Source organism: Populus alba, chromosome 4 (assembly GCF_005239225.2).
Source record: "Populus alba chromosome 4, ASM523922v2, whole genome shotgun sequence".
NCBI classification, from domain to species: Eukaryota; Viridiplantae; Streptophyta; class Magnoliopsida; order Malpighiales; family Salicaceae; genus Populus; species Populus alba.
Window position 1 is genome coordinate 19,194,000 of NC_133287.1, and position 69,413 is coordinate 19,263,412.

At 33.8% G+C, this 69,413-nt stretch overlaps 10 protein-coding genes and 1 long non-coding RNA gene across 20 annotated transcripts in view; 7 read left to right on the forward strand and 4 right to left on the reverse strand.

Moving 5' to 3' along the window:
- The window catches only part of LOC118060197 (zinc finger protein WIP3), a 3,119-nt gene extending 2,878 nt beyond the window's left edge, over window positions 1-241 (forward strand). The window contains exon 2 of the mRNA XM_035073383.2: window positions 1-241. This exon is cut by the window's left edge and continues 579 nt beyond it. The gene's annotated coding sequence lies outside the window, so the exon portion shown is untranslated.
- Window positions 242-7,698: 7,457 nt separating this feature from the next.
- LOC118060189 (early nodulin-93) lies at window positions 7,699-8,600 on the forward strand. The gene is made up of 4 exons (XM_035073370.2): window positions 7,699-7,920; window positions 8,040-8,101; window positions 8,230-8,305; window positions 8,405-8,600. Exons 1-4 carry the CDS (start codon window positions 7,827-7,829, stop codon window positions 8,500-8,502), a joined length of 330 nt encoding a protein of 109 aa, XP_034929261.1. The 5' UTR covers window positions 7,699-7,826; the 3' UTR covers window positions 8,503-8,600.
- Window positions 8,601-11,539: 2,939 nt separating this feature from the next.
- Window positions 11,540-13,431, reverse strand: LOC118060180 (beta-1,6-galactosyltransferase GALT29A-like). The gene has a single exon (XM_035073360.2). The coding sequence runs from the start codon at window positions 13,014-13,016 to the stop codon at window positions 11,844-11,846; it is 1,173 nt and encodes a 390-aa protein (XP_034929251.1). The 5' UTR covers window positions 13,017-13,431; the 3' UTR covers window positions 11,540-11,843.
- Window positions 13,432-22,599: 9,168 nt separating this feature from the next.
- Window positions 22,600-23,673, reverse strand: LOC118060175 (zinc finger A20 and AN1 domain-containing stress-associated protein 3). Its single transcript, XM_035073347.2, has 2 exons — window positions 23,498-23,673; window positions 22,600-23,334 (listed from the first exon to the last, which is right to left on the reverse strand). The coding sequence occupies exon 2, from the start codon at window positions 23,296-23,298 to the stop codon at window positions 22,795-22,797; it is 504 nt and encodes a 167-aa protein (XP_034929238.1). The 5' UTR covers window positions 23,299-23,334; window positions 23,498-23,673; the 3' UTR covers window positions 22,600-22,794.
- Window positions 23,674-27,160: 3,487 nt separating this feature from the next.
- LOC118060169 (uncharacterized) lies at window positions 27,161-30,882 on the reverse strand. The gene is made up of 5 exons (XM_035073337.2): window positions 30,474-30,882; window positions 30,023-30,129; window positions 28,299-28,806; window positions 27,566-27,684; window positions 27,161-27,459 (listed from the first exon to the last, which is right to left on the reverse strand). The coding sequence occupies exons 1-5, from the start codon at window positions 30,753-30,755 to the stop codon at window positions 27,258-27,260; spliced, it is 1,218 nt and encodes a 405-aa protein (XP_034929228.1). The 5' UTR covers window positions 30,756-30,882; the 3' UTR covers window positions 27,161-27,257.
- Window positions 30,883-33,177: 2,295 nt separating this feature from the next.
- On the forward strand, window positions 33,178-38,918 carry LOC118060148 (protein SUPPRESSOR OF K(+) TRANSPORT GROWTH DEFECT 1). 3 transcript variants are annotated; one of them, XM_035073317.2, is made up of 8 exons: window positions 33,183-33,941; window positions 36,094-36,199; window positions 36,438-36,636; window positions 37,066-37,134; window positions 37,227-37,301; window positions 37,429-37,527; window positions 37,631-37,786; window positions 38,570-38,918. In XM_035073317.2, the coding sequence occupies exons 1-8, from the start codon at window positions 33,476-33,478 to the stop codon at window positions 38,606-38,608; spliced, it is 1,209 nt and encodes a 402-aa protein (XP_034929208.1). In that variant the 5' UTR covers window positions 33,183-33,475; the 3' UTR covers window positions 38,609-38,918. The 3 variants fall into 3 exon arrangements, with proteins under 3 accessions (XP_034929217.1, XP_034929208.1, XP_034929200.1); XM_035073309.2 differs by lacking the exon at window positions 38,570-38,918 and adding an exon at window positions 38,171-38,518 and having other exon boundaries at window positions 33,187-33,941; XM_035073326.2 differs by lacking the exons at window positions 37,066-37,134; window positions 37,227-37,301; window positions 37,429-37,527; window positions 37,631-37,786; window positions 38,570-38,918 and having other exon boundaries at window positions 33,178-33,941; window positions 36,401-36,538.
- An 806-nt stretch (window positions 38,919-39,724) lies between these two features.
- Window positions 39,725-44,623, forward strand: LOC118059652 (subtilisin-like serine-protease S). Of its 2 annotated transcripts, XM_035072571.2 has the most exons (5): window positions 39,725-41,543; window positions 41,657-41,924; window positions 43,838-43,993; window positions 44,070-44,181; window positions 44,385-44,623. In XM_035072571.2, the coding sequence occupies exons 3-5, from the start codon at window positions 43,873-43,875 to the stop codon at window positions 44,542-44,544; spliced, it is 393 nt and encodes a 130-aa protein (XP_034928462.1). In that variant the 5' UTR covers window positions 39,725-41,543; window positions 41,657-41,924; window positions 43,838-43,872; the 3' UTR covers window positions 44,545-44,623. The 2 variants fall into 2 exon arrangements, with proteins under 2 accessions (XP_034928462.1, XP_034928456.1); XM_035072565.2 differs by lacking the exons at window positions 39,725-41,543; window positions 41,657-41,924 and having other exon boundaries at window positions 43,734-43,993.
- A 4,847-nt stretch (window positions 44,624-49,470) lies between these two features.
- LOC118059703 (uncharacterized) lies at window positions 49,471-51,215 on the forward strand. The gene is made up of 4 exons (XR_004689352.2): window positions 49,471-50,042; window positions 50,145-50,237; window positions 50,898-50,948; window positions 51,032-51,215. It is a non-coding gene; the product is annotated as an uncharacterized lncRNA (long non-coding RNA).
- Window positions 51,216-56,813: 5,598 nt separating this feature from the next.
- LOC118059643 (uncharacterized) lies at window positions 56,814-58,064 on the forward strand. The gene has a single exon (XM_035072555.2). It carries the CDS (start codon window positions 57,113-57,115, stop codon window positions 57,980-57,982), a length of 870 nt encoding a protein of 289 aa, XP_034928446.1. The 5' UTR covers window positions 56,814-57,112; the 3' UTR covers window positions 57,983-58,064.
- Window positions 58,065-60,344: 2,280 nt separating this feature from the next.
- LOC118059848 (pentatricopeptide repeat-containing protein At2g27610) lies at window positions 60,345-64,291 on the reverse strand. 4 transcript variants are annotated; one of them, XR_012169768.1, is made up of 2 exons: window positions 61,238-64,291; window positions 60,345-60,547 (listed from the first exon to the last, which is right to left on the reverse strand). XR_012169768.1 is itself a non-coding variant. In XM_035072850.1 (2 exons), the coding sequence occupies exons 1-2, from the start codon at window positions 64,263-64,265 to the stop codon at window positions 61,876-61,878; spliced, it is 2,283 nt and encodes a 760-aa protein (XP_034928741.1). In that variant the 5' UTR covers window positions 64,266-64,291; the 3' UTR covers window positions 61,765-61,875. The 4 variants fall into 4 exon arrangements, 2 of the variants coding, with proteins under 2 accessions (XP_073265032.1, XP_034928741.1); XR_012169769.1 differs by lacking the exon at window positions 60,345-60,547 and adding an exon at window positions 60,566-60,970; XM_035072850.1 differs by lacking the exon at window positions 60,345-60,547 and having other exon boundaries at window positions 61,765-61,883; window positions 61,991-64,291.
- A 598-nt stretch (window positions 64,292-64,889) lies between these two features.
- The window catches only part of LOC118059609 (protein HIRA), a 9,072-nt gene continuing 4,548 nt past the window's right edge, over window positions 64,890-69,413 (forward strand). Inside the window, exons 1-5 of one of the 4 annotated variants that reach the window (XM_035072522.2) lie at window positions 64,890-65,642; window positions 67,295-67,570; window positions 68,203-68,454; window positions 68,530-68,927; window positions 69,063-69,413. The exon at window positions 69,063-69,413 is cut by the window's right edge and continues 664 nt beyond it. In XM_035072522.2, the coding sequence (XP_034928413.1) occupies window positions 65,535-65,642; window positions 67,295-67,570; window positions 68,203-68,454; window positions 68,530-68,927; window positions 69,063-69,413 (1,385 nt within the window). In that variant the 5' untranslated portion in view covers window positions 64,890-65,534. Of the gene's footprint in view, window positions 65,643-66,388; window positions 67,191-67,294; window positions 67,571-68,176; window positions 68,455-68,529; window positions 68,928-69,062 lie in introns of those variants that run through there. The other 3 variants (XM_073408930.1, XM_035072530.2, XM_035072533.2) reach the window with 3 other exon arrangements.

Sequence of the window (69,413 nt, forward strand, 5' to 3'; positions counted from 1 at the left end):
TACGGAGCACTTGCTGGGCGATGGGCAGTACTAATAACTTTAGACAGTTTGCAATGGAATAAACTGATTGCGTCGTCATGAAGTGGGTGAAGTAGATGAATTTTCTTCTCTTAGAGATCACACAAATTAAGTTGCTTTTTTGAAGCTTTTGTTGGCATGATCACTCTAATGGAGAAAATTTGTCTACTTCATTGCCATTTGTAATCTTAATCAATACGAGGATTTTATATATTGTTCTTTATGTTGTTGTTATGTTATATATGGGTAATTCTCATAATCATGAGCGTGTTATTTCATCTTATATATACTTTTAAGTAGTGTTGATTTTTATAAAATTCATTTACCAAAACAATGATATATTAAATTTGTAAGATTAACTCCTGAAAATTTGTCTACTTCATTGCCATTTGTAATCTTAATTAATACGAGGATTTTATATATTGTTCTTTATGTTATTGTTACGTTATTTATGGGTAATTCTTATGATCATGAGCATGTTATTTCATCTTATATCTACTTTTAAGTAGTGTTGATTTTTATAAAATTCATTTACCAAAACAATCATAGATTAAATTTGTAAGATTAACTCTGAAAATTTATCTACTTCATTGCCATTTGTAATCTTAATTAATACGAGGATTTTATATATTGTTCTTTATGTTGTTGTTACGTTATTTATGGGCAATTCTCATGATCATGAGCGTGTTATTTCATCTTATATCTACTTTTAAGTAGTGTTGATTTTTATAAAATTCATTTACCAAAACAATCATAGATTAAATTTGTAAGATTAACTCTGAAAAATTATCTACTTCATTGCCATTTGTAATCTTAATTAATACGAGGATTTTATATATTGTTTTTTATGTTGTTGTTACGTTATTTATGAGCAATTCTCATGATCATAAGCGTGTTATTTCATCTTATATCTACTTTTAAGTAGTGTTGATTTTTATAAAATTCAATTACCAAAACAATTATAGATTAAATTTGTAAGATTAACTCCTGAAAAATATTTATTTAATGCATATCTAATTATTAATATTTTCTCTATTAGTAAACTCTACAAGATTATTGTGTAAGATTACCTTATAATGGATCCAAAATTAAATGGAGCTAAAAAAAACCTCGAGGTGGACCTTGAACATCTACAAAAACCCAAAAAAAACACCCAAGGAGCATAGACTCGAGCAAGGAACCCGAGCCCAGCTCCTAAAGGCATGGGCAAGATCTTGAGGCCATGCACCAAACATAGGTGTGTTGTCATGCCCTGCCTTACTGGGCATGCACCCAACACTTATTAGGTGTGTTGCCTGGCATGTAAGGTGCTAGGCATGCACCTTACCACCCTCTTGGACTCAAAGGCGTCCTCAAGCCCAACACACCCAGGTGCAGGTCTACACACCAAGCCCAACATGCTTAGATTTAGGTAGTGTGCATGAACCCGTTTTTCATCTCTAATGAGCTCGAGCACCTTTCCTGAGCCTAGCGCTACCTTGGAAATTTTTCTAGGACCTCATGCGGGCTCTTTAGTGTTTTTCACTGATCCTATATATATATATTGTTGAGTATAATACAACTTAAAATATCACAAGGGTAAAGTTATACTTTACCCCCTCTCTACAAAAGAACAAGACTCGTGAGTTATAAATACCCCATGAATCCTTTAAACTCAAGGCTTACAATCTCTTCATTCTTAATATTTTCAGCATATATATTTTTAGTGTTTAATTATCTCTCTAAAATATCATTTCATTTTCTCTCTCTACAAAGTTGTTGACTTATAATCGGAGAGTCTCCACATCTATCAAAGGGGTTCTTTTACAGATACCAACTACCAACTATTTGACTTACCAAGCACCAATTGTTACTACTAACCAACTACCTAGGCTCTTCATATCAAGTCATCGGATACCTTAACTAGGGAGAATGGATTAGATTGCTTGAACTAAAAGATCAATCAATTATCCAATACATCAGCTTTTTTCATAAATATCTTGGATTTTAGGATTCATCAATTGATGTCATTTGTAGAAAATTGATAAAAAAAAAAAAAAAATTCATTAGTTTCTAAATTTTGTTTTTGACATTTCCAAGCCATTCTGTATCACAAAACCAAGACATTCTTAGGTCAAGTTGACGACTACCTATTACCATGAACACTTCTACCCAACCAAACCTGGTTTATGAATTCCAAGTTAAAACTAAATCAAAATATTATTATTATTTTAATATTTTTTAAAAAATTAAAAATTAAATTAAGTTTTGACTGAATCGTTTGAATTTTTAAATTTTATAAAGTCAATTCTTATCTTAAGAAAAAAAATAATTCCAATTTAATTATAAATTCATCCATCGAACTAAATCAAATTAAATTAGGTTTAATAATATTATACATATCAATCAATTATATCAAATTCCTTGCATTTTCTTAATTCAATTTTCCTGAGAAATTAAACTAGCAATATACTTTTTTTTTCTTACACGACAACAAAACTTATCTGGATTCTTTGGTCTTCTTGCATTTTATTATGGGATAATTACAAAAATTCTCCTTTGAAATTCATTTTCTCTTCAAACTTTTATAAATTATATTTTTCTTCATGTACTAGTTTACATGTTCAATGCCTTTTGTTTGAATCTTTTGTTTGATTCAAGATGAAAAATGTAATTTATATAAACCCATAAGAGAAAAGTAAAATTCAATCAAACCAAAGAATGGTTTTTATAATTATCCCTTTTACTAAAAAACTCAAGGAACCCCATTTTTCTGTGACGTGATATTTCTTTTGAGGAAAAATCCCCATTTTAATCTCTGACAAACAGTATATAGTGGTGGTCAATATCCACAGCATACATCACAGTTTAGACTGATATACATTGAGCTATATATATATATATATGGTGTTGTGGGACTCTATTTTCAAAGCCAATAAATAAGCAAATTTGCTAGAGTCCAACTCGGAGGCCACACGAAATCAATTCAACAACCGAGTATAACATCAACTAGAGAATGATTAGGCATTAATTAAGCTTGAAAGGTGAATTCTGTAGTCTTTACGAAGAGGACTGACTTTACTACACATACCTGATGATCCCTGAAACGAGAAAATAAAGAAAACCCACAAAAAGGGTTTGCTTAAAATACGTGTGGCTAGAAGACGTGCACCATGACTTTTTACAGAGAAGACACAAGAGCATGATGTACACAGGGAGTTGAAATAGAGTTCCTTTCGAGGCAGCTAGGCTTGACCAACTAAAAAAGTTGAAGGGGAAAGTGTGGGAGAGGGAGAGGGGCCGTGTTTTGATTATTTTTTTTTATTTTTTTAAAAGATAATGACCTCCCACCACGCCTTGTCGAGAAAGAAAAAAAAAGGTTCTCTTAGCTCATTGTTTGATCTTGAGAGCTCCTCATCCTCGTCAACCCAACTGCACAAATAGAGCCATTCTAGACTATGATCACATAGCTGGTCATGGCTACATCAAAGTCGTCGATAGTTGAGTCGCTTTTATTGCTAGACAAGGTTCTGTTTGTTGAGGGAAAGGCTTTAGATATTAGGTAAAATGAAATTCGAATTTGAAATCTCATCCTCTTTACTTGTATGAAATTTTATTAAAAGAACAAGATTTACCTTTTTAATTTGTTGCTTCATGCTTGAGCTTCAAGAGAAAGAAAAAAAATGTCTTTCCAACGCATGCATGTGTTGATCAAGGTATGTATTGCTATTTCTATATACTATAAGTCGGTGTCGATGGCTTTTTGCCTCTCTTTTTTCATACTGAAAATTGTATATATGATGATAATTAATACTTATAAATAAACATGATAATAACTCGTAATTAATATCAAAGATGCATGAGCAATGTTTCTCTTTCTTCTTTTAAAACCTCGACTGAGATAAAGTAGCATGGAAATAAAATACTCACTTGGGCAAAAAAAATTAAATATTTTATTTAAAATATTGATTCTATTGATTTCTAATAATTCTAACCTAATTCTCGTAATAAAATAAAAGGACTAAAAAATATAAAGTAAAGTAATATAAAAGTAATTAAAAGATAAATTATCATAAATACTCTTAATATTAATGCATTTTTTTAGTGTCATTAATTTATTGCTTATATGCAACTTTTTTCAATGTCTGTCTTGTATTTTTTTACAGCAAAGTTTGAACCAATTTAATAAGCTTTTTTTATTGTGAGCGATATCCGTTATTAAATGGTGGTTAATTTCTAATGGTGTTTTTTTTTTTATATATATAAATATGATATCGATTATTTATTTATTTTATTATTATCGGGTGTTTTTTTATGATTTTTTTTATTATTGCTTTCAATTTAAATTAAATTAATCAATATTATTAGATTAATAAAATTAATGACCCGAAGTTTTCATTTCTCCTTTCGTAACAATAATATCAGCTCATGGGATAGCACGGCTACAGACTAGTACCGCTTCTAAAAGGTTAAATTGTCTTGTCAAATCAGAAGCATTTAATTCAACAAATTCACACCTGCTCGCATACAAGCAGAATTTTCCGAATTAGAACGATATTCTAAAGGAAAATAAAAAAATATATCAACAGCCAAAATAAACTATAGATTATTATTTATTAATTAATTATTAGTAAAAAAAAAATTACAATCATAAGGCCCACTTCATAAAGCTGGAAAGGCCCAAATTGGAGCGTAACTAAAAGGTCTTCGAAAGAGTTGATGGACTGCTATTGCTAAGAAAAAAAAATTCATGATGAGGACTGACTCGTATTTTATAGCTTCTGCGAAGCCAGGGAGGCCCAATTTGGAAAAGGCCCACAAAATGGCCTCTCTCTTCAACTTGGCAAAGAGGGATGCAGGTTCCGTTTCATTTCTGTATTTCATTTTCATTTTCATTTTATTTTTTTGGTGAGTTTTCTAGCTTTGGATAATAGTTTGTTTTGGAACTTGATTTGGAAAAAAATTGGAGTCAATCAATGTCAATCAGAATTATTTTTTATTAAAAAAATATTTTATTTTTAAAAAAATATTTGATGTTGATTTGATCGAATTAATTACTCTGAGCTATAAATCAATTAGATTTAACTGAATGAAAATTGTTTTCAACTCAAATTAAAACTCATTCACAAGGCAAAGGCAAGAATTCTTCAAATTCAAGCTTAAAGCCAAGGCAAGAAAGACCGATTGAAAAAGTAGCATATTTGGATATTTGTGGTGACCGTTTAAAAATTAAATTCCATAAAAAAAATAGATATTTGACATCTTATTTTTTTAGAAAAAAATATTTTGCTTAAGGAGTCGTCATCTAGTATTATGGTCACTAGAAACTCTAATTGGTCAATTGAGATTTTATGGTCCGAGACTGGTTACACAAAAAGAAAGATGTTATCACCCTTTAAATGTCCTACCTTAGGCAAGTTGCATTGCAAGTTTTGTCTAAAAATACTAAAGGTTTGTTTGTGTTTTGTTCTTATGATCATCCTATAATTTTCCTAACTCTGGTGTTAGTAAATATTCACTTATGAATATTTACAGTTCTGGTATTGGTAAATATTATGCAATCTACAAAGTATATTTTTTCTGATTATGACGATAGTGAATAAATCCACAAAATCTAGATTAAAAAAAACTTTTTTTTATTATTATGTTTTTTTAGCCTACTAGTGACCCGATTTGGCCATTGTTGCATGCATTTTATATATATATATATATATATAGAGAGAGAGAGAGGGGTGTGGCACGATGCTTCAAAAGCTTCCTTGAAAGGTGACCAACGATCATTGAAAGACACCAAACACACCACCCAAAAGATACAAGCACCTCCTACTTGTTGGTATTTACTTTGCATGCGTCAACCACTTTTTTAATTTATCAAAAGTTCATAACATTCTTGATTTTGATTTTGTGTAATAATTGTGAAATAAACAAGGTTAAAAAACCTAAAATACCAATTAACCTCAGGCCAGAAAGGATGACCCCAAAATCTATGCGATAATTATATTATAAAAGAAATGACAAAATGAAACCCCTCAATAATAAGCTATATTTTTTTTTTGGCATGAACATAAAGTGTGAAAATAATATTTTATCACAGGGTTTGGTTCAATCTTTTATTTCTTGTAGTACAAAATTATCATTTTACCGTAGATTACACTATTCACAGTCCACCCACAGAAACAAACCTAGGGGTTCTAGCTTTATGTAAAGTACATAATTAATTTGTGTTTCAGAAACTTAACTCTCTCTCTCTCTCTAGCCTCTAATTACATTTAAGGTTCACATCAATGTTACTGTTGCCTCACCTTAGATTCATGGCCGCTATCATCGCTCTTGTAGATAACACTTCTATTTTCTCAATCTTCCATAAAAAAAACTGAAATCTTAAATTATTAAGTAAATCACGATGAGATAATTATAAACCGCTAATCAACTTGAAATTATTTTCAGTTCTTGAATATTTCATCCGATTTATGAATCTTATTTTAACTTATTACAACCATGATGAACAAATCACGTGTATTTTCGAGATTTATCTGAACTTTACGGGAATATCTAAACTCAAGACTCCATAAAAATAAAAATCATATGGACATCAGAATTTTTTTTGAAAAAAAAACTGCATAATTACTCAAAACAACATCTCCTCCTTCAATGGTTCTTCTGAAGCTCAAACACTTTCAAGTCAATGGCGTAAAGCCTATAATTTCAGCACGCATCGATATTACAATCTTGGCCCTGAATTATTGGTGGTTTGGCTAACAGTTGAAAGAGCGGTGAAAAGGCAGCAATGAATGGCCACCCACTCAAGCAAAAACCATGAACTAAAAGAGAAACCCATCAAAGACAAGAACAGTACGAAAGTAACATGATGCCCAGTCGCCCAGTGACAGAGCACTTGGGAGTTGGGACACGTACGTGTGCATCCAAGGCCAAACCCATGGTTTTTGGACACTCAAACCAGTGGCTTGCTTTACCTGCTATGTTGAAAAGAAAGAACATCATGTGTTCTCTCTCTCTCTCTCTCTCCCGAGCTAGATAGAGAAGGCCAATCCTGCAACAGAAGACAGAGAAATGCAGATCCCATTACTCGTATATTTTATACAACAACAGTCCTCTGTATTCTTGGAAATGAACATATTTTATCTTATCCGTCACACATTATACAGTTGATCCTTCGTTCAAATTTATGGGCAAAATAGGTCCTCTTTCTATGATTTTAAAAGGAAAAACTTTTAAGGTGGAGATTAATGGGCTAATATCACTGAACAGATAAGGGGTCTAATTGAAAGATGTTTTTGTTTGAAGATTGGAAGACAAGTTTGGAGACAAATTTCTCCTCCACCCTTATCTTTTCATAAATCAATTTATATTAATCTTGGAGGTTTAACTAATCAAGTTTTGAATTTACTCATTAAAAATTATTAATTTTATTCTTGTAAATTTTAAAATTATTAAAAATTTATATAATTATTAATTTTAAAACACATAAGATTAATTAAAATAAACATAAATTCAAACACCACTTTAATTAAAAAGAAATCAATGGAAAAAAAATCAATGCACATTGGGATGAGCAGCAACCGATCATGAACAGAAACCAAAGTAAAAACAAGTGACTATGATGTTAGGATTCAAATGAAACCATCAAATCCCACCCCTGAACACCAGGGGCTCTCTCTCTCTATCCAACCACCCCAAGATCCGTATAAATAGGCAACCAAATCCTGCTAATCTCTCCAAGCAAAACACACCTCCCCATATTTCCTCTAGGAGTAATCAACTTCTTCCATTAATTAGCCAGCGTTAGTCTTGTTCACTTGCCTCTTAAAATGTCTAAGAAAGTTGTTGCTGAGTCTCCTCTTCAGAGAAATAGCTTAGCTTCACTTGACCAAAAGCTGGCCATGGCAAAGCGCTGCTCTCATGGTACCTTTAACCTACCCCATTTTTCCTTTAGTTTACCTGTTACTAGCTTCTAATTGTATATCAGCTCTCATTTTCGTTTCCAAATTTGCAAAACTAATTTGTTTATGATGGATCAACAGAAGGAGTGGTTGCAGGAGCAAAGGCAGCTGTTCTTGCTACCATTGCCACTGCCATTCCAACTGTAAGCCTGTCTTCTTGTAACTTTCAAGCATGCATCCTTTATTCACCTCATTAATCACAAAAGTATTTAAAAAAAAAAACAAGAGAATTCTTTGATTGATTCTGAACTGTCTCATGTTTAACATGTAGATGGCTAGTGCAAGGATGCTGCCATGGGCAAGGGCCAATCTGAATCACACAGCTCAAGCTCTCATAATTTCAACTGGTAATTAATTAATAATTACTGTCCTGATTAAACAAACATTATCCGCATTGTAATTGTTGTTTTCTTCTTTAATTAATGAAATTTTACGTTTCCTTGTAGTTGCTGGAGCAGCATATTTTATAGTTGCAGACAAGACTGTTCTTGCTACAGCAAGAAAGAACTCCTTCAAGAGTCCCAGCTCTAACATTGAGGCGTGATGACCTAATTATCTAGACCTTGTTTGTAGTTCATCAAGTAAATTTGTAAACCATCGTCTATGTGTATGCATGGAATAAATATGGAGTTTACATTTTTAGTCTATGAAAGCATTTATTTTCTTGTAAAATTATAACTACATTGATTGGAGCCTGTGATCAATCTTATTATCTCCAGCAATGGATGCATCAACCTTAAATCTGTTCAATTACACTATAAGAACAACAAATTGTTCATTTTCTACCAGAAATAGCAAAAAAAAAAAAAAAAAGTTTAACAGCTTGGAAGGCCTTATTCGATGGGCCTGGTTTCTTTTGTTGAATGTAACCTTGCCGCTATATGCTCCGGGTGTTGGTACAGGGAGGTAAGAAGCTGCCAAATTGCTAAAGAGAATGAAACCATGCCCCAATGGGCTCGTGCATAAGAAACCAGATGAAACTCCATAACATTAGTGTGACAGTTTTTTACAACCACCTGACAACGGCTCAAGCTGTAGAAGGAACCATATTGGACAAGTGGCAAGTTATTACTCCCCTTGATACACATTCTACAATCTTAGCAGGACAGATCATGAGGATCAACGAGGTTTGTATTAGAGGTATCGTTGTCCGTGTCTAGTTTAGGAGGTCGGGTCATTACAAAAACATGAAGTATAACAATGTATGTAATAAAGGTTTATAAAGTTTGTCTGCCGATGCATGGATATCGTGGTCTGGTGTTGAAACTTGGAAGCGGTTTTGAGTTGTGTATAGAAAGAATCCAAAAGAAAGATGAGGGTTAGTTTTAATTTGTTCTTAGTTTACCTTAAATTAATTGGAATCAATCCCTTGGCTTGCATGCATGTTTTCTTTGGGTAAATTACTTCGCTCACATTTTCAATGTCTCAAGTTTAGTCTATTGTACGTATTGAAATATAAGCCTAAGTCATTTTTGCCGTGTAGCAGCAAAAGAATAACAAAGATGAAAGACCACACCAGTTTTCAGTATGGGAAAAATATTAGATAGAGCCTGTTACATAACTTTTCTATCTGCTTATGTAAAGACAGGCATGAGGAGGAGGAGAGATTGTATGATTCCTCCCGAAAGACACTCTTGTCTGTGGGAGTTCAAGAGAGAGAACGTGGTGGTTCCACTAAGCTTGCTGATACAATGTGAGTTCAGAAATTTGTTTAGGCTTAAAAACTATATCCGCAGGCAGACAAATAGGGGATATTCCTGCTCTCAAACAAATCCAGAACATCTGATTTTCATCGGCTTTGACAAGTTAACATGAGTTGTTGATTTCTCCTGTCATTACACTAACATATCTTGTCTGTTTTCTAGTTTTTGTCATAAGTTTTGCTGATATCTCATTGCACTCGAAACGTGATTTACAAAAAAATATTTGGGATCATCTGCTTCTAAAACTGCCTTCTTTTTTTCCCTAATAGAAGCGGGCAAACCTGTAGTGAGGGAAGAATGGTTGCTTGACAGCATTGAGAAACAAGAACCACAGCCAATGGAAGCAGATGATGTTTCTGATCTTTTTGTGGAGGGAAAAGGAATTCCATGGGACAAACAAGTTCCCGAGGCTCCCAAGTCAGGAGTGAAGGGGTTAGAGAGAAAATCTATTTCTTTTTAACGAGACAGGATACAAAGTCACTGGAAGAGAAGAAGTTCGGAGTGAAGGGGTTAGAGAGAAAGACAACAGATGAATCTGAACATTTTCTATGGAAGGATGACATCAAAGTTCCTTGTGGTCGCTTGATTCCATCAGTGCACAATGAATACGCTATCTATGATCCGAAACAGGTAAATGATGCGCCCAGATTAAAGTTTTTCAACCGCAATTTTTTCATCTAGTATTTTCACTTTTATGGCTCGTTTGAGTTTCAGACGAGCATAAGGTTCTTCATGGACACTGCAGAGCCTTTGAATGAAGGAAGAGGCAAGGGAGCGGCTAAGCGAGAGGGTCCATACAGATCCTTCTGTCCTTGATGCCGCCTTTTGCCATCTTTTTGCACAGGCCCTTTAGGCCAAAACCCAAAACTTACAATATGGGGGTCGATGGTGATGGATTTTGTGTTTGTATATAATCATTATAACTTGTGTTTGAACTTCTGTAGCTTTTCTTGTACTGGCAGAAGGCACAATCACTTTATGGAGGGGAAATATATTTTGCTACAGGGAGCCGTTCTCTTGTATGAAAATAATTGGTTTCATCATGAAAAATCTATAAGAAAAGAGAGTGAGAGAGAGAGAGAGAGAGAGACCTTTTGCTGTGTTCACAAGAATGGGGTGCCTACTGAATCCTAGAAAACTACATAAACTGGCATGTTGCAGGAGTTTCGTTGCGGCAGATTATGCTCCAAAACTGAAGTGAGAATGAGAACGCTAATGAACTTTTTGGTCTAGTTCATTTTTAAGGAGTCAAGCCAGGACCATTCATTTAGGCTTGGTCTATTTATTGCTATTTCAAAAACCTCCCAGGAGAAGTATAAAAGGCTATCTGGTCTAAGTTCATACTTCACTCATGAACAATGAAATACTGTCGTGCAGCGCATCACTCCATCGCTAGTCGGTTGGGTTTTGAAGAGGACGAGAAGTTAAAAACAGCAAAACATTCACAACAAGAAACAGAGCTAAAGAGGTATTGGTTTTGCATTGCCCAAACTGCTAAAATCCAAGTCACGGCAGTGGGTCAAATTACGAGCGTGCCTGCCAGAATCTAATTCTTAGGAGTTAATGAACTTCATCAAGGTGTACAACAACAGAGAACCTGAACCCTGTCCCTATCTTTATGAATAGGAGCACTTAAGCAGTGATACCTAAATTGTCATCACTTCTGAAGGTTCCAATCAACTTTACGAGCTTAGCTTGACTAGGGATGTGCATAAGTGACACAAAACCTTAAGATTCTTAACCTGCAAGTGGCTTTTGAAAGTGACGAAACTATTCATATGGAAAACCTCCCTCCAGATTTCCCTCACGACGCTAGATGTTAGTAAAGCACAAGGGGAGATATATGCATATCAAATCAATGAAAAACAGACAAGGATATTATAACTAAAAAGAGAGCACTTTATGCAACGAAACTTGAAGAACACAACAGGAGCATTTTCAATATTGTAAAAGCAAATGAACAACTTAAGATTCTTGAAACCATTTTCTTGGATTCCAGCTTTAAATTAGTATTGCCCTAGACCATCTTAGATAGTACAGGGTAAGCATATGAAACAGAAATCTTCAACTGCTTTCCATAACCATCTTGTGGAACCAAAAACAATTACAACAATAAAGAACTTTGGGCCTGACAACCAATCAATTAATCCAACAAAACCAAAAGGATTCAACTGCTGAAAAATCATTGATAAATTACAGTAGCAGGAAACTTGAACTTGTCCGTAATGAAAGGTACTGCCTGTGGATTGTTCACCAAATCATGATAAAGATCATACTCCGCCTCATAATCATGTAACTTAAGCTCAGCCTTTTGATTAGTATGATAGTGATGCCTAGCTAAAGCTGATTTTCCAAACCCAAATATACTAACTTTATCACAAATCCCCACTGCAAGCATCACAGCTTGCATACCAGAAGAATAATGAAACATAGACCCATCATGAGCAGAGCCCCATTCATCCAATGACTTCCCTGTCTCCTCCACAAACCGTTTCAAGGAATAATACTTCACAATCCTCGCACACAACAAGTCAAAGCGCGGATCAGTGACAATCAATGGCGCATCGTGAGATGAATTGCAAACAGCATAGTCCAAGAAATGTGCTGGTTGACAGATATACATAACCATAGGGACGTTAACCCCATACGGGTGACAAAAGCAACCTTGCCTCCTTCCACAAAGATGCAAAATATTGCTATTTACAAAAGAAATATTAGTTTTCGCCCCCACATTTCTCTCATATCTCTCCGTCCTCGCATTGTTCAATCGGATTACAACCTCATGACGATCAATCAACTCTCCATGCTCTTTCTGCATCAAAATCCCACTATTCCCAACTACAGCACAAGAACCATACCGCCTTTCCGAACCCACCAATCCATTATGCCTATCAATAGGACCCTTCAGAAGCCCTATCAATTCATCCATTATTTCAGGCTGATACCTCTTCTTTCGCGCCCAATCATGCAAAGCCCTCCTAAAATCTAACCAATACCTATAAAACTGAGGAGACCTGAGCATTAATGGGATGCCCCTAGATGATCTTGCTCTAACATCATGATGATTAAACCTCCTCCAAGTAGCAAAAGACCTATACCTTCCTCGACTATCAAAGTTCCCTTCTAATAACTCTTCTATTTCATGCTTCGCTTGTTCTTCTCCTATGTCAATAGCTGAATATTTCAGCAACGTGGAATTAAAAACTGGAACTTTTTTCTGTAGAATCAATTTGGGTTTCTCAAACCCGATGAAGCCAACCCCGTCACCACGGGGGATTAGGATCCTGCAGCTGAGAGTCAGAGCAAATACAACGAGCAGTAGAATGCTAAAAAGCGGACGCACTGACCTTTTCATTGGCGCAATGAAAACAGCAGACCCGGTTTCCGGCTCCTCCTAAAAAAACCCACCAAGTATTTGCATCAGACCAATCTGGGAATCAACAAAATATAAAGATCAAGTAACATATATTAAATCTTGGATGAGTTCGTCGACAAAGACATTTTTTTTTTATGTTAGCTTAAACAAATATCTAGTATTTAAAAATAGAAGCTTGATGTTACAAGAAAGTGAAATAGGAATTGCAAATGAAGGAATGGTTTGGGAGAGGAGTGGTTTGGTTAAGAAATGGGAATTTCATGACTGGCTTGGTTGTGGAGAGAGTGAGTGAGAGGGAACTAGAAGAAGGGTGGACCTGAGATCCAGGACAAAAATGGATTTGTTGTGTGTTTTGTTGGGATACTGAGATCAAGTGTTTTGTTGCTTTCATGATGTTCGATTATGGAGGGGGTAAAGTTTAGTGACTGATTTTTTTATTATATTACGAGTTAATCCTTCTATGTTTAAAAATAACAAGTTTAAGTTAATATTAATAAAAAAAATAAAAATTAAAGGAAGAGTTTTTAACCATTCTCACATAACACTATTTATTATAATAATATTTTTTTTCATGTTTTTAGTTTTTTTTTTAATTTCACTTTTATTTTTTAACATTATATTTAAGGATTGGGCTTTATAATGTTTTTAAATTTATTTTTTTATAAGATTATCTTATACTCCTTACCTAGATTATGAGTACAATAAGTTAACTCGAGTTTTTTTTTTCATTGTTTTAATTAATTTTTTTTAATTTTATTCTCTGACATTGGATTGCTTGAGAATTACGCTTTATTATTTATTTTAGTTTGCATTTTATAAGATTATCTCTATCTCATGACTCGGATCACGAGTTTAGTGGGTTAACCATGGTTAACCTGAATTGTCTTTTTTATCCTTGTGTTCATCAATTTTTTTTTTTCAACACTAGGTAGATCAAGAATCGAGTTTTATAATTTGTTTTAATTTACTTTTTATTAGGTTAACTAGGTCTCATGACTTAGGTCGCAGATTTGATAGTTAATTCAGGTTAGCACGAGTTATTTTTTTAGGTCCTTTTTTAATTGATTTTTTTAGTTTCGTCCTGCAACGTTGAGTTTATTAAAAATTGAGTTTTGTAATTTGTTTTAATTTATTTATTTTTTTGTTATCAAAATCTCATGACTTAGTATATAGATTAGCATGTTAAGCCGAATTAATCAAATACATTGTCGTCTTAAAATTTATTAAAAACTTCTCATCTTTAATATTTATTTTGACTCAAATTATGTTTTTATTGGTTATTTAGGTTGTCTCTGATCCTGTCAAAACTACCAAGTCATATTTGGTTAATTCTCACACTGTTTTATTTTTTTTTACTAGAAAAAACATTAGCAACGTCTACAAATTTTTTTCATATTAAAAAAATAATCTTACTCTCATCATAGTGCCGGCCAATAATTTAGAGGGTGTTTGGGAGTGTGGTAGCGGTTGCTTTTCAAATAGTTTTTCGTGCCGAAAAGCATGCCAATAATGTTTTTTCATTTTTTAAAAATTATTTTTGATATCAGCACATCAAAACGATCTAAAAAGTACAAACCGCACTCAATTTTAGCAAAAAAAAAAATTAAAATTTTTCGAAAAGCAGGTTTGACCGCAATGCCAAACGGTTGATTAGTCTTGGTCAAAGCTTATTGTTAATTTGTTTATAAGTGTTTAAATTACAATTTAATCCTTAATTTTTTTTTATGAGTTAATCCATCTAGTTTTAATAATATTAAGTCTAAGTTAATATCTTGATTAAACTTGATTCTTAATTCTTTTGAAGGTGTACGAATTGTGATTTGTAGATGGATTTTGGTTTTTTTGTGGTATATGAGATTATGAAATTTGACTAAAAATGGAGAATATTTTGGTAAATTGTTGTGGGAAATTAATAGGAGGACTATTTTAGAAATAAATAAGAGTATAAGGATTCAATATTTGGTTTTAAACTTGAGGGATTAACTAATTATTTTGTAATAGCTTGCTCGTTGATGAAATGATGAGTGTTATGCTGGGGGAGCTTAGATGATGTGGAGGTAGGATCTAAGTCTAGTTGGGATGCTATAGATCTATCTAAATCCAGCTCTTATTTATACCTGCTGTCCATTGATTATCCAACTTGATGTGAACCTTTGCTATTATAATTATTATATTGATAAACACTAAGTTAGTGTTTGATCACTTCTTCTTTTTTTCCTGGATCTATTTCTTCGAGCCCATTTGTTTGATAATGTAGTATAGTTAATTTTTAAATAATTTTTTATATTAAAATATATATTAATAATATTTTTTTTTATTTTTAAAAAATTATTTTTGATATCAGTATATTAAAATAATTTTAAAAACACTAAAAAATATATTAATTTTTTTAATAAATTACTTTCATGACAATAAAGGTTGGATATCATACATGTTCATAAAATTTTCAAAGCTTGAATGGTAAACCAGCTACGAATCCATATAATTATAATTTGGAAGAATTGGAAAGATACATTATTATATATCTTGGATTTTCAACGCCGCGGGCCAATTAATTAACTCTGATTCCCTTCAACATATTTGTATTCTCTATGCGTGTGCATAGAGAACAAGCACAAACATTTGTTTATTGGAGTCATGGAATATCACACGCCAATTAATTAAATTTGTAAGAAAATAGAGAAGTATAACTAATTATATTGGCATGAGTGTTATCAAATTAATTGTACTTTTATTTAATTGATTAAGATGGAAAACAACAAGCAGCCTCCTTTCTCAGGCCCGATAGATGTCAATTACTAGGCAACAATATTATGATTGCGATGCCGAGAAGGTGGTAAAAAAGACTTTCAAATTGTAAGAAACAATCTTATTTTATAAGAAATTTAACGTTTTAGTTATTCTAGTAAATGGTATGATGGAAAGGCTTTTTAGACAAAACAAAAAAAAAAAATGATATTTTTTTAGTTAATCTTGTGTTTTTCTATTCAATATTATTATGCCTCTTTTTTTTTAAAAAAAAAAAAGTTTTTGTGAACGGGAATATATTAATTATTATTTTATTAACCATAAATTATAAATTTTTTGAGTGAACATATCAAACCAAATCAATTTTATTGATTTTTAAATGCATATCAAGGTTTGGAAGGTTATTAACTAAACAAAAATGGAAATGGACTCCATTAAGCTTCCACTTACTTCTAGATTTTGTGTTGCTTGATATATTAAATACCCCATAGATTCCTTTTCCTATTATTTTAAATTAAAAGCTTTGTTTTTTTTTCTTGCTAAGGTACTCGTCTATTTACATTAGCTGAATATATATATATATATATATATATATATATATATATATATATATATATCAGTGGAGTTTATTGGTGGAATATCGATTGAATATTAAATAACTCCATTAAAGTCCAGATTGGAAGATCAAAATGTGAAAATATGTAGATAAGGCAACATTGAATTCTTCCCTTGTGCTGAAACCAATGCTGGTTTCTGGGAATTGCTCAGGCCTCTTGCCTCTTGTTTTCCTCCTTGACGAGGCCATGACACGAGTTTTTGTTTGTTTATAGGCTCTATGATTCTCACAAGATAGAATTTGTAAAGATTAGTGGGCATTTGCATCACATACGGTGGTGGGTTATGGAGGGCCACAGCCTGCCTTCTGCACCTAAAATTCAACGAGTCAACTTTGGAATCTACAGCAACGTTTTCCATTATGCAATTTGGTGGAAGATATATTATATCAGTACAGAGGAGAAGAATCTCTCTGGTGATAGGTTTAATTAGTCATAAGAAACAACATTAAACTGCTGATATTTGACGCTGTAGATAGCTGCAGTTTTCTTTTCTTTTTTTGTTTCTTCCATTCTTTTCCTTCAATATGAACAAAACTATTGTATGAGAACTGCAGAGTAATTGTATGCATGATTGATTGCAGAGCAACAAGATCCATCGCAACTTAGAAAAGGGATTCCTGCTTGCATCATTCATTGCTTTGAGTGTCAGAGATTATCTGGAAATCTACACACGTAGAGAGAGAAAAATATAATAAAAAATAAATTAACTAATATATTAATGAGAAAATCCTGCAGAATATGTTTCTTGATTCTTGAATATGGTCTAATGGCTAATTAATTAAATTTGCTATCAATCTAAGCAACTTCACGTTAACCCAAAAGCCAAGTTGAATTAATTTTGCTTGTTTCCTCCGCCTGTTAATTTGTTCTATGAATTAACCATAATTGACTCCGCACTTACACGCTAGTCATCTCCCTCTCTCTCTCTCTCTCTCTCTATCTCTCTCTTTGGGTTTCACGTTTCATCCATTTTTGTTTATTGGGTTTCACGCATATTCTCCTTTGACGACTGATTTGCATGGTTCACGGCCTAGGAAATGATTTTTTTGAATTTGATTAGTTTTTTGCTAGAAAAAAAAAAGCAAATAAAAAATTGCAGTCACTGAATTGGTTAATTTAGAAATTTTAGATATTGATAAATCAGTATTTTTGGTATTTTATCAAAAATAAATTTTGAGACTAAATCTTTATTTAGAAGGCTTAAAAAAAGGGTTATAGTTCATTTAAAAGTGGGGAGGGGGGTGTTAATCTCCACACCAACATTTTTCATTTTGATAGAATAGGAAGCTGAAATGACATGGGTAGCTTCTTTCCAAACTCAATGATATTAAGTGTGACTATAAGCTAAGTTCAAGTGGGTATAAATCTAACAAGTTGTCAAACACTGTATTCTTAGGTCTTATTACGAGCTAAGCCCAATTAGACACAAGTTTGATAAGCTGTCAAACCCTTTACTTTTAAGCTTGGCTACGTACAGAGCCTAATTGGCCATGGATCTAGCGAATTGTCAAACTCATCACCTTTAGGCTTGATTGCACATCAGCCCAATTGAGCATGGGTCTACCAACCTTCCTAATCCCTTGACATTAGGTTTGGTTATGTGTCAAGCCTAATTGAGAGCATAACGCTAGCATGCTGCAAACCCAATGCTTTTGGGCTTAGCTCTAACTCGCTGCCATACCTATTGATTGTGGGTTTGGTAATGTCCCAAACATTAAAAAAAAAAAATTAAAGGATTGAAAATCATTATATGTCTCATATTAGGCTATAAGACTCCATATAGCTATAACACCCTCTTTTATAGCTCCATAGTCACAAGCTACACCCAGCACTCACAGATAATTGCAACTATTCCTGGCACTCATTTGACCACCATAAAATAAAGGCTAGCCATTGGTCTTGCCATTCCTTACCAGATATCTCAAGATCCTCATAATCTTATAGACAAAGGAGAGGGAAGCAGCATGCAAGGAACATATGCATGAAGATGTTTATACCCCTCATAAAATACGAGATTCTCTCATGTCAAGACATATATTATGTACTCGCATTTTCAATGATTATATTTCCACCAAGATGACTCTGGACAACTATGACGATTTTATTGACCTAAAACACGTACAGAACATATAGGGTAGCCTAGAATTGGTCATCCAGGATAACAATGTCACGTGTAAGATCCTACCCACAACCTTTAAAAGGTCATTATGTGCATGGTATAATAATTTGGAGTTGGATTTCATTATAAGCTTTAGTGATTTTTGCACCTAGTTGGTAGCAAGTTTGGCATAAACAACCCAGTTAAAAGAAACTTTTCAGAATTATTTGGGGTTATTGAGGCAAATGATGAGTCCACACAAACATATTTAAAGAGATTTTGATGAGGAAATGTTCGAAATCAAGGAATTAATCGAGCCAATAGCTTCTGAGGTCTTAATAAGTGGGGTAAAGAGGTGAGCTTTGTGTAAAGAATTATATACTCTAGCAATTAGAAGTTTGTTGAAATTTAAGTAGGTTATGAAGAACCATATATAAGTAACAGAGGTCAGTGTACTATGCCACGAGTCTTCCTATTTCTATGAAAAAAAGTATGTCAAAAAATCTTCCAATCGGGATTGCTTTTTTAAAAAGAATAATAACCAGAAAAATTAGAAGAGATCAGTCAGGAAACACCTTATCTCCTCTAAAATATATACTTCTCTATTGAATTCCAACCTTACAAAAGTATTCACCACCACCGACAATAAAAGATCACCACCCAATACTCTAAAGTCTTTGGATGGTGTAAATTAATCCAACCCTTGCTGTAGCATACGTAGTCCGATCTCTAAAGTCTTTGGACGGTGTACAATGGTTGTGTTTCTTTAATTATCTATGTATTTTGAGATTGTGAACACATTCAATAAGTGTAATTCAATAGACAAGGTAACTTATTAAAATATTTTTTTTATTTTTTAGTTTGATTTAAAATTTAAAATAAAACTTACCTTTTATAAATCAGAACAATTGATTTACTGATTTAATTTTATTCTTACTAGAAATCCATTTAAATTTCATTAGCATTCTTTAACTTATTAGATTAATTAATAATTATGAATAAGATTTTAGAGTAAAATGATGTTAATAAATCAATAGTTTCAATAACTAAAAATCTCAGAGAGAAAAAAAATATAAGATAGAGAACTTATTGAAAAATAGATAAATATAAAGAATAAAAAAGTATGATTTTTTTTTTTATCAAATACATCGTTAGGGGAATAATTTTGTTTATAAAATATAAGGATGAAATTTGGATTCATATTTGTCTATGGAGAATTAATTAAAAAATAAATAAAATATCAAGAATAAAAAATAGATAATTTTTTTTTAATCTGTATATCATTAGTGGAATATTTTTGTTTTTAAAAATTAAATATGATATTTTTATTATCATTACAACTAAAGATTCAAAAATTTGAGTTGCACTCAATATATATTTTTCCAAAATTTGTCCGTCAATTGAGCTGGTTCTCGAAACCTTTTTTTGAATGATATTAAAATAAATAAATAAAAAAAAAACCCTCCCAAATCTTGCAGAAGACTCGCAGTATATATGATCATCATTGCTCGAGGCACGACGCCACCGAAGAGCATGGTTATTAGGCCGTGCTTGTTTTTTTTTTTTTTTTTGTACCGTGTCTTTTTTAAATAAAGAAAATATTTTAAATTAATTATTTTAATATTTTTAAATTGCTTTAGTGTACTTATATTAAACATATTATTTTAATATATTTTAAAATAAAAAAAAACATTTTAAAAAATAAATATTACTACAATATTAAACACAAACTAAATCCAACTTGAAAGTTGATCTGGTTAAAAAGATGAGTCATACGAGATGACCTGGTTTAATCATGAAAAATTAAAAAACCACCTTAATTTTTAAGAATATACCTCTTTATGTTTTAGTTTTTCTTTTTCTTTTTTCCTTTTAAAACCTAGTAGTTTTTCTTTTTCCTTTTTAGAATTAGTAATGTATCATTTTATCCCTATTTATAACTCCACTTATAAATAAGTGGTTACATGAATGGATTTTTAAAAAAAAAAAAATTCAATCATTAAAACCAACTTGCATGTTGCTAAGATAAAAGATTAACTCTTAAGATTTAAAGTGAAAGAATCAGGTACTGTTTATTTATGGGAAAATAGTTTTATTTTGAAAAATAAACTTCTAAAAAATAAATTATTTTTTTATGTTTGGAAATATCATGAAAAATGAGTTAAAAATATTTTTTAATATTTGGCTATGTCATAAAAAAACTTGGAAAAAAAACTTATTAATGCTTTTTTTTTATTAAAAGAATGAAGATTAAATTTGACAAATAAAAAAATTGAAAAATAATGAAATTGAAAAAAAAAATATTTCAAATACAATAAGTAGCAATTAAAAAAACAGAGATCAAATTTAATAGATAATAAATTTTAAAAGGATGAAATAAAAAAATTATTTCATAAATTATTTCAAATAAAATAAATAGCAATCAAAATAATGATAATCAAATCTGATAGATAAAAAAAAATTTAATTAAAAAAAATAAAAGAAAAACAAATAACAATCAAAATAATAAAGACTAAAGTTAATACAAAAATCAAATTCTAAAGGATAAAATTAAAAAATAAATATATAGGAATTAAAATATTAAAGATCAAATTTGATATAATCAACAAATAATAAGATATTTTTATATTTTTCACAACTTCTTAAAAGTGTTTATTATTTAAAATAAAAGGAAAACACTTTCCTGAAAACTAAATTAATTTTTTTTTTACAAAAAGTGTTTTCTATTGATATATTTTTATAATGGTAAATAAATACACAAAAAGCAAGGTTGTTAATTTTGTTATGTCTTGTTCTATCTGGAATGAGCAATATATCTCATTCCAGTTCAAAAACCAGAATAAATTGAACACATATTTCATCTTGCTTAGAATCTCAGCCTGTTCCAAAAATTCAATCCAAATTCTGACCAGAACATTTCGTTTTCATTTTGGTCGACCCATTCTAGTCAAATAGTGTATTTTTTTATTTTAAAAAAGTATGTTTTTTTCTTCTCTAATTTCATCCTTAAATACTTGGTTTATTGAATATTAGATTTTATAATTTATTATGGTTTGTTTTTTTTTTTTTTTTTTTATCTCAGTCACATAAACCATGTCACGGGTTTGAAGAGTTCACCTAGTTGAATCGAGTTTTTTTATATAATTTTTTAATTAATTTTTTTTTTAGTTTCATCATTCAACATATTCAATATTTGGTTGATTATAAATTAAATTTTATCATCTGTTTCAGTTTGTTTCCAGTAAAATTATCCCACATGACTCGGGTTAGGGGCCTTGTGAATTAACCTGAATAGACGTTAATTCAAATTGATCCAATATGTTATCATCTCAAATAATTGTCATTTTTAATTTTATTTTACTTATGTTTGAAATTTAAATCATATAATTTCAAGTTAATTTATCTTTGAATTTGAATTGAAATTATATTTATTGAATAATACAACCTCAAAACAACACTCTAAAACCAAAATATACCATTCCAATTATATATATATATAAAAAAACATCAGCAAAGTAAAAATTTGAAAAATAATTTTCACAAATCACTTTTTCTTGAAGCAGTTCAATTTCATTATCACTTAATTAAAAAAAACCCTGAAGTCTTAAAAAGTAATATAAAATTCCTTTGTATGGGTGATGTTTAATGATAAAATAAAAGGAAATAATATTTTAATGATAAAAGACATATAATAAGATTATATGCTCAATTTACATAAACAAATACAATAAGATGATATGATAAAAAAATAAATAAACAAAGTTAATGAGCATATTATGATAGATTAAGGCAGGCACATGGTGGATCCATCTAAAAGCATATTATGATAGATTAAGTGTAAAAAAGTTGAGAATATTCAAGAAGTCATTATCTCTCTTTTATAAAATAAAAGAATATCACTAATTATTTTACAAATATCATATTAATTGTTTCTCTTTTATTACACTTTTTGGAAGCATCTATCTCTTTCATAATTAATTCTTAATTATTTTAAGATTTCTCACAGGCCACCTATAAATTCACCTATATTGAAAAAACACCCAGAATTATAAAATAAAAATGTTGGCAAATTATTAAATAAAAATGTCGGCAAAATGAGTTATTTCTAAAAAGGAAAATGCTAAAAGTTTATCATTGAATACTTGCAATTTACACAAACCATAAAATAACAACATTACCCCAACCCCCACCAAACCCACGAGAACTACTTCCTTCTAACGCCAACACCAACGCCGGCGGAGGCCGGCAACACTGCGGAATTCATTCATAAATTGCACGATAAGGAGAAAACCCGTTAAATTTTTTGGAGTTTCTCTCCCTTAACAACAGGATTAGCCTTAGCAATCTGTTGTTTCCCTAAACTCTTAAAATCAAATTCGCAATCATGCTGTTCCGGGTACCTATGTGTTCCACAAAACACCATACCACACCTGCACTTGAACCCCGTCAACCCCACGCGCCTCCTACACGTCAAGCACCTATTTGGCTGCTGCTGCTGCTTCACAACCGCAGGCTCTCCTGCCTTTACCTCATCTTTTTTATCATCTCCCACCACCACAACAGGAGCTTTCTGGTTGGTGTTGACTTTAAGAACATCAACGGCTGGGGATGAAAAGGAGGAAACAGAAGCAGCCGACGACGACGACGACGGGTTTAGCAGCTGATGATTCAAGGGCTGTGATTGATGAAGATCACGGTAACACTTAGAACAAAGATTTTCTGTTGCTGGGCTCCCATAAAAACCGCAGTTGTTTACGCAGAGTCGTTGTTCTTGGCATCTGTGTTGTTCTTCTGCCATTATTTTTCAAGATTTCTTGATTACCTCCTTTTTAATCTAACACACAAAAAACCCAAGATTTAAAAACACAACAACAACAACAACGAAACTAGCCAGACTCGGCTACAAGGAATTTATAACCTTTTTTTTTCTTCAAAAGTTTTTTAAAAAAGGCAGGAAAAGATGAGGAAAAATAACAAAATTATAAGGTTTTTATTACCTGTTTTGGTTCTGAATTGGAGAGAACAGAAATGGGCAGAGAACAAAGAGAGAGGGGTTGAAAACTATATAAAGAAATTCTGGCGTGGAAAGGGAAAGGGAAAGGGAATAAGAATCCCGTCTCCGAGAGGTTCTTCGTCTTCCTTTCTTATTTTTCTTTCCCTTTCTGTTTTCTTTGGAGTTAAACAAAAGGTTTATTCTTTTTATCCGCGTTAAATAATGGTTTTTTTTTTTTTCTTCTAATTCTGGCCGTCAAAGTTGAAACTGTTTGAGAAGCCGTTTAAGACACGTTTACTCAGGTGTAAGTAGACAGTGGGTGTATTTCTGACAGCGTAGAAGTTTTTTAAAAATTGTTTTTCTCAAAATATATTAAAATAATGATTTTTTATTTTTAAAAAATTAATTTTTAATACTAATAATTCAAAATAATCTAAAAATAAAAAAATAAAATTTTAAAAAAGCACGCTCCCAGACACCACCAAGAATAGTACATGGAAATTTTTTTTTTATTTTTTTTCTAGGGAGGTGCGGCTGTTCAATTCGGACCGTTTCTATTTGCGCGTTGGAAAAAGATGATGCTACAATAAACATTTCATGTATATTGTTTTTTAATATAAAGTGTTTGTATGATTAAGATTGGAGGGGACCAAACCATTGGGTAGTCTAGACGGCGTGAAATATTTGTTTGGTAGTATAGTTATGGTTATGTTTTAAAATATTTTTTATACTAAAATGTATTAAAATAATATTTTTTTATTTTTTAAAAAATTATTTTTACAATTAGCGTATCAAAATCATTCAAAACATAAAAAAAAATAACTTTCCACAAAAAAATTTGAATTTATTAGAAATACGAGTTAACTTGCATTTTCAAACGCAGCCCACGTGATTTTATTTTTTTATATATGGGTAGCAATTTAGAGTTGATGATGTTTACATGTTTATGCAGCTGATAGAGATTGTTTTTGTTGGAAATATATTATTTGTTTCGTAATTGTAAAATTATTTCCAGTTTTGTTTGTTGAAATTAAACAAAAAAAAAATCTCTTCTTTTTCTTTCTCCTTTCTCTCCCCTTCTTGTTCTCTCTAGATAAAAACAAAAAAAAATAAACAAAAAAAAACCATCTAGTAAGTGGTTTAATGATAAGAGTTTAGAATTAAAAGGTTTGCTTTCTTTATAATTTCAAGTTCGAGCCTTATAATTGCTAATATAATAGCTACTAAAGACTTATATGGTCGTTAATTTCATGGCTCATGAGATTAGTCGAGGTTTATCCAAGCTGGCCCGGATACCTATATTAATAAAAAAATATATAGCTATTCTATGAGATCTATGATGATTTTCCCCATAAATCACCAGAGATATCTCTTTTCATTATTTTTTGGATATAATTTGTTTTATGAATCTAGATTTGATTTCATTTTTTTTTATTATATTTTGTCTCTTAATATTCTGGTTTTATCTACTCGCTAATTGAGTTTTGATGTTGTTTGAACAAGTGTCTGATAATTATATCTTATGATTCGAGGATATTTGACGCTCTCTAACAAGCATGGAGAGATGAGATATTTTTTGCCAGTGAAATCTAATGGCGCCCGCCCCTAGTCTCCGCCAGCGATGTTGGAATCATCACAGTATACTGGGCGACATGTATTTCAAAAATTCTGCTGCTTCGACGCGGATTACTTCTTCTTCTTCTCTTTTTTTTTTTTTTTTTTTTCACGTGTTAATTTATTATAATTTTTTTTATCTTAAATAATTTATAAAATTAAAATATTTTTTTAATTTTATCCCTTTTAATTTTTTAATCATTCCAACTTGTTTTCTGAATTTTTTATTACTATTTTTTTTAGAGTATTTTTAAAATTGATTTTATTTTACATTTTTACTCTCTTTTTTTTTCCTATCAAATTTGATATATTTTTTTTCAATATTTTTTTTTACTTTGATAATTTTTAAAATTAGTTGATAATTAAATTGAATTCAGAATTTCACGAGTTGCAAGTTTTAAATATTTAATTACGTTTAAGAGGTTTGTCTAGGTTTTTTTTTTTTTCTTCTTGTTTTATCCTTCATCATTTATTCAATGTCTAGGCTCTCTTTTTTTAGAAAAATAAAATCTTGCTTTATGTGGATTTTTTTTGTTGATCTTGAAAATGACAAGGTTATTTCGGGTCTTTTTTATTTATTATTCTTTGTTGGGTTTTATGGCTAATTCTTTAAATTTATTTTTTTCCTCTAATTCTACCCTTCAATATTTGAAATAATTTTTTTAAACAATTTATAAGATTATGATTCCTTTTCTATTTCATCATTCTTTATTTTGTTAGCTTTCAAATTTAGTTCTCGCTGGTTCAATTGCTATTTGTTTTGTTTGATATAAATTTTTAAATTTATTTTTATGTATTTTATTTCTCTAGGAATTTTCACTAGTTTTAAAAATGACATGAGTTTTTTTCAACTCGTTTGTTTGTTGGATTTACTTTTGTTAATTAGTTTGAAATTGATTGGGAATTAAGATTCTGAATTCACTTTAACAAGGTTGTGAGTTTGAAAAATTTGCTCAGGTTTAAAAGATTTATCTAGGTTTTCTTAGTTTTTTTTTGCTTTTTTTTTAAGCTGGTATTTTCTTATTTTTAATTTTTTAGAGTCTTGCTTTGTTATTTTTTATGGTTTGTGTACTATGAGGTTAGTTTCAAGTTAATGAACAGTCACTGGTTTCAAAGTTTAACACAAGTTTATTTTTTAAAATTTTTTATTCTTCAGCATTTTATTTATTGGAAGTTGGTTTTTATATTTTTTTCATTGCATTTCTATTGGGTTATCTCAATCATGTATATATGATCCTAGGTTAACAGGTTAATTGGGTTGATTCATATATTTTTTTTTTGTTTTTTTTGTTATCATCCTTCAACATTGAATTGTTAAGAGCTTCATGATTTTATTCAATTTGCTTTCGAACACGATTACCTTGATATCATCATTGGATCAAAGATTTGTATCTTGACCCGAGTAGGCTCGGATTGAGTTTTTTCAACCTTTTTTAAAATATATTTTTTTCTTAATTTTTGTCCTATAACGTGTGATATAGATTGAGCTTCAACTTTTTTCTTTTCATTTTATTTTTTATGTGGTTATTATGTTCCTATTTAATTTATTAGGAATTGATTTTCAATTTTTTTCTTGCTTTTCTTTTTATAAAATTATCCATATTTTATGACCATGGTCACAAAATTTACGAATCATCCTGATTTAAAAGAATTATTTTTTTTTTCCAGTTTATTTATTATTGATATATATTTTTTTATTAATATTATTTAAGTTACCAATTGATTCTCTCTCTTTTTTCTTAGCATTTTTTTATGTAAAAAAAAGGATATTTGTATTTATAAAAGTAAAGAGAAGTCCTATAAGGAAAAAGAGATCCAAATCCTGTGCGGAGAATAAGCCCAAACCCAAATAAAATCTAGAACAGTCCATATGAGTGTGAGGAGAGGGTGCAAGCGTTGGTTGAGCTTTTCACTCCCAAACGGTCCCTATAATGAGACTATTGAGGAGCTGCTCCAAAAGTACTAAAAGAAGTTAATTGCTATCAATAAAAAAACTTCTGCATTTTGTAATGCAAAAGAAAAAAAAAGTATCATGGTTATGGAAGCAGCACTCTAAAACCAAATTGTGAGATCATATTAATTCTTATGATAGTAGGATCAACAGAAACAGCATGCCAAGATCAAGTATAAAAAAAGATGGAGCCACCATTTTAGTTTGCAACAGCTACTATATAAGCATTCCAAGCATCTTCTTGTTCAAAAGTCTTGACCTCCTCGTACTTTATGTCTCGTCCAGCACCAAACCCTTCTGTTCTCCTGTTTGCTTCGGTGTCTGGCATCTGACGAATCCAAAAATGGACAGATTGAAATCCAGCCTCTTCCAAGCAGTCCTTGATCTCTGGCAATGACCATCTGGGAGCATAAAGAATCATTAGCAGGAATTCTATATATCAATGTGAGTGTCAAAACGAAGAAAATCTTTAGCTGCACATTTCAGTGGGAAAACAATGCAACTTACAGCCTCCAACTGTACGAAAATGCATGGCGAAGTTTTCTCTGTTGCTTCTGGAGATGAAAGTGGAGGCTAATCCTTGTTTTGCGCCCAATGATATCAAATTCAGCTTGCTCCCAAATATACTACACATGTCAATTGCAATTAAGTTGTAAATTAAAAAAAATTGTGGTTTGGAGTTCCAAAAGAAATTTGGCGGCAAATGTCTTTAGTCCTGCAATTGAAGGGGTTCAGGGATTCCTATGATATATAATTTCACTTCTGCATTCAGCTATAAAGAAAGAAATTACTACAAAAAATCAGTAGTAAAAAGGAAATAGTTAGGAAAGCATGGCAAGATGTCCTAACCATGGATGTTCATTTGTATGGACAACTAGATTAACGGAACCGGCTTAAAAAAACAAGTCTATGATTAGAAATATAAATTTATAAATTCAGAAAATGAACTTTTTGATCAGATAGATTCCTAATGATGAGCATCAACTAAGGTCATAATGCTTGTATCGTTAAGAATTTAAAATGCCTGCTACGTATTATCACTCCTGTATCAGTTTAAAGTAGTGTATTACAAAATAGCATAAAGGTTTATCACCCAACTTACATGATAATTATTTAAAAGATACATCCTTTAAATCCTGAAATTTTCCCTGACAGGAAATTGATGCATGTGAAATTTGTACCTACAAACCTCCAATTAATGTTGCAAATTCATATAGGTACTGAAAGCATAAATATTTACCGTAAAATTTGGAAATCTTCTCTGAAGCCTTATCTTGCTCTCTGATGACGTACCGCCATATAAATCCATTACAAATATACCACCCTTTTTGGACAAGACACCAAGAACATGCTTGAAATACAAAACAAGTTCTGCTCGTTTATGGAGACAACAGCAACTGTAGTTAAAAGCACACACAATATCTCTTGGAACTAGCTGAACGTTTCTCTTCATGTACATATCATCTGTAGAAGTAGAGGAGCCCACCTGGACAGCAGATTTTAGTTCATTGCTTTCACTGTCATCTTTGCAATCCTTGGATCTAATGTTATTGATGATTTCTTGAGATTCAAAATTGACTAATTTGGCCTCAAGAGGCTGCAGGACATTTCCATGGAAGAGGGATATTCTAGAATATCCATCAGCTCCAACTTTATCCATGTTATTTTCTATGCACCAATCTAGTGCCTCCAGATCCAAATCCACTCCTACAGCAGTCCGTCTTGAGTCATTGCGAAGCCATTCTGTACTGTCAAAAGAATAAAGTTGTGAAGGCATGCTTAGCACTGCCTTTGAAAGCAGCTTGCGGACACATCTTGTGTAAACCAGTCATTTTATTCAAAACAACTCTTTAACCAACGCAGGAAAACAAAACAAAGTAACAGGTCTTTTGCTAGCCTACTATATCTTTTGCTAGCCTACTATATTCATTAAGAAATGCATCACATTAGCAGCAATTTAGAATGCATGTATCAGGGAAAATATTTTTGTATCTTTCAGTTTTTGTTTCACATTGAAAGATTGGTTAACAAAAAGAATTTGCTTTTAAATCTGAAAACAAAGTTCTTTTGACAGAATATAATTTATCTTTAGAAGCAAGAACAATTAGTTTCTGAGGAACTACCAACTCACGGCTCGTTACCTAACCACTTTAACCAATTCTATCACTGCCATCACCACCATCACAGCAAGTCAATAATCACCACCACTTCACCACAGCTAACACCATCACTTCCTCTGTCATGTTACTGATACAACCATCATTACCATCACCAGCACCACCATCATTGTTGTTGCTGCCATCACCACTGCTAGCTTGTAACAAACACAAGCATCCCATAATCACCCTTGCTACCACCACCTTATCACTTTTGCCACCACTGTCCACCATTGCCATCTTCAACCACTTATGTTACCACCACCACCTTATCATGCCACAACAAAGACAATTACCATTTACCATCACCACCACCTTATTGTTGATGTCCTCACCTCCATCACTTTAAGAGTAGCGGCAAAAAAATAACTCATTTTCCAAGAAAACTTTTCTGTGAGACAAATGCATCTCAATATCACAAGCCAGAAGATGACATTTCCCTCATAATTATAAAAAATTAAGATTTCACAACTGTGAAAATATCAAATAATTGATGAGTGGACAGAAGATAATTGCTATTGTGATTATTTCCCCCTTCCAAATATCCAATTACAAAATAGGAAAGCAATGTCTCTTAGTTGTTCTACAAACAACTAACATTGCTTTTGAAATTAGAATAAAATAACCGAACCCTACTTGAAAACTCGAGTTGGCACCTGAAAAATGTGGAACAGTTTATCTTGATTTATTTCTATCGCATTTTCATGTCATTCTGTTCTTTTAATTTATAATGAATCGCATCAAAAAGAAGGGAAGATAAAAGGGGAATGGCTCCACAATGGTAAAGCAGTGAAGCCAAGTATGTTACCTAAGAAGGGCAGTGCCACAAAAATCTTCCTGGAGATGAAGAGGCAACCTCCCACCCACGTACAGCAAAAAGAACTTCCGCAAGTAGCTTATGTCTCCTTTGGGTGACTGCATCCACATATCACAAAAAATCCTTAAAATCCCACCTTTACAATCATAAAAGCAGACACTTAATAGCCAAAAACATAATTATGTCATTCTACGTATCGTTCCTTTCAAGTTAATACAACCATTTCAACTCGTAATTGCTGCAAATTCAGACATAAAAATTCACTCCCGCATCTCTACTTTGTCATCCACATTCCATCAAGAACCAAATGCAGCGCTAAAAAGAAAAATAGGTTGATGGGTTTTGTTCTTTTCCTTTTGTTCCTAGTCTAATACTCGCATAACAATAACAATGAAGCCTTAACTCTCTCAAAAACCCAAACAACTATAATTCATTGATTTACCTGTACAGATTGTTGGTAAAGAAGAAACTTCGAAGGCATGTCTTTCTTTGATGCTGTTTTATCATCAGCATCCTCCTCCTGCTCCTCCACTCCTTCCTTTTCTTCTTCTTCGTTGGAATCATCATGTTCTGGTTCTTGATCAGAAACAGAAGAAGAAGCTAAACTTTGAGAGTAGCTGTTATTGAAGTCATAGTCTTCTTCGTCTTCCTCGTTTCTATAGTACGAAGCTCCTCTTCGAGAAGTCTTTTGCTGTTGTTTTTGTTTCTTTTCTTTCTTTCCCATTTCTTGGTTTTGCTCTCCTCGCTTCTATTGCGCCGCCGCCAGCATTAGCATAACATGACGCCTGTATTCATTGTGCAAAGTTTTTTCTTATGCATGCCCAATTCCGAATTACTTTCCGAAAACATTTCGTGTATTGTCGGGATAAAAAATAGAATCCTTAACCTTCTCGTGAGGTGGATTCGGAATAAAAAAATTTAAAAAGACAATATTTTGTAAAATAAAAATTAATTAAGTGCATGACACCCACCATTTTGGTTTGATTTTAAGGATTAGTGATGTTTGATAGAGATAAAATATGTTGAATTAGAATATATATTTTTTTCTACTTGTTAAAATTATGAAACATGGAGTTTTTAATTTTGTGAACTAATATTTAATTTGTTCTCAATAATATTTTTTTAATATAAAAAAATTGAAGTGTGGTAGGTGGAGGTTGTGGATTGTAGGAAGAAAAATATTTAGCCCAATACGGGTCTGGATAAATAAGAGGTCATCCTGGTTTGTGAAGGTTCAGGAAATGGTAAAGGCTTGTATTTGGATTTGGCTAATTTAATCTAAAGAGACTTGAGTTATATTTTGAAAGACTTAATCTCTTGTTCCTTCTGATGGTTTACATATCTGTCATTAGAAGCTTGAAGGAGTAAATACTCGTGGATGATAGAGATTCTTTGTTAAATTTCATCACACAATTATTCTAAATAAAGAATTCTAAAATCAACAGATATTGTCATCTTTTTTAGGTTAGTCTGAACCAAGTCAACACTAGATTCAATTCTATGAAGAACATAATTTTGGGCTATAGCATTTTGACTTTGCCAATTGAGAACTACTTCGGCTGAGATGACTTGTTTAGGGCGTCCATCAATATCTACATCTCGAGGGTTGTGAACTTGTGGAAGAGTTCGAACCTTGTCTTTGACTTGTTCTTGTAAAGTAAAAAAATCATCAGCACAAGGACTTGTAGGTTGATACATGGAGACTATAGGGACTGGTTTTGAAGTTGCCCAAGAGGGAGGAGTACATTTGACAAGATAGTTAAATTTTCTGAAGGGTTGTCCCAAAGCGTCAACTATTTTGTCTCCTTGATTGTACATATCTTTCAGTTTCTTACTTGAAGATTTCCTTTTTTGCTTGGGGGAGTTATTATCCATTTCTGGATTACGACAACTGTCATAATTACAAGTGTTTAAAAGAACATGGCTGTCCAGAGAGAAAGAATAGACAGGGAGACTGTCCATAAAGAAGGATTCTACAGGTATTGGGAGAGGATCTTGAGCTGGTTGCATCATCTAGATGGAGGAGGAAAAGATTCCTGCTGGAGAAGTGGAAGATTATTCTTTTCTTGAAGATGATTTCAACAGTATCATCAGTTTTTTTGTGAACTCAAGTTTTGTGAATTGTATAGGGACAGAGCTTTGATGTAGCTTTTCATAATTGGTAATTCAAGAATAAAAAAGTAACTTTTGTAAGTCCTCTTTCGGGGTTCTCGTGAGATATGAGTACATGCGACTCTTTGATTAATATCAACAGTAATAAGCAAATCATTATTTGTAATAGGAAGTACTAACTCAAAAGCATGGTTTTGGACCCTATAAGCCATTTGATAATGAAGAGTGGCTTGATAGGTGTCTAAAACTTGATCAGCACTAGTAATCTGCAATTGGACTTTCAAAAAGTAGTTGAGTTGAGGGTCATCCAAAGCTATATTGAAGTTTGGATAGAAAGTAATAACTGCTGCATCATAATTAAGTGTGGTTTCAAGATATTCAACGCATGTATGTTGATGCTCTAGATATTTGATATCTAGAAGAGTTAATTTTGCTGTAACAAGTAAACCTTTACGGCCATGATAAGACACGGCTAGTCTTATAGCACAAAAATAAATGTGTATAGCCTTAAAAAATCCATTGACCTGGAATTTCATATGAAATTTCGAGAGTAACAAACTGTTCGTGAGAAGTAGAAGAATTTTTATGGTGGTTATCTAAAAGGCTAACATCGTAGAGATGGTTAAAGTTTAAAAAGAAAAGAAGAATATTTGATGTTTTTTTACATAAGTATACCGATAACATAATATAAGCTCTATCTTTACCAACCAAACTTCAACAAAATCTTCATATAATGAATTATTTGAACATAATAATTTTATAATAAAAACCTCAACGAACTCATCCTCTCTAATTATTGTAAAATTCATGATAGGAACGTTATTTCTTTTTTTGTTAAAAAAAATATTATTTACTTTTATAAATTATAAATTATATATTTTTTAGTTATATTTTATTCGAAAAACAAATGCTATAATATCAGAATTTCCTCAAAACATCAATTGATGAATCTTTTTAATTATTGTAATAAATCATGCCAGCAATTTTTCAAAGGGGTTATCTACACAAGAAATATCATTTTAATTGTTTTTAATTTTTTGACATTTCAATATCAGTAACAATTTCTTAAGAGCTTTCCTCGATCCTTCCTGTTTCTTTTTTCTTCCACACGCGCTTCCTTCCTCTCACAGGCTTCTTCTCCCCTCTCCCCTTTCTTCCATTTCCAATCCCCTCTTCTCTCAAAATCCCATTCCCACTCTCTCTGATTAACAAAATCCAACCCAATAAATCCACAATTTCTTGGGTTTCAAAAATCTGTCCAAAAAATCAATTTTTTTCTCATGCAATCATCATCAAATCTCTCATAAATCAAATCGAAATCATACCCTAGCTATGTACAGCAATTTCAAAGAACAAGCAATAGAGTACGTGAAACAAGCGGTACAGGAAGACAATGCGGGGAATTACTCAAAGGCGTTTCCTTTATACATGAACGCGCTTGAATACTTCAGGACCCACTTGAAATACGAGAAGAACCTTAAAATTCGTGAAGCCATCACTCAGAAATTCAACGAGTATCTTCGCCGGGCCGAGGAGATCAAGACTGTTCTTGATGAAGGAGGTCCCGGGCCTAATTCTAACGGGGATGCTGCCGTTGCGACGAGGCCGAAGACTAAGCCGAAAGATGGTGAGGATGGGGATGATCCGGAGAAGGATAAGTTGAGAGCTGGATTGAATTCGGCGATTGTGAGAGAAAAGCCTAATGTGAAGTGGAATGATGTGGCTGGTCTTGAGAGTGCTAAGCAGGCTTTGCAAGAAGCTGTTATTTTGCCCGTGAAGTTCCCTCAGTTTTTTACAGGTGGTTTTTATTTTTTATTTTTTGCTGATTTAGGTTTTTTTGAGTTTGATGAATCGCGGTTGAAAGATGGGAACTTGGTGTGTTTGTGTGGTTTTTTAGGAGAAAGCAAAGTGTGATTGATATCGTGCTGTTTGTTTTGTCGATTGGATTGGATTGGATTGCTGTGATTGATTAATTAGAGATTAGTATGTGATTTATCTGGTAGGTGGGGATTAAAGAATTGGGTTCGTTTGTTGCTGCGTGAGAATTGCGTTGGTGTGGTTATTAACCGGCTAATGAAGTCATTATTGAATTGTGCTGACGGGAATATGATTTCTATATTTATAATCTGTCATTTATGCAGCTATTTCGATAACTTATTTTCTCTTCGTAACTGTCTAATCTTTTTTTTTTCAAGTATAGTGATTTTTTTTTTCTTAAAATGCTGTGAATGACAATGCCAATTACCTTTTGTTATGATCTAGATAGAGCGAAAAAAGAGTTCAGTTTCATGTTTGTGATAGTTGCCTTGTATTTTTTGTTTCATGTAAATGAAAGTGAATTGATGTATTTTTTAGAACATAAATGATGAATGATACATTCAAATTTTGAACGAGAGTTATAAATGTCTAGCACCTGCTTCTCATCTGGGGAAAATCCCCCACTGCTTATGGAAGCACTGTCTGGCTACCTTCTGAGACAGGCTTCATTTCGCTTCTGGAACTAAATTAAGTGAATTGGGCTAATTTTGTTCTGCTTCTAAAACTGAATAGAGAAAATTTGCTTCAGCTGAGCTACCTTCATAATGGCCAAAACTCCCACGATAACTAGTTATTGCTCATTAATTGACACCTCTTTCCTACCCACTTAACCAGCAAGATCACTATCTTATACATGGTTAAACAACTACTTATATCATTCGTACCTTTATCATCATCATTTTCTCTTCTGAAACCATTATTGGTGTCCCACTCTTGACTACTTCAACTTGCTGTGAATTTATAACGGCGTGGAGTTTAAAACCATGCCATGAAAGATCTTGGAAATTCTCATATGCATGTTGTAGTATTTTGATATTTCTTTCAGTTTGGTTTTATGATTACTTTTGTAATAGGAGACTATAATAGATTGTGCTCAATATGAAGTTGGCTCATTTATAATTTCTTCTAGGTTGCTTGTCTTTGCATAGGCTTACATAACTGAACTAGATGGTGATGAGAGGGAAAATAAATTTTGAGTTTTTGAGGGAGTTTTATCTTTAGTTTGTTGAGGTAGTTCCATCATTGGCTTTTCAAAAGTCCAGGGCCCTTTGCCTATCATTGCTGTCAAATGTCGCCCTACTTTGTTAGGACAACCTTCCACTTGTGAAATCCATGCTGCATTTTATTTTGATCTTTAGATTGCAGTGTTGGCCATCAGTATTAATTGGTTGACCTGTTATTTTTATTCATATTATGTTTGATATATCATCAACGAGAAAGTTCATTTTTTGCTGGTTTCACTGTTTGGATTTTTGGCTCCATCTTATGACCTGAAATATTGAGTCTTTTTAAGAAGCTAGTAACATCTTTCACAAACACAAGCACATGCCCACACGCATGCTTGTGATTCTCACCTACCTCTGCATGCAAGCATGCCCACACACACAGCCACCCACCCATGCAAAAATACTTACTTTGAATGTGACTGACCCACACATGCCCTCACCAATGCATGCGAGCACACATAATTTGAATGTGGTGGACATGGGAGACCTTCTCTGATGAATTGCCCATCGAAGCACATTCATCAGGCTTCCATGAACTGCGTATTCTACCTGAAAGGAAATTAAGTGAGCCATGTTCTTTATCACCTCATATTGTTGGGCTATCATTTTGTCTTGTTATTGTAAAGTGGAGCATCCATGTGACTCTGTACTTGGTTATGACTTTACATGTTATGTCCAGGCTTTTGAATAGCTGATGTTTTTTTGTTGTGAATAACAGTTAAAATATGGGCATAGAAATGGTTATTTTATGTGTTATTACTGTAATGCTTTTCTTTTATTTCTGTGAACTATTAAGTTATTGCAATGCTTAATGGAACCACTAAGTTAAATTGTAAACATTTTGATTCACAACTTTGACTTGTTTTGTTTTGCTAAATTTATGAATCCTCCATTTGCTCTCTTTAGGTAAGAGACGGCCTTGGAGGGCTTTTCTTTTGTATGGGCCACCTGGAACTGGAAAGTCATACTTGGCCAAGGCTGTTGCAACTGAAGCAGACTCCACTTTTTTCAGGTATATATTTTCTTAATCACAAAATAAACCTTTATATATGCCTGCCTCGAGATATACATTTCTCAGTTTGATGTTTAGTCTGTCTTAGTTTCAAGCATGCATGGCTGCCCCCCACCCCCGAGGGAGCAATCTTCTGTGTTGCTGCAGCTGTTCATGTCTCTTGCCTTTTTGTAAACATCTCACATGTTTGTTTGTAATTAGACCGTAACATGCTGGTTTTGAAACCTTTCCCCCCCAGCATTTCTTCCTCAGATCTGGTTTCAAAGTGGATGGGTGAGAGTGAAAAGCTTGTCTCAAACCTTTTCCAAATGGCCCGTGAAAGTGCTCCTTCAATCATTTTCGTTGATGAAATAGATTCCTTGTGTGGCCAACGTGGAGAGGGCAATGAGAGTGAAGCTTCGAGACGTATAAAGACTGAACTTCTTGTGCAGATGCAGGTATCTATTTTCATGTGTTGGAAGGAGGTGAAGGAGAATGTGATCTCCTTGTGCTATTATAAGGCTTTCATCCTACCCTTTTACTCATTTTACCTTCTTTCAGTTGCAATTATTAATGCTTTTCATTTCATGATGTAAAATTTGATCTGACTATGTGTGAGAGAATTGTCAAACACAATTGTTAAATATTCTGATTGAGAGAAGTTTTTGGCCTTAGTGGTGTGGAAGTAAGAAGATAGATTGAGTGGATTTTAATCATGTCAGTTTTAGTTATTAAGATAAACTCAACACAATGGATTATAAGTTAGTTTCAGTATGTATTGTTTCCTTGAATTCAAGATGGTAAAGTAAAATCCGAATAACAGTTCATGAAACCATATTTTCGGTTTTTATTATGAAGGAGTCTGACCTTGTCTTTCTGATATATAGGGTGTAGGGAACAACGATCAGAAGGTTCTTGTTCTTGCAGCAACAAATACTCCATATGCTCTAGATCAGGTGAGGGGGGGGGGTGTTCTGAGATATTTTTGGCGTTTAATTTTGAATCATCAAGCCTATTTTGCACCGTTTCTAATCAGTAGTGAGCCCAGGCCATCCGGAGACGTTTTGATAAGCGCATATATATCCCACTACCTGATATGAAGGCTCGGCAGCATATGTTCAAGGTATTAGGTCTTGTCATTGATTTTGTAATAGTATTACTCTATTGTGAGAAATATTTTGATATGAGGCCATCTTTATGTGAGCTACATATTTTATGGGATTTTGCTGTGCCTTGAATTATTTGCACAGGTGCATCTAGGGGATACTCCTCACAACTTGACTGAAAGTGATTTTGAAAGTTTGGCTCGAAGGACAGAGGGTTTTTCAGGTTCAGATATTTCTGTTTGTGTAAGCACATTGCCCCTCCAGCCTTTTTTATTTAATTTTTTCCTTGGTCACAATGGTTGTGTGGCTGATGCCATGCTTTGTGCTCTATTTTTGCCCCTCTCAGGTCAAAGATGTCCTCTTTGAACCAGTTCGTAAAACCCAAGATGCTATGTTTTTCATAAACAATCCTGATGATATGTGGGTGCCTTGTGGACCGAAGCAACCTGGTGCTGTCCAAATCTCGATGCAGGAGCTTGCAGCAAAAGGACTTGCAAAAAAGGTACGTGTAGATGCTTTAAAATGAGATCCGTTATTGCCCATTTTGGGTTAAGAGGGAGAATATAGGATTAGGCATATCTACAGCTTTTTTGATGATATGGCTGCTCATAACACTCGAACTTGTCGTTTTATACTTGCGATCTCATTTCTTTGCCACTGCATCAAGCAATGGCTCTGGGCATGCTTTGGATCGGAGATGGAAATTAAAATCAAAGATCATTCTTTTTCTTTCTTTCTAAACATGTACAAAAAGTTTATTTGTTTGTAAGGAAATATATGTAGACCTTGAGAGATAACAAGTGGGGATGTCTGCATATTGATGTCCTGTCTTTGCTGCTTATTGTTATAGTAACAAAATTCATCATGCTGATAACTACATCTGCAGCTCCTTCCACCCCCCATAATGAAAACAGATTTTGACAAGGTCCTAGCAAGACAAAGGCCAACAGTGAGCAAAGCTGATCTAGGCGTCCATGAAAGATTCACAAAAGAGTTTGGGGAGGAAGGTTAATGTAGATGATGACATAGAGACACAATGGCCCATGCTGTTATTTGTATTCTAGTTATTGCTACTGGATCCACATAATTATTTTAACATTGGGGAAGGTGACTTGACCTTCTCTTTGTATTGGGATGGAATAGCTGAAATTGCTTGTTTGAAACTGTGTAAAAAGAAGAGTTTCAGAAATATTGCCACAGATTTGTGGACGGAATATACCATGCTACTTGCCAACTTATTTTTGCCATGCAATATTGCTTACTAATCATGCTTTTTTACCAGCAGGTCGAATTGCAGGATACTTGGAGCCATGCTTCCGTGTAATTTTATTTATTTATTTATTTATTGGGGTGGGAGGTAGCGTATTTATGAGTGCATTTGCTATCCTCCTCCTCAATGGTGTTCTCAACCTTTATTCTTAGGTGAGGTGAACGACAGCCAAGGTAAATGCATATCATTGCCTAGCATCAGCCAAATGAGCGCCAACAAAGAAAAAGTTTTGTATATTTATTTATTTTTCTTATTTCGTTTTGAAGAGTTAAGTTGTAGTTTTGATTTTTAACTAGAAAGGATTCCATGCAATGCTGTGGCGGTTTAAATTTTTTTCAACGTGAAATGTTCAAATTTTTTTTTTTTTTTCCAAGAATAGGATCATTTTAATAAATTTAATTAATTTAGATAATATAAATAAATAAAAATACAACAATAAAAAAAGAGTAAAAAACAAAATAAAATGTCATAAAGCTTAATAAAATCAAATGCCAAATCAAATGATCTTGTATGGAAAATAAACTTAATAAAATCATAAAGCTTTATTATAAAACAATCTAATGTTTATGAGTGAAATTAATAAAAAAAAAACTTGTATCAATTCGGGTTAATTTATCAACTTTATAGAAAAAAAAAAGTGAAAAAAAAATATAAAAATCAATTATCAACAAATCAAATACTCAAAGATAAAATTAAAAAAATCAATTTAAAAAAGCTTTTTAAAAAAATTTAAATCAAATATTCAAGGATAAAATCAATTATCAACAAATCAAATATTCAAAGATAAAATTGAAAAAATCAATTTAAAAAAGCTCTAAATTTTTTTTTAAATCAACTCATGTTAATTTTCAAAACTCATGATTTTAATGAGCTAGAAACTAACACCATAGAAAACAAATTTTAAAAATAACAAAACAAAATTATAAATTAATAATATGCTAGGAGATAAAATTGAAAAACAAATGCAATAAAAAAGCCTCTCCAAAACAAAAGAAATGACAATTAAAAAAAAAAAAGATTAAACTCGATAAAAAAATAATTTGATATAAAATATTAAAGGGTTAAATTAAAAACAAAATTCAATTAGAAAAGTGATAAAAACAAACAAACAACAACTAAAAAAATGATGATCAAATTTAAAACTTAAATAAAATCTAGCCAAATGACGAGAGACAAGATTGAAGAAAAAAATTAATAAAAAAATAAAAATAAAATAAATAATAATCAAAAGAATAAATATTGAATTAAATAAAATAAACAAATAGAAAACATTTGTATGTTTTGTAAAGAAAAAAAAAAGAGAAAAAGAAAAAGTCTACGGAACCCAACCATTAATCCAATCGCCACACATGCTATCCTGTTAAAAAACAAATTTTTTAATTAATATTTAAATTATTGAAAAAACCAAATCATCCAGACCCAAAAATGTTAATTACAAAAAGAAAACTAACCTAAAAAGATAAAAATACCTTGTTTGTTCTTTTTTTTCCTTTCAAGATATGAATTTATTTATATTGTTCATAGAAATATTAAATGACTCGACCCTGATGAACTTAATTATTACAAAACAAACAAACTTGAAAATACACAAATACCCTGTTTGTTAGTGTTTTATGAGAGGCACGAAAGTCTCTACACTATTCCTAAAAATATAAAAAGTCCTAATCAATTGGGTATTTTTATCTGTTAAGGCCATTTCCTCTCATGCCCAGTTTCTATTGATGTGATATTCTGATTAGTTACCCAAAAACTCTGTATGTTTTTGTCTTGGTATGATTCTTTGGCCCTTTGTAGTTGCAGTTTGACTCTGCTGTCAAGGTAAAGGGAGAAAAAAAAAAAAAAAAAAAAAACTGAGAACAGAGACTCTATGCCTGTGGTTGCTGTATCCCAGCAGCAGTTCAATAAACGCAGCAGCAGTTATGTGGATATAACACTTAGCTGTCCTTTGTTTGCCAATGGATGGAAGTCACATGAACAAACACTTCGTAAGCCTGTTCTATTACAAGAGCTCCCCGTGATAAGGAGCAGGACCATGCATCTAAAACTTGGTATCTATCGAAAAAGAGAGAAGGAGAAGATGACAGTGATGTGCATGTTTCCTGAAGTTCAAACATCACAGACAGCTAGATAATACTATAAGATTTTTTCGAGCTTGAAACTCATGGATTCTTGGATCAGCTTATAAAGATTAAGTAATTTATTCATTAAAATTGTAAGGATGCACCCTTTACATTGATTTGGAGCATTCTAAAGATTAAGATTCCCCGAGTGCTATACTCTCGAAATCCAACCCCCGGAATGCAATAGATCAGAGAGTAAACCTCCTTGATCATCCAATCAATCTCTCCAGGTTGCCATATGATGAGTGAGATTCCTTACAATCCAGTTGCTTATCATACCAGTTCACGCACGCTGGATTTCAGTGCACAAATCATGCAGAGAACAATTCAGAATCCAGAATCCAACATGTCAGCATAGTCGACGTTTGTGGTTAAAAAGTATCTGTCAAGACCAGCTTCTGTAAAGTAGAAATGGCCCTTGCGTAAACACACAAATAATCTTTGTTAATGTCGAAATCGGTATCCGGCTAAGGAAATACTTGGGCTAACAGAAGCCGGCTTCAAGAGCAACATGCATTTGAATGTATTATTAACTTGGATTATATCACCTTTCCTATAAGCAAATCTTTTCTCTCTATCAGTAGCCGGCTTTAGAATGTTAATATAATGCATAATCTTAACTCTTTGGAATTTCGATAGGCTATAAAAAGGCATGTACGACGTTACGAGCCCATATTTTTAACCACTTAATTTGTAGTTTTTCTTTCTTTCTATCATACTGCTTGCAAAAGCTTGCTTAATAATGACGAGAGTTAACAATTTTCTTACCTTTCTCTTATTCATCACAGTTGCATTAGTGCATGGAGTCACAGCCACTAAGAAGACAAAGGTAATGGTGTACTGTTTACGATAACATTTCAATGCCTCAGGTACTCAACAAAACGCATTATAAATGTCTTGCTTATGCAAATGATGAAACATTTAGGTTAAAATGGAGACTCATTTAGCTTTCTTGTGTCTTTTGCTTACTGTCTATATGCAGCATTGCATAGTTTACATGGGGGAACACCCACACCCCAAAGCGGAATCGGTACTGGTCAATCATAACCATGCATGGAATTCTTGCTTCAGTTTCTGGAAGGCAAGGCTCTAATTAATCTGTTGGTTTCAATTCACATAGATCTTTAGTGTAATGTCGACGTTGCTGAATGCTGATGAATCTGTCCAATTCAGCAATTCACCATTATATTAAGAGCTTCGAAGGTTTTTTCCAGCCATCCAAACAGAAGAGCAGGCTCAGTAACTTGCAGGTACTGTGTTCTCAAGTCCTTTCTTATGTTTTTGGCCATCACATAAACATTTTATTTGGTTTTCGAAACACATATATACAATTGAAATTCTAAATTTAAAATCTTTTCAGAAGTTACAAGAATCACGTTGGACTAATCTAAAGTTGTTTAGGGTTTATACAAAGATTATCTAAATAACAAATATTTTGTTTTGGCTTTGAATAATTACTTTAAGGTTGTGTTGTCGCGAACCATCAGTTATCTAAGTTTCCGGTTCTTAACGATAATTTACGTGAACCACCAGTAAAAAATCTTCTAAACCCTTATAGAAGAAAGGAATTAATATACATTTGAGTATTAACTCTTTTCTACTGTGTTTTATGTATTTTTGTACTATGCTCTGCTCACCTTAAGAAATAAGAGGTGTAAATTTTTATATTTAGAGCAACTTAAAAACCTTATGAATAACAAAATATCAATTTACCCCTTAAATAATATCACATATTATTTTAGGTCAATTTTAAAAATTTATTCAATAAAGTCCTTACTTGATTGTTTCTAGGTCTAGAATTGTAATCCCGTATATTAATTATCTTCTAGTTCTCAATTTCTAAAATTTATTTACAATCGAGTCACACTTGATTAATTATCCCATTTTAATTTCTAAATAATTTTTTTTATGTGTGTGACTAATTAGGTTCTATAATAAATTAACCAAAATAAAAATCATAATCTCAAATTAAATAGAATTAAATAAACTAAACAAATTAATTTTTTATCAATTTAGTAATTGATTGATTTATATTTGAAGATCAATTGCAATATCTAACAATATGTTATGATCCATTAAATATTAGAAAAGTCATAAATGGTTTAACTTAACCTTTCAATGATCATTTTCTTAGTGTAATTACTATCCTTTCATCAATAATGTTTTGTTTTAGATATTATGGCATGGAGTGTGTTTACTCTATCAAATCATGTTTATTCTCAACGCCATAGTCATTGATTATTTGAATAAGATTTGTAATTCTTTTCAAATCTCATTCGACCTTGCGCAAGGATTTACAATCAATATTATTTGGGAACTGATGAAATATTTTCCCTAATTTATCTAGGGTGATAAATCATCTCTTGAGTACTTTAATATTTTCATATAGTTCATGTTATATCTAATATTTGTTCATTTGTTACCATTGATTAGGATAACATGTAGCAAGATTAAAACATATTACTCTCTATATAATATAACTTATTGATCTCAAGTCTAAGGATCACTTGGACAACTATCGCCTAAGCTTTTCCATACACATAAGTTATCTTTCCATATAAAATTATTATACGGGTTAATTCAGTGCACATGTTATCCGACAAATATCTAAATATTAGTTTAAGTATTTCTCATACCTCATTTTATGAGAACAACTGCTTCATTTTATATATATATATATATATAAAAAAATATATCAATCTCAATAGCTCTAATTAATGTCTAGTCTTAATAGAGAGTATTGACTAGCAACATTCAAGAACAATGATTTGATGAAACATATAAGAATCCTATAATTATAACAATTTTATAATTTTTTTTGTAATTTTTTATAAAAAACTTTATTTTTATTTTAGATTCATTAATTAAATATTATATTTATTTATAAAATATTTGATGAATATTAAATATAAATAAAATTTTATTATTAATAAATTAAATATATTTACATAAACAAAGTAAATATTATTTGTCAAATGTTTGAGTATATGGTATATACTGTTAAAACATTTTTGATAGGGAAGAGCTTTCGAAAAGACACCAAAGGAAAAACACAAGATGAAGCATGTCATCTAACATTGCGCATAAAGATATTTCTTGAACTACATGGGTGATTCACTGTTAGATACAGTTATAAAGATTTATCACATTCATCTTGCTGCAGGAAGGGATTCGGTTGTTTCTGTGTTCAAGAGCCGGATGAATAAGCTCCACACAACACGTTCATGGGAGTTTTTAGGATTAAATCCTCTCTGTGGGAATAACCAAGGGCCTGTGACTTCGTCAGCGCCCGATGTTATTGGTGGTGTCATTGACGGAGGTAATGCTTTTAAACTCAGCTCTTTTCTTCACTATCATTACAGTTTAAAATTCTAATCGTTCATTTATTGTTGCAGGATCTTGGCCTGAGTCAGAGAGCTTCAGCGATACAGGCTCAGGCGCTGTGCCCATAAAATTCAAGGGAGAATGTGTTGCTGGTGAAAATTTTACATCAGATAACTGCAACAGGTATCTATAGTTTTTTTGCCCCAATATACCAGCATCCTTTATATTGAAACACAATTTTTAAATCATCACCAATCATAAGGCACAGAAGTTGATTTATAACACTTTTTTGATAAAAAATGCCTTCGATTTTGTGTTGTGATTGTTACCAGAATTTAAATGAAAGATAATTATGAGAACAACGTGTTTTGGATTGGAAATTGCAGAAAAGTTATAGGAGCAAGGTTCTACTTCAAAGGATTTGAAGCCGGTAATGGGCCTTTAGAAGATATTGGTGGCTCTTTCTTCCGATCAGCGCGAGACAGTGGTGGCCATGGATCCCACACTTCCTCAACTATAGCTGGAGCTATAGTGCCTAATGTTTAGCTTATTTGGGATGGCCAGAGGCACTGCAAGAGGTGGTGCATTATATGCCAGACCTGCCATCTACAAGGCTTGTTGGTTTAACCTGGCGCTGATGTTTTTATTAGAAAATAATATAAATTATGAGATTTTATCTAATATTTGAAGTTATTACATTGAGATGATTTTTTGATATAGTATCAGAACTTTAATGACTAAGTTGGTCACGAGTTTGAATTTCACTATTCCTATTTATTTGATAAAAAACAAGCATAAGGTAATGTGAGTATATACAAATTTCAAGTCCAAAGAGCTTTTACTTGAGAGGGTATGCTAGAGAATAATATAAATTATATCTTGAGATCTCATCTAATAGCTTAAGCTATTGGACTGAGATAGTTCTTTAACAGTTCGATGCAATCAATGATGGAGTCGATATCCTATCTCTTTCCCTTGGCCCTGACCCTCCCCAGCCAATTTTCTTTAAAAATGCATTTTCTGTTGGAGCTTTCCATGCATTCAAGAAAGGAATAGTTGTGTCGTGTTCAGCAGGGAACTGATTTTCCCCAAAGACTACAGCTAATGTTGCTCCTTGGATACTCACTGTTGCTGCTAGTTCTCTGGACCGGGAATTTGACTCAAACATTTATCTTGGAAATTCACAAGTTTTGAAGCTGATTTTTTACTAATGCCATCATGATTTTTATCTCGGTTCCCTGTGGTAAAAAAACAAAAGATGAGGGCCAAGAAATATATGTATTAATGAGGACTACCTTCATATGAAAAAATTGATGTGCTTTCAGGGTTTGTCGTTGAACTCTTTGAAAATGGAAACCTCATACGGTTTGATAGCTGGAGGTGATGCAGCTGCACCGGGTGTTCAAGCAAAGACATACTACTAGAGCTGCAAATCTTCATGAAAATTCAAACTTCAACATTTATGGAAATATTATCTCAACTCCTATACATGTCACGTATCATATATTTTTTCTTCCAGGAGCTCAGATGTTGGTGAGCAAAAATAATCTGGCAGTGACTCTTTCGGATGCAACACCGAATCCTTCACTCGTTGATTACCTCATGAACTAATCTCCAAGTCCTTTATAAAAGTCTTCTTTATCTAATTTTTAGACCAGTTTTTCCAACCAAACAGTTCCTAAGATGAATTCGGTTAGAAGCCCAAACAGCTTAAGCTTTTTTAGCTTAAACTTGTGTCGTACTGGTTATTTGACATGGTCGTAAAGAAATGTCATTATCGAAATGAAAGCTCTTTAATCTAATAGAACTAAGCATACTTCTTTTGGTATAGGAATCCAATTGCAAGAATTGCTCCACACAGAGAGTTTTGAACACAAAACCTGCACCAAAAGTGACCGTGTTTTCTTCCCAATGACCAAATGTTATTACTCCAGATATTATCAAGGTAATCTATACATCATGTGTGACTTTTAAAGTATGATTTTTTCTAACTATTTATATTCTAATGGCAGCCAGATAATACAACACCTGGTTTGAATAGATTGACAGCATGGTCTCCGCTATCAACGGTTAGCACAGGTGGGCGATGAGTCAACCATGTTAGTAAAGTCGAGATAAACAATGTCCCACCTCCACCATATGCTAGTGGGAACAACTAATCTCCCACTTAGCACATAATAAATGCTTAATTTAAGGCATAAATCATGGCATGATTTATGGTCTTTGCTCCCAGTTTAGTGTGAATATATATATATATATATATATATATATATATATATATATATATATATATATTCTCAGTGAAAAGGTGTGTGTTGTAGAGAATAAAGTGAAGAAGATAGAGAGAGCTTGAGTGAGAGTGAATTGAGTTGAGAAGAAGAGTTTTTTCTCCTCCTCCTTGTTTGTATTGTTTCTTTGATTGATTAATAAAAACCAATAGCTCCGTGAAGTAGGCAAGTTGCCAAACCACATAAATTTGTGTGTGTTTGATTTCTGGAATTTCCTAACAACTGGTATCAGAGCTTGTTCTTGAAAAAGAGGGTGTTCGATCCAAACCCAGAAATCAAAGTTCTCCAAACGTGTTTTTTAACATACTATCGTGTAGGGGATGATGAGATAAATCTACTGGTGAAACTCCTGCGAAGAACCGACGTGTTGCATGCCCGCACGCTCAACCATGCACTGACGTCAGGACTACCCAAGCGCAAGACGCCCCACACGCGCCTTATTCGCCCAACCACTTGCAACTAAACCGGGTTGACCCGCCACGACATCAGTCAAACAGCAATTCCGCACAATCATTCACCATGTCAGCTAACCAGTCAGCAATCCACAGTAGCACATGCAACGTTAGAGATAATTACGCGCGGTTGTGCCATGTCATCAAGGTGGGCTTGGTTTGCTTACGTGTTAGACACGTCGTCAAAGCCATTTCATCATCTTGAGTTTTGATCGATGCGCCGCAGACACTATTTCATCTGACACGCCGCTTCATCTGCACCGTCCATTGATCCAAAAGTTTGATTGATCAGATCTGAGCCATACAAAGTCTGATTTTGGTGATTTCAGAGTTGTTTCCAACATTTCCAGCCATTCTAGACACAACCGTGAAGTCATATTCAACAAATTCAAACTCTAAAATTAGCAAAAATGACAGATGAAATAAAGGTTGCTGGAATTGAAAAATTTGATGGGACATATTTTTGTTATTGGAAAATGCAAATCGAAGACTATCTATATGGGAAGAAACTTCATCTTCCTTTGTTGGGGAGCAAACTAGAGAATGTGCAAGAAGAAGATTGGCTAATTCTTGATAGATAGGTTTTGGGCATTATCCGGCTATCCTATCAAAAAGAGTTTCTCATAATGTTACAAAAAAAAAATCCACTGCAAGATTAATGGAAGCCCTGTCTGTGATGTATGAGAAGCCCTCAGTAAATAATAAAGTGCACTTGATGAAGAAGTTCTTCAACTTGAAGATGAAAGAAGGCACCTCTGTTACACAACACCTCAACAACTTTAATACCATCACAAATCAATTGTCATCTATTGAGATTGAGTTTGATGATGAGATTCGTGCACTCATTTTGCTAGTTTCACTTTCAAGCAGCTGGAAAGGTATGAGAATAGCCGTGAGTTACTTAGCCGGAAAATCCAAATTAAAATATGATAATATCCGAGATTTGATTTTGGTTGAAGAAGTGTGAAGGAAAGACTTGAGTGAAAATTTAAGTTCAGGTTCAACTCTCAACATCAACACTAGAAGGAGGAGACATGATAGAGGGTTATCTAGAGGCAGATTAAAATCAAGATACAGAAGTAAAAGCAAGTTTGGATCCAGAAAACAGGTTGAATGTTGGAATTGTGGCAAACCTGGTCATTACATGAGGAGTTGCACAAAACCAAAAAAAATTGAGGCTGACTTTGTAAACGCTACCATTGATGAGGTACAAGATGCTTTTATTATTGCTGTACAAAGTCTAATTGATGATTGGATTCTTGATTCTGGTGCTTCATTTCATTGTACACCACACCATGAAATGATGCAAAGCTATGTTGCTAGAGATCACGATGTAGTCTATTTGGTTGATGAACAACCAATGGATATTATGGGTATATGAGATGTGCAAATCAAGATGATGAATGGATTTATATGGAACTTACAAAATATAAGACATGTTCCTGGATTAAAGAAGAAACTGATCTTCATTGGACAACTTGATGATAGTGGTCATTCAATCCTTTTTTCTAGAGGTATGTGAAAAGTATCAAAGGGAGGGTTTTAGCTCGTGGAAAGAAAAATGGCACCTTGTATATGACCACAAGATTTGCAGATTTCATTGCCTCTACTGAAGCAGAAAATCAGGCACAACTATGGCACTGTAGACTCAGCCATATGAATCAAAAAGGGATGAAGATACTTCAGTCGAAGGGAAAGTTACCAGAGTTAAAAAAATGTTGATCTAGACATTTGTGAAAGTTTTATTCTTAGAAAATAGAAGAAGCTCCGTTTCTTAAAGGTTGCCAAGACTTTAAGACCAAGAAAGCTAGAACTGGTACACACAGATTTATAAGGACCTTTTCCAGTGCCATCTCTTGGAGGTTTTCGGTATTATGTGACTTTCATCGATGATTTCAGTAAGAAGGTATGGGTCTACTTTCTGAAAAATAAATCTGATGCGTTTGAAACATTTAAAAAGTGGAAGGTTATGGTTGAAACTGAATCAGGTTTAAAGTTGAAATGCTTGAGATCTGATAATGGGGGAGAATACATGAAGGGAGGTTTCAAAGAGTATTACGTTGTCAATGGTATTAGAATGGAAAAGATCATTCTAGGCACACCACAACATAATGGCATTGCTGAATGGATGAACAGGACTATCAACGAATGAGCTAGAAGCATAAGGTTGCATTTAAGGTTGCCTCAAACATTTTGGGCCGACGCAATTTATACCGCAGTTTACTTGATCAACCATAGACCATTAGTTCCTTTGGAATTCTGATTGCCCGAGGAAGTATGGAGAGGAAAAGAGGTACAACTCTCTCATCTCAAGGTCTTTGAGTATGTTTCTTATGTTCACATAGATTCTGATGCTCACAACAAGCTAGATGCCAAATCCAAGAAATGTTTCTTCATTGGTTATGGAGATGAAGAATTTGGGTTTCAGTTCTGGGATGATCAGAACAGAAAGATTATCAGAAGCATGAACGTGATATTTGATGAGAAAGTTTTGTACAAAGACAGATCAAGTGTAGAAACATATATGGCTGATTCAGATACAAGTCCACAAAAATCTGAATTCATAAGATTAGAAAGAATTTTTGATGTTACCGAGAAGAACAAAAATCAATATCCTTTACAAGAAGAATCAGGCACATCTATACCTACAACTACATAAGAAGATGCAGAATCATGCAAACCAACTGTTTATGTTCGCAGGTCTTTAAGGACTGTAAAGACCCCATAACTAGGGGTGTGCAAAAAAACCGGAAAACCGAAAAAACCGAGAAAGCCAAGAAAAAATTAACCGAAAAAACCGAACCGAAAAAAAAAACCGAGTGAACCGAATAGATTATATAGAAAAAACCCCGGTTCGGTTCGGTTTTCGGTTTTGCAGTGCAAAAACCGGGTTAACCGGACCGAACCGGACCGGTTAAGAAAAAAGGTCCGCTGACTCCGCTCCGTACTCCCTGATATAAATAGAAAAATTTGTTCATTTGTTCATTTTGTTGCACGCCGCGCCCCTCTCCTCTCCGCTAACCCTAAACACTAACAGTAAACTTTCAAATTGAAGATTGAAAACTCTCGATTCTCTCCAGTCTCCTCTGGCCTATTAGCCCCTCAGCCTCTCACTCTCACTAGTCAGTGTAGTCACTACTCACTGACCGACACCGAGTAACGCCCCCCCGTCCCCTTACCCCCTGTCCCCTCTCGCCCCCTCGCCTGTCCTCTCCCTCTCCACTCTCCAGTGTCCACTCTCCTTAGACCGACCACCGGCGACCGACGTTTCCTCAACGGCTCAACCTCTCAAAAGTCAAAACCAGTGAGTTTTAGTTTTTTTTCCCTTTTCTAATTAATTAATTCGGTTAAGGTTATTGTTAATTTTAATCCTGTTAAGCTAATTTTTTTGACGTTTCTTCCTCAGTCTCCAGACTCTCCACTGGATCGCGATCAACACGGTCGGTGACTCGGTGTTTGAGTGTTTCTCCCTGATCAGCCTCTCAAAACCATTAAACCAGTGAGTTTTAATTTTTTTTTCTCCTTTCTAATTAATTCATGCAGTTAAGCTTATTGTTAGTTTTAATAAATTTTGTTGGGTGATAAATTCTAGTTTAGGTTTAAATTAGAATTTAGAGTCATTTATTCAATGTTGTTTGCGACTTTGCTCTTTGCTCGATTGACTTCTGCCTTCTGGTTTGGAGGAGAAAATTGAAAATATGAGGCCTGTTTTTATTTGATCATTTTCTGGTTGATTATGAGGTGATTGCTTTTGAAGCTACGACAGCTAATCTCCTTGTGTTTTACTGCTTTTCTTGCTCAGCATTTTTTAGTCCTATTTAAGTTTCCATTTTAGTTGCCTTTAAAAGCTTCTGCTCCCCCCTGTTGTCTCTTGGCCATCCCCACTTGTAAAGACAAGTCAAAATAGAACTGAAACTGTAATTGCTTTTGCTTTGCTGCCATATGGAAAGAAAGGTATTTTATAAACTGTAAATGATTAAAGACGGGGATAAATACTTCAACTAGCTAGCTAGAATGTGAAACGGTAAATGTTTAATTTTCCTTGCTTATGAACCAAACTTCTTTAAGTAGAGAACTCCAAGTAGTTTGCATTTGGTAATTATTCTGTTTGCATTTGATTCTGTAAACTAACCAAGTAGTTTGCATTTGGTAATTACAGATGGAAAACCTTCAAAATCAAAATGCTTCATCCAGTGGCACTACCCCAAACGTATGGTATAAATATATATTTTTTTAATTTTTATATTTTCTGATTTAATTTATCATGTTATAATTCTAGATTATGAATTTCAGGAATCAAGGTGCAATGCTCTTGAAGTGCTTTTTTATTGAGATGATGTGCAGTTGTGCACATGAAGATTTATTTTTTGTGGCTTGGAGTGTTTTATGATAATGTTATTTGTTGTTTTTTTGTTAAGCCCTTTGAAGGCAATGGTTTGTATTTTGTAATTTAGATTTTAACTTATTGGTGTGTGATCGTGAGTGTGTGTTATACTGTTATTTATTTAAACTTTTCAGAAGTAGAAAAATATTAGTAAGTTAAAAATATATTGAACAGAAGATTGACACTAATAATTTCATATAAATGAATATTTAATGGCAAAAAAAATTAATAAACATAAGATTGATAATAATAATTTAATACAATTGAATATTTAAGGGTAAAAAAATTAAATATATTTGGAATCTTCAAAGAAAATGAGATAATAGCATAATTAATTGTAAGCCCACCAGAAATCCATTAAAAGCCCATTAAAAAGCCTATTAAAGGTCCAAAAAAAGCCCAAAAAATGCATATAGGTTTGTCCGGTTTTTTGGCTAAAAAACCGGACCCAAACCGAACCGAACCCGGCCGGTTTGGGCCGAGCCCGGTTCGGTTTCGGGTGTCTTTTTTTGTTTTTTTTTTTTTTCCGGTTTGGTTGTTTATTTTGGAGAAAAACCGAACCGAACCGGAAATGCTCACCCCTACCCATAACGGTTCACACTTCTACTGAATTATATTTTGCTGACAGATGGTGGTGAACCACAAACTAATGAAGAATCATTACAAGATGAAAACTCAAGTAAATGAGAGTTAGTCATGAAGGATAAGACGAATTCGTTGCTGAAGAACAAGACTTGGGAGCTAACCACATTACCTCAAGGAAAGAAGGCTTTGCAAAACAAGTGGGTTTACAAAGTAAAGATTGAGCATGACGGAAGCAAACGGTACAAGGCAAAACTTGTTGTAAAAGGGTTTTAACAAAAGAAAAGGATTGACTACTCTGAGATATTTTCTCCATTTATAAAGCACACAACAATCAGAGTTGTTCTGGGTATAGTAGCTGTATAAAATTTATATCTTGAATAATTAGATGTAAAAACAACATTTCTTCATGGTGACTTGGAGGAAGACATTTACATGCAACAACCAGAGGGGTTTGAAATACAAGGAATGGATAACCAAGTCTGCAAGCTAAGGAAAAGCTTATATGGTTTGAAGCAAGCTCCTAGAAAGTGGTACAAGAAGTTTGACAACTTCATGTGCAGTTTGGGGTACACAAGATGTCAAGCTGATCATTGTTGCTATGTCAAACATTTTGACAACTCCTATATCATTCTACTATTATATGTAGATGACATGTTGATTGCATGATCCAGCATTGAGGAGATTGACAAGTTGAAACAATAGTTGTCAAAACAATTTGAAATGAAGGATCTGGGAGCTGTTAAACAAATACTTGGCATGAGAATCATCAGAGATAAAGACAAAGGCATACTAAAGCTTTCACAAATAGAGTATGTCAAGAAAGTTCTTAGCAGGTTTAATATGGATAATGCTAAACCAGTAAGTATACCTTTGGGGAATCATTTCAAGTTCAGCAAAGACCAATCACTAAAAACTGAGCTAGAACGTGGATACATGAATAAGATTCCATACGCCTCAGCTATCGACTCTTTGATGTATGTTATGGTCTATACCAGACCAGACATTGCCCATGCAGTGGGAGTTGTAAGCTGATATATGAGCAATCTTGGAAAGCATCATTGAGAGGTGGTAAAATGGATCATGAGATACTTGAAAGGTTTCTCGAAGACTTGTCTTACCTTCATAGCTGGTGGTTTGAAACTTGAAGATTTTGTAGACGCTGATCTAGCAGGAGATGTTGATAGCATAACGAGCACTACATGATATGTATATACTTTAGGAGGCACTGTTGTTTCCCAGAGTTCTACCTTGCAAAAGATCGTCACTCTTTCAACAATAGAAGCTGAATATGTTGCAGTCTCAGAATCTGTAAAAGAGATAGTATGGTTGCAGAGTTTCCTAAAAGAATTTGGCAAGATGAATGGAAAATGGTACTTTGTATAGTAACAGTCAGAGTGCAATTTTCCTTTCCAAGAATCCAGCATTTCATTTTAGGACTAAGCACATTCAGATCAAATATCACTTCATCCGACAATTGCTAGACGATGAGCAACTAATGCTAAAAAAAGTTTGTGGAAGTAAGAATCCAGCTGACATGTTAACCAAAGGAGTTACACTTGATAAACTGAAGTTGTGTAAAACTTTGGTTAGTCTTTAAGTATAAAATATAATTTCATTGTTTGTCTCCAAGTAGGAGATTGTTAGTAAAGTGGAGATAAACAATGTCCCACCTCCACCATATGCTAGTGGGAACAACTAATCTCCCACTTAGCACATAAAAGAGGCTTAATTTAAGGCACAAATTATGTCATGATTTATGGCCTTTGTTCCTAGCTTAGTGTGTGTGTGTGTGTGTGTATATATACTTAGTGAAAAGGTGTGTGTTGTAGAGAACATAGTGAAGAAGATAGAGAGAGCTTGAGTGAGTTGAGTAGAGAAGAAGAGTTTTTTCTCCTCCTCCTTATTTGTATTGTTTCTTTAATTGATTAATAAAAACCAGTAGTTCTGTGGAGTAGGCAAGTTGCTGAACCACGTAAATTTGTGTTTGTTTGTTAGGAAATCAAACACATATAAATTTGCGTGATTCAGCAACTTGCCTACTCCATGGAGCTACTGGTTTTTATTGATCAACTCACTCTCACTCAAGCTCTCTCTATCTTCATTACTCTATTATCTGCAACACATACCTCTTCACTGAGTATATATTTATATATTAAGCTGGGAGCAAAGACCATAAATCATGCCATGATTTATGCTTTAAATTAAACCTTTATTATATGCTAAGTGGGAGATTAGTTGTTCCCGCTAGCCTATGATGGAGTTGGGACATTGTTTGTCTCCACTTTACTAACAAACTACAAGATAATCTCTAGATCCTCCGTGTCTTGCCCACATGTTTCAGCGGTTGCAATCTTAAAATCTTGCAGACCTTCTTGGAGTCCAGCAGCTATAAACTCTGCAATAATGACAACCGGTTAGATTTTGCATCACTGAAAAGTTACCAGAAGAATTTCAATTCACTAACAAATATATTGCATATCTGACTTCTATTACTTGAATTCATTGTTACAGCTACAGTCATGGATAGCACTCGGAAACTGATTGGGAGATCATATCCAAATGACACCCAGGCTACACCTTTTGACTTCCGATCCGGACACATAAATCCACTAGCAGCATTGAACCCAGGACTAATTTACAGTTTTGATTCCAATGACGTCATTGATTTTCTCTGCAGTATTGGTGCAAGCCCTGCACAAATGAAAAACCTCACAGGACAGACAACTTATTGCCAAAATATATCCAACTAAACAATCATCTGACTTTAACTACCCCTCGATTGGTGTGTCCAACATGAGAGGAAGCATATCAGTTTATAGAACAGTTACGTATTATGGTACATGACCGACTGCTTATGTTGCGAAGGCTGATTATCCAGCTGGTGTTCAAGTTACAGTTACACCTGCCCATCTCAAGTTCACAAAGACAGGCGAAAATATGTCTTTCAGGATAGATTTTAAGCTTCTGAAGACTAGTGATGGAAATTTTGTGTTTGGAGCTCTGACATGGAGCAATGGTGTTCACAAGGTTAGGAGTCCGATTGCTCTTAAAGTGCTTTCATTGTAGAGACAAGAGTTCTATGCTGATACTATCACACCTTTTGAGTTCACCAGGGCAGTGTATTTGAGAAATCCTATCACAGACGATAGTATTTATTGGAACTTAAAATCAGTTTAAAGAAAATTCATGTGTTAAAGGATCATGAAATTCTCCTCTATGCATGAATTTTTTAGAAGTCTCAGGCTATTGAAACTCATGAAATTCTCCTCTTTGCATGAATTCTATGAAACAAATTGTCCAATATCGAAGTACTATTCGTTTTACCAAACTGACTTCAATTTGTCAATCCGGTAATGCCTAAAGCTGCACTTCTTCTAATCTAAGAAGCTTAAAATGATTCTTCTAGGACGTATCAGTTTTACATTTTTTCAACCAGAGTTGCATCAAGCTAGTTCATGTGCAGTGAAATAATTAAATGAGAAAACTTACTCCTAATCCTTGCTGGATAACTTGAGACCTGATGAGTTCCCAAAACACAGTCAATAGTACTGTAACTAGATGTTACCGGAGCTGGTCTGCAAAATCATTTAGCAATCAAAGCAACAACCCCGCTATCAGTCAGCTATATTATAATCCCGGCCATGCCAATCTCTCCGGCGTGACTTGGAAGTGGCGGAAATAATATTTGTTCATCGAAGAGTCAGTCACAATAGCAAGGCCAACAATTTAAGCTGCATTTTTATATTGTCCGACTGCTTAAAGTTGTAGAAACACCTGCTTAACTGAAATCCGTACTAGGTGGAGAGAAGATGTCTGAGGGTAAGATTCTCCCTTTCAAGGGTATAGCACGTAGGGTAAGACTCCCTGCTTTTGCAAGGATAATACTCTAGACGCTGCCAAGATTAAAGGGAAGATTGTGGTCATGCGCACAACTGAGATTCTTATTCGAAGACAAAAGGCTGTAGGAGTACAACTAGGTGGAAGTGTAGGAATGGTAGTGATTGATCCAACTGTCAAAGAAGTTAGCTTTCAATTTGTAATTCAGGCTCAATAATCGGTGAAGAAGCAGCACAACAGCTTCAGGCATTTACGCAGACACAAAAGAGAGTCTTTTAGGTTGTTGCCTAAAGAATTCATTACTGAAGGAAAGAAAAAGAAACAAAAAGAAAGCCTCAAGGTGACATTACCGAAATGAAAACTGCTAAACGCTTCTCTGACTACAGGAAACCAATAGCAAGAATTGCTCCAACAGTAAAATGTTTTAAACCCAAAATCTGCACAAGAAGACCAAGGACCAAATGCTATTACTCGGACACTATCAAGTTAATCTATAAATCATGTGTAATTCTTGAAGTTGATGACAGAACAAGGTAGAAAAGAAAGAAATGAAATGTTTAAAGTGTGATTATTTGGTCTACGAATTCGAATTCTAATAGTAATCTGCAGCAAGATATTACAGCACCTTGTCTGAATATTTTGGCAGCTTGGTCCCGGCCCGGTATCAACTGAGGCACTGGTGGGCGATCCATCAATTACAACATAATCTCTGGAACCTCGATGTCCTGCCCGCATCTTTCAGCAGTTGCAGCAATCTTGAAATCTTACAGAAAATATTGGATTCCTGCAGCAATAATGACAAACAGATCAGATGCTTCAACTTTCAACACTGAAAAGTCATCAGAAAAAATGCTTATTCATTGACATAAAAAATTGCACATCTTTCTCAATGTCTTGTTACAGCCATAACCATTCAAACCATTCTTTCTTTCTTAAACCCTAATTAATTATTACCAAATCCTACATGTGCATATAATCACATTGTTAATCACGTGCCCCCCACACCTCACCCTTCCCTACCCTGAAGAGGCAGGCTTATCCTAGACCCTCTCCATTAACTCACGTGCCAAACTCATGGCAACCTCCACGACCCCACCAACCACGGGAAATATCATATCCCTCCAATCCATTTCACCTACTGAGTGCAACTCGAATAAACTACCCTAGGTGCCGTTGGATATGCTTTGCCAAACTCTCCTCCCTAGACGTATCATATATATCCTCTCCCATTACTCAAAACCATTTTGGAAGATGAAAAAATGTACCAACCCCAATATTTTAATTACACTTCCACCGAATATGCCCAGGCAAATTCCTTCTTCAAAACTAATTTATCTTATCTTCTTAATAAATTATCTCTTCCTTTTCTCTTTATAAACCTTATCACATGTTCCTTCTTCCTCCTCCCCCTCCATGTTCCCTGTCTTAAATTGTAAATTTATGCTTAGCTTCTGAAACCCAGAATTAATTCTTCTTCTTCTTCCTATGTAAACAACACTACAAATACTTCTTGAAAAACGTGAAGGGTAAAAACCCTTTTAAAACAAAAATAAATAAAATTGAAAAACATGTCAGGTTTTGCAAGGGCGAAACGAGTTACTGACCCCCTCGACGATAAAGCTAAAGCTCGACTCATTGGTTCTCAACTCAGTTGCTTTAGTAGCGGGAGCGAGCACTCAGTTGATCATGACGACTCGCCTTGCCTGTCTGACCTCGTTCACGGCTTTCTTGAAGAGGAAGACTCTGGTTTTGTTCACGCGTCGACTAATGGTCACGGATCAGATTCAGAGCGTGTCGACTTAGTCGCCGACTGTACTGACTTCGTCGTAGACATGATCAGATCCAGCAGTAACGATAATTTATTGTTCGCTCATGTTTCAAAAGCAATGGAGGGGTTTTCGTGTTTGAGAAACCATCAAAGACCTGTTTTGCGGCGCAAAGTGATGTTGTTTTTGAGAGAATTAGGTCACAATGCAGCGATCTGCAAGACTAAATGGGAGTCCTCTGGTGGCGGCTTGACCGCCGGCAGCTACGAGTTTATCGACGTGGTGGTGCAATCGAAATCCTCCGCATTGCAGAACCGTTACGTAGTAGATCTCGATTTCGCTTCTCAATTCGAGATCGCTAGGCCAACGAGCCAGTACTTGAAGCTTCTGCACCATCTTCCTCGTGTTTTCGTAGGCAAAAGTGAGGATTTGAAGACGATCGTGAAGAGCATAAGTGACGCCGCTAAGAGATCTTTGAAGAGCAGAGAACTCTCCTTGCCTCCTTGGAGAAAAAACCGTTACATGCAAAACAAGTGGTTCGGTCCGTACCTCCGAACTGTCAATCCCTTACCTACGAACTCCTTCACACCGCCACCGTCAGTCAACGTTGTGAAATGCAGGCGCGTTGGCTTCGACGACGCCGTCAACGGCCGTTTGTTTGTTCGTACGTGATGATTATGGTTGAAGACGATTTTTTAGAAAGAGATTAATAATTATTTCTAATAATAATAATATGCCAATTTTGAACCTTTTTTATGCGGTTTTTTAACTTATTTTTTATTTTAAATCTTGGATAAAGCAAAAATACACTAATTCATGTGAAAATATTTTAGTAATTCGATGAGATTTATGTATCGGTTTTTTAAATTACTTTTTAAAATGTGAATACTGAGATGATTTTAATACTTAGAATGTTAATATTATTACCAAAAATATTTAAATAATTACTAATTTGGTATTTTTAAATGAAAATTATTTTAAAAATACTCTCATGTATTATTTTAAATTCAATATTAATTTAAAAAGAAACTTATAATTTGTATAATATTGGGGTAAATATTATTTTTCAAAATAAGTTTTTTTATTTAATTTTAATACTGATATATTAAAACCATCTGGAAATATCTAAAAAAATTTAATTAAAAATTATACATATTTTTTTAAAAAAAATTTTATAACACAGCAAACCGGATAGTAGAAGATTAATAACGCGGCAAATGCACGTTGTCTTTGTAACGGCGAGAAGTAGGTTTGTTTTTTTATTCTGAAGGTGTTTGGAAGTGTGGTAGTGGTTGTTTTTTAAATAATTTTTCATGCTGAAAAACATGTCAATAATGTTTTTTTATTTTTTTAAAAATTATTTTTGATATCAGTATATTAAAACAATCTAAAAGTATAAACCACACTTAATTTAAAAAAAAAAAATTGAATTTTTTAAAAAAATAGGTTCAACAGTGACAAACGCACTTAAAAAGAAAGATTTATCACGTGCAAACAGGAAGGGTAGCTTCAGGAGCAAGAAATAGAGTAATCCTGGCCTCTAGAACATCATTAGGGCCGGAATGAAGATATCCAACGGTGAGTGGAAAGGACCTGACAGAATATGGATAAGGATGAGGTGGCAGCGTGATGTGATGGGGATTTTGGATATCAGTTCTGATGGTGACATTTTATTGTGACGAGAGATACCTGGCGATTAATGAATGGGTACAGGTGGCGTACGTGGAGGAGAGAAAGGTGATGGATGAGGGAACAGAACAGAATTGACAAGGAGTTGACGAGTTTGGATAAGATTTTTTATCGCCATGGCTACAGATTGACAGGGGCTCAAAGAATCAGCCAAGTGGGGGGCACCGATGAAAGAAAAAAGCTATGTGTTGTGGCGTTCTGTGCTTAACTCTTCGCCGTCCTTGGCAACAAATTAATGGAAGTCAGCTGATTATAATTTCTGGGACATCAATAACGTCCCTGTCTGCATGATTCTGCAGTGGCCGGAAACATGTTTGCTTGTCGGAGCAGCCAGTCACCATGGCAAGGCCAGGTTAGAGAGCTGCATTTGTATAATCGGACTCTGTTAGAGCTGCAGAAGCACCCACTGAACTCAAATCCATGAAAGATGGAGATGTCTTAGGGTAAAGACTCCCTATTTCGCCATGGAATGAAGAAGTTTTTCTAGTACATGGAGCAAGGATGTCCGACTCCACTTTCACATGGTCTGAAAGTGCTCTGGATTGTTAATATATCAATCATCGTGATAATTTGCTTTCAGAGGTTGATTGATTTATCAGTCAACCACCTTTATTGGTTTGCCAACTTATAAATAAAGCTAAAGACGTGGGAAAACACTTTTTTTCTGCACCGATATGAGCGTTGTCTTTATTTTTTAAAACTAATTCTTATAAAATGTATTTATTAGAATAGATAATTTATTTTAATATAATTACTATAGTATAAAAAAATATCTTTATATTAAATTAGTATTAGAAAAATATCTTAATAATATGTTATAATTTATTTTAAAAAATATTTAATTAAACAATATTGGATTGGTTGTTTAGTTGTTTTATCCATCAAATTTAGTATTTTTTTATATTATTTTTATTCAATATTGGATTGGTTCAGAAATGAAATTCATTGTTTATTTTTTCTTATCTTTTATAGGGTTATTATGATCTCAAATAAATATATATTTTTTTAAGGTTGATATAGATTTTGAAAGCATCTAATATTATCATAAAATTAAATATAAATAATTTACAAAAATAACAAAATTATTAAAATTCATAACTCAGGTTGCAAAGTGATTGAGATCAATCCAATCTAGCATTGTCTCAATAAAAAAATTATCATCTTAAAGTTTTTTTTTTTTAAATTATGTTATATTTTTATTAATCATCTAAATTATTTTTTAATTCATTAAATTAAATAATTTATTTTAAATTAGTATAAATTTAATAATAATAAAAAAAAACTTTATACTCTATTTTTTTAAGTTTAGAAAAAAGAAAAGAAAAGAAAAGAAGGCTACCCCGCAACAGAGCATGATTGAATGGACTGGTATTCTTCTAATTCAAGGAAACTTCCAACAAGAAGATTACACGTTTCAATCATAATAATAAGATTGGCAAAATTTTAGCCTTTATGTAAATTGTCGGCTAATCTCAACATCCATCAAACTCCTTTGGTTAACTCATTGGACACAACACGGTTGTTTCATGATTCTTTCAGTTTTTTTACCTGCAAGAAGGGAACTACGATGTTCAGTGAAGGCATAAACACCAGAATGTGACGAAAAATTGTAATTTAAAGAAATTAATGAATCTATAGGATGCATCATATCTCTCTATTTAAACAGGGATAACAATTTAATCCGAGATGGCAAACCAACCCGAATGAGTAGGTGGTTTTTAAACCCCATAAATAATGAATAAAATATAAATATTATCAAATTCAACCCAAACCTGCCCGAACCTAACATCTTAATATTTATCGATTTATCATTTAATATACATATACATACTTCAAACACATACTGTTTTATTTTTTATTAATTAATAAATAATAACAAATAATTTATAGATATCTAAACTTCTTACCCTGTAAATAATAAGTAGGATATAAAATATAAAGAAATTCGGCCAGCGGGTGTCATCATCATCCCTGAAAATAACCGTTCAACATTGCAAATACATTACAAATGATGGCCATTCTAAATTTCTATAACCATGGTAAAATTTTTTATTAACAAGAAACAACCATGAACGAGCCCAAAGGCAAATTTAACTGTAATAAACTATTATGTGCACTAGTAGATATAGATAAGCTCGCATGTTCTTGAATGTATTGCATGAATGACAGTAAAGCTTAAAGAGATTATTGAATGATGACTGGCCAGCCAAAGTTGACTGCTAGAACAGTAAAACGCACCCGACTTTATGGAGCCAAGTGCCCAGTTGTGTGAGGATCTCTTTTACGCAAAGTGAATCCTAAATCAGCATTCTCTACTTCTCTGCCAATATAATCACCATCGGTGGATGTTCTTTTCAAAATTGATCAACCCATCAGTTTACTTTGACGTGAACAGCAATCACACCACACTCTTACTCTTGAAAGAACATGCTCAAATGAATTCAGCTGTCAAATTCTTCTTCAAAGCCTTTTTACCACAAAGCTGTCACGTAGAGAATAAAAATCACTATGCAACCCTATGTTTCTGTTTTCTGAAAGTTTATGCAGTGTATAAAGTTAATGCGGCTCCTTGGCCTAGATGATGGTACTGTTGACCTCAGCCTGTCAATGGAGGTTACCAACACCCAATATGATGTCACCAATAATCACCACAAGAGCATAAACCCCCCTTGAAGTGATGGAATCGATTTGAATCCCTGACAACAATGTCCCGGCCTTCTAGAATTGATATTAACTTAATAACAGTGTGGCAATCTCCACAGACTCTCAGGTTCTTAACAATTTGGAGAGGAGTTCCAGGAGGAGTGCCAATTAATCCAAAAGCAATGGCAAGCCTCTCACTATGTTGAGAAAGAATAGCCTCCTTGTGTTCCTCATCAACATCCTGAAACACATAGCTAGTATCAGGCTGATAACCAGCACCCTTCAATTGGCAACTCAGCTCTTCAAGTTTTGCATAAATTTGATTAGAACGCGGGTGAGAAGCATCACCAGCCAAAAATGTGTAGGTCTTGTTCTTCACCTCAATCCAGCTGTACCCTGCTACTTTTTTCACTTTCTTCTCCTCCATCAATTTCCTTACTTTAGCTCTTTCTTTCCAGTTTCCTACCGAAGCATACATATTTGTTAGCAGGACATATGAAGCTGGATTTTGTGGCTGCAGTGAAATGAGCTTGTCTGCTGCAAGTTTCCCCATTTCTAGATTACGGTGAATACAGGAAGCAGCCAAGAGAGTTCGCCACACATTTGCACTTGCTGGAAACGGCATCTCCTTTATGATTTCCATGGCTTTTACAAGCATTCCAGCCCGGCCATATAGATCAACCATGCAAGAATAGTGCTCCATTCTAGGCTCAATATGGTGATCTTTAACCATTATATCGAAATATCTTTGACCTTCATTTGCGAGTCCAGTATGCGTGCAGGCAGAAATGACTCCGATGAATGTTACACCATCCATCTCCAAGTTTTGCCTCTGCATCTCCTCAAATACTTCAAGAGCTTTCCTTCCATAGCCATGTTGTGCATATCCAGAGATAATAGAATTCCATGACACTAAATCCCTCTCCCTTTGCCTCTTGAAAACTTCAAATGCACTTTCAATGTCCCCTCTCTTTGAATACATGGTAAGAAGAGCACTACTAACACACAGAGCATTATTGAATCTTGATTTAATTGACCAGGCATGGAGCTGTTTCCCTTGTTCTACTCCTGCAGTAGGAGCTGCACATGCGTTAATGATACCAGAGAAGGTATACTCATTCGGTTTAATCCCCTCCTTTGCCATTTGTACAAATATCCTAACAGCACCCTCAGTGTCTCCTGTTTGAGCATATCCACAAATCATTGCCGACCATGCCACGATGTCCTTCTCCTCTATTCTTTGGAAAACCTTTGAAGCTTCATCAACGTTCCCTCGTTTGACATATGCATCTAAAAGTGCAGTTCCAACAGAAGGTGACTTGACGTAATTTCTTTTGATGGCTTGTGCGTGCATCTCAAAAGGAGAAACACCAGGTTGAGCCGTAAGTATAGTAGAGTAGGTAAAATCATTTGGTTTAATACCTTCCTTACTCATTTGGCAAAACAGGTTAACAGCTTGTTCTGCCATGCCATTCTGCAAATACCCACTAATCATGGCTGTCCATGACACCACATTTCGAACTTCATCACTCATCACAGAAAATATCTTGAAAGCATTATCCATTTCCCCACACTTGCTGTAAGCAAGCATCAGTGTAGTCCTAATATTCTTATCATATTCAAACCCACTCTTTAAAACCTGACAATGAAGCTGCCTGGAAAAACCCAATTCCTTAATATTACCACACAGCTTAATAACAGGGGCAAAAACCATCTTGGTGAGCTTTACACCAGCATGTCTCATATGGTAAAACACATACAAAGTTTCTAAATGGAGCCCATTTGTTACTAGACCAGCAACCATGCTGTTCCAACTAACAGCATTCCTATCTGTCATGCTATCAAAAACAGCTCTAGCATCTCTAATCATCCCTGACTTAAAGTACATATTAATCAAAGAATTGCTAGCAAACGTAGCAACCCCGAATCCATTCTTTATCACCATTGTATGAACTTGAATTCCCGCCTCAACCATCCCTTCATCTGTCAAAGCGCCAATAACAGCCGAAAACGTAAATGGGTTTGGCTTAATCCCCTCCACTAGCATTCTAAGAAACAATTTCAATGTCTCCACATTCAATCCATTTTGTGCATATCCTGTGAGCAATGAGGTCCACGAAACTACATTCCTCGCCCCCATTTCATCAAAAGCTCTCCTCCCTTCTTTAACATTCTCATTCTTCAAATACATGTCCAAAAGTGCAGTACCAACACTAACATCCTCCAAAAAACCAGACTTCAAACTATAATTATGCACTTGAATACCAAAATTTCGATCAAACAAGAACGAACAAGCTTTTAAAACACAAGAAAGAGTTGACCCATCAATTAAAAAACCCGAACGATGAATTCCCAAAAAGAGATCGACAACCCCTCTGTTTCTGTTCTCTCGAGAGCATTGAAAAAGCAAGTGATTGTAGTACACAAGGTTTTGTTGCGGACTTTTACAGAACACGGGGTGTGCTTCTGACAGATTTGGAGGTTTAGAGCCTGACTGCGGTTTCGAGGCAACATTATGGGTTTGTAGCAGAGGCTGGTGAGTGTGGAGTTGCAGATTGAAGCGGGATCTGAGAGTTTTTGAGGTCTGCTTTATCTGAGGTTTTGTAAGGGTCTTGAAAGTCATGTTTTCATGTCTTCAGAACGACAAGGTGTGACAGACATCTCTGGTTTTATGCTCGAGGAAAAATATTCTGCCAAGTTAGATCTTGGGAAACTACAAGGAAACCCTCTACCTATCAGGTGTGATTCAATTAGGTCCCTCCCTTACTAATTGATCAGTTTTAAATCTATATGAACTCAAATTGACAAAAAATAATTATGATCTCAAATAGAATTTTGACAGAATAAATAGACTTAATATATTGTTATCTCATATTAATCTACTTGTCAGCTGGCAATAACAAACAAAAGAAAGATAACATACACTAAAAAACATAGAAATTATAAAACAAAAAGTTTACTAGATTAAAATTGTTTAAAAGGAAGAGATTTTATTCATGATTTTTTTAAAATATTTTAAACTATTCTTTTTATTTTAACATTTTAAAAAACTATAAATTATTCCTTTGGTAATTAAAGTTCATAGGGTAATGTTAAGTTTTGGATGCTAGTTAGGGATAAAATATAGCTCTAGAAGCATATAGTTTTCATCAGAATTAAACTAAAAATAATATAAAAATATTTAACATATGTGAAAAGATTCAATTTGTTTTAAGAATGTAAAACAAATTAAAAAAATTAAAATATAAGGATGAAAATGAAATACTTATAATATATTGAGGCTAAAATGTAGTTTACCCATTAGTTTTGGATGGGTTGTAAGAAATTAAGACAGTATGGCACACCAAGAAATGCCCCATTCTTTCTTTCTGTCCTTTTCAAATCTAAACCCTATTTTTCTCTTTTTCCTCTTCACAATTTTTTTTCTTTTTCTTTTTCTTTCAATTCTGTACCCCTTAACAGTCGTCTCCCCCCCTCCCTCTCTCTGTCTCTGTGCTTCACGCACACTCAAGCAATATTTTGTGCTTTTAAATTTTTACCGTTAGTAGAGAAAAGAAGTTATTTTCTCGATCTTCTCTCTTTTTAATCTCCTAGGGTTTTATAGGGACTCAGAAATTTCAAAGAAGGTTTCTTGTTCTATCAAGTTCACGTCTTTTCTTGTTGAAACACCTACAATTAGCCTAACAAAACCTAACTGGTTGTGGATTTTTAAAGACACCGTTTTGTTTGTTTATAATGAAGTAGGTGTTCATTTGCGAACTTGGTTTTGTTTCTTTAGTGTAATTGAGGGTTCTAGTGTTGAAAAAGTCATGAACTTTTATGGCCTTTTGGCGGGTTTTGAAGAAACGAATTGAAAAGATTGCTTCTTGGGTTAGATAAACACTAATATAAGATGATTGCGGAGAAACCCAGTTGGGTTAGGCATGAAGGAATGCAAATTTTCTCCATTGATATTCAGCCTGGTGGCTATAGGTTTGCTACTGGTGGAGGTGACCACAAGGTATGTTCTTTCTCATCATTAATGCTCAGTTTTGTTTCCAGGATTAAATAATAGGAAATTAAATCCTTCTGCTTTGTCATCAATTAGGGTTTCTTAGAAGTGAAATCTTTGGTTAATTGTGCACAATTGCACTAGTTTACTTAGCATGGACTCGTATGGCTCTTTGTTAATGCAGTTTAAGGTAATGCCGTTATTAAAATTGGCAATGTAGTGCAATGCACCTTTCTTTTTCAAATTTCCTTTATTTCTGTATGCTTTGGATTTCGTTTGGCTGAATGTGCGCTCTTTCCTCCCTTTTCCTATAGTTTTTGAATTTTAGGAATTTGTGTCTTTACTGAATGCAGCTAAACCTGCCTCACAAGTTGCAGCTTGAAAAATCAAATATTTGATGAAAAATTGTCGGTTGTGGTAGTTGGTCTCTCATGGAGCGAAGCTGCAGTTAATATATTGGTGATTGTGGGTGAAGAGAAAGAAGTATTTGGTTTAGGCCCCGTTTCACATTGCGGTCCAACAAAGTTTTGATTTTTTTTTTTAGTTTCAAATTATTTTTTTTTAGTATTTTTGGATCGATTTGATTATGCTGATATTAAAAATGAATTTTAAAAAATAATAAAAAAAACATTATTTTGATTCAATGCATTTCCAAGTGAAAAGTATTTTGAAAAACAGTCTCTGCAACACTTTCAAACAGGCTTTTAGTATGAATTTAGTTTCTAACAGGCTTTTAGTATGAATTTAGTAGCCTTTAAAGGAATTTTTCATGCTTCAATTTCTGTTTCCCTTTTGATTTTCTGAACTTGTTAAGATTTTTGAGTCGAAGATTTTCAAAGCAATAGAAAAAACTTATGCCATTTCATTTCTGCTTTCAACTTTGTGTATGATTTCCATGGTTCACTCTGTTGAGTGACATTATGTTATTGAAACAACTGACTGCTTTTATATATACGATAAAGTACATGATGAGACATTAGTAGATGCTAGATGCCTTGAATCTAGATATTTCATTAAGTTGTTGCATCTCGGTATAGAGCACGAGTGTGGTAAGCAGGGGAATAGAAAATCAGAGTTGTTATTTTTTATTAACTTTAAGGCTTTAATTATTATAGCAATTTGTTTAGTGATTTAACTCATGGTAACTAATATTTATTGTTTTCGAGTCGCCTACTTACCATGATAAAAAGTTATTATGGTAATTTATGGAGCTCTAAATGTGAGTTCGTTGAGTAGCTGTTATGAAGTACAACCCATAATTTTTCACAGTAATATGTCAACTTGGTAGTGGTAAAAGAGTGTTATTAGTAGCAATATTCTGTGCATTTTTCATGGAACTCCACGTTCTTGCTTTCACAATTTAATTCATGGATTTTGGTAAATTGTAATGCATTTTTATTGGTTAATAAGAAATTGGTTTTAACCTAAATACATCATCGAGAAGGCATTTTTTTTTTTAAAGTGGCTGCTTAACATTGCTTCATCTTCTTCGATGTGCCCGGATGTGGCACTTCATATGATTATGACCAAAGATTCCCATCTAAAGGGGATTTTCCTGTGAGTTAGTTCTTATATTCATTTGTCACTCATGTCAAATTTTGTCAGGTAATTTCTATAAGTACTTAATTATGACATCTACCTTTCCCACTAATTATATGCAGGTTCGGATATGGAACATGAATTCTGTTAGCAGAGACCTTGAAATTAATGAACCAACACAAAGGCTGCTTGCAACTCTCCGTGACCACTTCGGGTCTGTCAATTGTGTTAGGTGGGCTAAGCATGGTCGTTATGTTGCATCAGGGTCAGATGATCAAGTTATTTTAGTTCATGAACGGAAGCCTGGTTCAGGAACCACAGAGTTTGGCAGCGGAGAGCCTCCTGATGTTGAGAATTGGAAAGTTGCAATGACATTGAGAGGCCATACTGCAGATGTGGTAATGAAATTGTTTTTTACTTCTGGAAAGTTTGGACACTTCATGAAAGTGAAATTATTGACTTGTTATGTTTCTTAATTGAGTTTCATGCTGCCTTTTTTAGAAAAATAAATTGTCTAAACTCACATGCTTACACTATATGAAAGTGAATTCATCCACTCAGCATATCATTTACATCAGATAGAAACAAGTTCATTTCAATCATGAGGACAGCAAGACACTGGCTCCTGAACAAAAAAATACACACATATACTCAGCGCTACACAAATTGAAACCATTCAGTCATATTGTTTTTGAAATCGAGTTTCTTTCTTTTTTCTTCAAAAAAAGAAAAAAGAAAGAACTGTCATTTTCCTTAATAAATATTGACTATTGAAAACACACGCACACATTTGTGCATGCATAATTATGTGTAAATATATAGATCTATTATATTTGACTAGTTTGGATGGCTCCCCCTTAAAGCATTAGTGTGGTTCCTTGTGCTAGGATAAACAAATGAAAAAGAATAAATGGTGATTAAATTTATCAATTTTATGTGATTAAATTCTCTTCTTAATTTGTGAGTGTAATTTCTCATGGTCTCACTGGGTGCCTTTTAACCAGGAAGTTTTTTTTCATGCCTAAAGTAGGTGGATCTTAATTGGTCTCCAGATGACTCCATATTGGCTAGTGGGAGTTTGGACAACACCATCCATGTCTGGAATATGAGCAATGGCATTTGCACTGCTGTTCTCAGAGGTCACTCTAGCCTAGTTAAAGGAGTTACTTGGGATCCCATTGGCTCTTTCATAGCAAGTCAATCCGATGACAAGACGGTTATTATATGGCGAACAAGTGACTGGAGTCTGGCTCACAGAACAGATGGCCACTGGACTAAATCAGTAAGTTATTTTCCTAGTGGTGGATTTTCTTTATTCCATCTTTCCTGTTTACTAACCTTAGGGTGTTATTTTCAGCTTGGATCTACGTTTTTCAGGCGCCTAGGATGGTCCCCCTGTGGTCATTTTATAACTACGACTCATGGTTTCCAGAAGCCAAGGCATTCTGCACCTGTTCTCGAGAGAGGGGAATGGGTTGCCACATTCGATTTCCTAGGACACAATGCCCCCATTATTGTGGTAAAGTTTAACCATTCAATGTTTAGAAGGAATTTTGCCAATGCCCAGGAAGTGAAAGCTGCACAAGTTGGGTGGACTAATGGGGCCTCAAAGATTGGAGGGAAAGAATCACAGCCGTACAATGTTATTGCAATTGGGAGTCAAGATCGCACCATAACTGTATGGACTACTGCAAGTCCGCGTCCTCTTTTTGTGGCCAAGCACTTCTTTACTCAAAGTGTTGTAGATTTATCCTGGTAAACATGATATTTCCAGAAAAGATATCATCGTATTGTTATAGATCTGTTTTCCCTATTGCAGTGATTCTAGCTCCTGTATTCCATTTTTGTGGTTCTTCCTTCGTCTAATTGATCTTTCTTCTTTTCTAACAGGAGTCCTGATGGGTATTCACTTTTTGCGTGTTCCTTGGATGGTTCGGTGGCTACTTTCCATTTTGATGCTAAAGAACTTGGACACAAGCTAAGCGATATTGAACTTGATGAGTTAAAAAGAAGTCGTTATGGTGATGTCAGAGGTCGACAGGCAAACCTAGCAGAGAGTGCTGCACAGTTATTGCTCGAAGCATCAGCCAAAGAAACAACAAACAAAAAAGTGGCATTGGATATTCAGCAAAGTCAGATACCTGCAAAACCTTCTGTTGACTTGGGGGTCATTGCAAAGACTTCTGAGCCTCCAGTTGACGGTGGCAAGAATAGTGGGGGAGCCACTGGTGATGGTTTGAA

Bases quoted from the DNA above. Each gene is read 5' to 3' on its own strand.
- LOC118060175 (XM_035073347.2), bottom strand. From the start codon at position 23,298: ATGGCAGAAGAACAACACAGATGCCAAGAACAACGACTCTGCGTAAAC.
- LOC118059652 (XM_035072565.2), top strand. From the start codon at position 43,780: ATGGGTGATTCACTGTTAGATACAGTTATAAAGATTTATCACATTCAT. The intron at 43,994-44,069 runs GTAATGCTTTTA...TTATTGTTGCAG, and splicing joins TGGTGGTGTCATTGACGGAG to GATCTTGGCCTGAGTCAGAG. The intron at 44,182-44,384 runs GTATCTATAGTT...TGGAAATTGCAG, and splicing joins ACATCAGATAACTGCAACAG to AAAAGTTATAGGAGCAAGGT.
- LOC118059848 (XM_073408931.1), bottom strand. From the start codon at position 64,265: ATGACTTTCAAGACCCTTACAAAACCTCAGATAAAGCAGACCTCAAAA.
- LOC118060189 (XM_035073370.2), top strand. From the start codon at position 7,827: ATGTCTAAGAAAGTTGTTGCTGAGTCTCCTCTTCAGAGAAATAGCTTA. The intron at 8,102-8,229 runs GTAAGCCTGTCT...TTTAACATGTAG, and splicing joins TTGCCACTGCCATTCCAACT to ATGGCTAGTGCAAGGATGCT. The intron at 8,306-8,404 runs GTAATTAATTAA...GTTTCCTTGTAG, and splicing joins AGCTCTCATAATTTCAACTG to TTGCTGGAGCAGCATATTTT.
- LOC118060180 (XM_035073360.2), bottom strand. From the start codon at position 13,016: ATGAAAAGGTCAGTGCGTCCGCTTTTTAGCATTCTACTGCTCGTTGTA.
- LOC118060148 (XM_035073309.2), top strand. From the start codon at position 33,476: ATGTACAGCAATTTCAAAGAACAAGCAATAGAGTACGTGAAACAAGCG. The intron at 33,942-36,093 runs GTGGTTTTTATT...TGCTCTCTTTAG, and splicing joins GTTCCCTCAGTTTTTTACAG to GTAAGAGACGGCCTTGGAGG. The intron at 37,135-37,226 runs GTGAGGGGGGGG...TAGTGAGCCCAG, and splicing joins CTCCATATGCTCTAGATCAG to GCCATCCGGAGACGTTTTGA.
- LOC118060169 (XM_035073337.2), bottom strand. From the start codon at position 30,755: ATGGGAAAGAAAGAAAAGAAACAAAAACAACAGCAAAAGACTTCTCGA. The intron at 30,130-30,473 runs GTAAATCAATGA...ATGTGGATGCAG, and splicing joins TTTACCAACAATCTGTACAG to TCACCCAAAGGAGACATAAG. The intron at 28,807-30,022 runs GTAACATACTTG...TTCTTTTGACAG, and splicing joins TGTGGCACTGCCCTTCTTAG to TACAGAATGGCTTCGCAATG.
- LOC118059643 (XM_035072555.2), top strand. From the start codon at position 57,113: ATGTCAGGTTTTGCAAGGGCGAAACGAGTTACTGACCCCCTCGACGAT.